General features: G+C 34.4%; 1 protein-coding gene, 2 long non-coding RNA genes and 1 pseudogene across 7 annotated transcripts in view; 2 read left to right on the top strand and 2 right to left on the bottom strand.

Annotated features, from left to right (window-relative positions):
* LOC132281166 (uncharacterized) overlaps window positions 1-4,890 on the bottom strand; it is a 6,396-nt gene extending 1,506 nt beyond the window's left edge. The window contains exons 1-2 of the long non-coding RNA XR_009471714.1: window positions 4,450-4,890; window positions 1-3,698 (exon numbers count right to left, since the gene is read on the bottom strand). The exon at window positions 1-3,698 is cut by the window's left edge and continues 1,506 nt beyond it. This is a non-coding gene — a long non-coding RNA (uncharacterized LOC132281166). The remainder of the gene's footprint in view (window positions 3,699-4,449) is intronic.
* Window positions 4,891-14,070: 9,180 nt separating this feature from the next.
* On the top strand, window positions 14,071-24,559 carry LOC132282835 (uncharacterized). 5 transcript variants are annotated; one of them, XR_009471899.1, is made up of 6 exons: window positions 14,071-14,368; window positions 14,842-14,966; window positions 18,048-18,202; window positions 19,540-19,584; window positions 21,848-21,915; window positions 24,300-24,559. It is a non-coding gene; the product is annotated as an uncharacterized LOC132282835 (long non-coding RNA). The 5 variants fall into 5 exon arrangements; XR_009471900.1 differs by lacking the exon at window positions 14,842-14,966 and adding an exon at window positions 16,870-16,895 and having other exon boundaries at window positions 14,074-14,368; XR_009471898.1 differs by adding an exon at window positions 16,870-16,895 and having other exon boundaries at window positions 14,074-14,966.
* Window positions 24,560-38,064: 13,505 nt separating this feature from the next.
* Window positions 38,065-48,515, bottom strand: LOC132284371 (uncharacterized). The gene is made up of 3 exons (XM_059786472.1): window positions 47,854-48,515; window positions 46,017-46,417; window positions 38,065-38,822 (listed from the first exon to the last, which is right to left on the bottom strand). The coding sequence occupies exons 1-3, from the start codon at window positions 48,016-48,018 to the stop codon at window positions 38,384-38,386; spliced, it is 1,005 nt and encodes a 334-aa protein (XP_059642455.1). The 5' UTR covers window positions 48,019-48,515; the 3' UTR covers window positions 38,065-38,383.
* Window positions 48,516-50,773: 2,258 nt separating this feature from the next.
* LOC132281387 (sphingolipid delta(4)-desaturase DES1-like) lies at window positions 50,774-57,583 on the top strand (annotated as a pseudogene).
* The last annotated feature ends 14,506 nt before the right edge of the window (window positions 57,584-72,089 follow it).

The raw sequence follows: 72,089 nt of genomic DNA, 5'->3' as shown, positions 1-72,089 counted from the left end.
AACCGAATAATTATTAATTGATTATTTATACCAAATACAAGTAAATGAAGGGTTCCACTTCCTTATTTGTTACACCGAACGCTTACTATGAATTAGACCTATGAATTGTCTAACCGAATAATTTTTAATTCGTACTTATACCAAATACAAATAAGTGGAGGGTTCAACTTCTTTATTTGTTACATAATTGACCAATTAAAATAGTAGATCCAGCAACTCATTGCAACTATTCGGTGCAAGAATCATTTCTCATTAATTAAATGTCTCCTGAGACATTTAAAATATAAAATTATACTACAAAAATATCATTTTAATTATTTATTCTCTCTTCACTTGTAGAGCATGTATATATATAAACACCTTTTTTCTTCTTCTTCTTTTTTTCTTTTTTTTTTTTTTTTTTTCTTTCTCTCTCCTCATAGTATACATCTACGTGTATATAGCTTACTATACATATATAGTAATTATATAAACATTTGGCATATAGCTAAAGACAAATAAAAAAAGAAAGAAAAGAATCCATAAATATATATATATGGAGAGAGAGAGAGAGAGAGAGAAAATAATCATAATTCATTACGAGAATGTTATTGATATATTAATACACACGTGTTTACATATGTATATGAATCAATTTAGGAGAGAAAAAAAAGTTAAAATGACACTTTTGTCCTATAAATTTATATTTTAAATGTCTCGTAATGATAGGAGACATTTAATTAATTTTAGGAATCTTAACCAATTAGGATAAGTGGATTAACTACACTCACGAGTTTATGCCTTGCCCTCAACATGCATGCAAGGTTTGTATCTCACTTTGATTAATACGTGTCATATTCTTAAGGTAATTTGCCTGGGACAATAAAATGGGCAAAGTACAAATATCCCCCCATAGACTTGTAATTTGGATCAAAATGTCATTTTATTTAAATCTTAATTTTTTCGAACTTTAAAAATTCATATCTTACAAACGTACATCCAAATATTACAAATAATATATGCACTAAAAGCTTCTAAAAACAATAATTCCATAAATATAAGATTTGTTGACAATCTAAAAATCTACTCTAACAATCTTATATAATTATTCTTTAATGCTGCTTAAATATGTCTTTTAAGTTTATTCTCTCTCTCCATAAATGTTGTTGTGCCTTAAATAAATTATGGTTGCTCAACAAACTTCTCTACTTTCTCAATTACAGTCTCTCTTTGAATTCAAAGCATGCAGGTTATCAAAAAATCAATAATCACAACAGCAGCAATAAGAAAGAGAGTGTTGAGAATACTAATCAATAAGAATACTAATAAATGTAATGGCACACTATAATAAATTGATAATCAATTAATCACACTTTTAAATACGTTATCCAATATGGCATACACAACAAAAAGAAGTTTTTTTTTTTTTTTTGCAAAGATATCATTTTGTGGTGTACATGGTAACAAAAAGAAGTTTTTTTTTTTTGATAATTGTGTCAAATTTATTTTAATTTTTATTTATGTAACAATACGTGATTGGTGGAGCAATAATATTACAAATATAAAAGTTTAAAATGGCATCCACTAGAATTGGATGGCACTGTTCCCCCCCCTCTCTCTCTCTCTCTATATATATATATATATATTAACACAGTAAAGTGAAAAAGACAAGGAAAGACAGCTTATACTTACATAATTAATTATATTTAATTATTATCTCCATTTATAATTCAGAATATCCATGCATTTAATGTAGTTATAGTGGGAGTGATTTTATATCAGCTAAAACCTCGTTACAAGCTAGCTGGCATATTGCAGCGAGGCTAAGGTATATCTCTCCCACTGAACTTGAAGAATTTCGATCCCTCTCCTTAAATAAAGTATGGTTGCTGCTAGCTTAAATATGTGTTTAAGTTTATTTTCTCTCTCTCTCCATAAATGTTGTGTCTTAAATAAAGTTGTTGCTCAACAAACTTCTCTCTCCTCAATTACACTATCTCTTTGAATTCAAAGCAGGTTATCAGAAAACCAATAATCACAACCAGAGCTATACGAAGAGAGAGAGACAGGGATTGAGAGCTATATGTACTACGTACATAGTTGATGATGTCAACGTTGTAAGTGCATTTGATTTGAGCACAGCTGCGCAAGAAATTAATGTATTGGTGCATACATTTACTCTTATCATTATTATAACAGCCTTTATTCTACTCTTTTGCTGCCCTGTATTACTCAAAAGGTTCAATTGCAGATATATAATTTCAAAATTTCAGCCAATAGTACTATTCCACTCTCTCTCTCTCTCTCTCTCTATATATATATATGTGTTCTCTTTATATCTCCTGACAATATATTTTTTTTCCTGGTGGTGTGGACCTCTTTAGAACACTCACTTTCTAAAATAAGTGCTCCATAGGATGTTTTTGTTTTTGATAAGTAAAAAATGCATTGAAGGCGTTCAAAAGGAAAACGCATCCCAAGAGAACAAACACAGGGCCAAAACAACCCTTTAAGCCTTCAAAGAGACCAAGAAAACAACAATATCCTCACAAGATCTAAAATCTCTACCCGAAACCTAACAAAAAAGAGTGGAAAGAATAGAGAACTTAAGAAAAGAAATAGGCCTCTCCTTTCTCTCAAAATATCTTTTATTCCTCTCCAGCCAGATGCACCACCACACACAAAGAGGCGTAGCCCTCCAAGCATCACGAGCATGGGCCCCTACAGAGAACCCTCTCCAAGCCTCAACCATCTGTCTAGAGGAGCGAGGCATAACCCAATAGAACCCAAACAAACAAAGCATCAAGTCCCAACATTCCTTAGCCACGGGGCAATGAAGAAGAAGATGATCCATAGGTTGTTATATGAGCCTTTCAATGACTTTTTAATACAAATCATAATAATATAGAAACATAGCTGTGTTGGGTAACGTTGATTTTTTGCATTAAAATTAGAACTTAGATTGAAAAAAAAAATTTAAAAATTCAATTTCAAGACATCAATTTCTTACTACCAATGATAACATCAATAAATTTTGTTGTAAATTTCACAAGATTTAGTGAGGAAATTCTACACTCACACTGACACACACATATATATACACACACACTAGTAAGATGTTCACTTCAATACCGAAATCAATATTTGAGAGATGGAAAATAACCTTAAACTTTCTTTAAATAAAAAAATAAAACAAAAAATGAACACAAATTGCAAATAACCTTAACTTTCTTTAAAAAAAAAAAAAAATGAAACAGAAAATAAAAATCAACATAAAACCACCTACTCTTTTCCAAAACCCCCCATTCCAATTACTCATTTTGCAAGAATCAAACCTATATTAAAATTACAAAATTTTATCCACGCAAGAGAATTTCTGAAATATATGGAAAGTTGAAATATAAATATTTTAAAGTATTTTAATTCACAACTTACCAATAACGGAAGAAAAAAAAACCAATTTGCATTTACAACTTATCCTAAAATCAAATGAGAACAATATAATAACAGAAAGTAAAAAGAATTAATTTGATGCTAAAAAAAAGGTTAGTTGCCAATTGATGTGAAAGCATGCAAAACCTAAACAAATAATATATCAGCAAAGAATAATAGGAATTAGATACCTGATGATTGAGGAGACATGGCTAACCCTTGAAATCGCACAACTATAAGAACCCTAATAGAGACTACCAAAGTTCCTTTTGTTCTCTCTCTCTCACCTATACATATATTAAAAAAAAATCAGCACAAGAATTTTGGGTTACAAAAAAATAACTTAAAAAAAATAAAAAAGAAGCCCGCCCCACCCAGGTTAAATCCCTACTTTCATTGTAAATCCAACTTGAACAAAATTTCACACACACAAGTCATTGCAAGAAAATAAAGTGTTCATCCAATGTCATTCCATCCATTGGACCAAAAAAGAGTCGACCCCAACTATTCATATGGTGCTCAGTGAATGTAATTTTTCTTAGTGTTTACCATGTGTCATTTGAAAAATAAAAAATATATGTCAAACCACTTAATGGTATTTGCTTTTTCGAAGTGAAAGGGTCACATATGCATAATAAAGTATAACATCTGAAATGGTCCCAATGCCACACAGATGCATAAAATTTTGAAACAAATAATTTTTCGCTATAAAAATAGCCCAAATTGACAAAACCCCCAACTTTACTCAATCCCTAACCCTAATTAAACTGAAAACAAAAATCAAACGAAAACACTTGAAAAATCCCCAAATGTAGTCAATCCCTAACCCTAATTAGACCTGATCAGACTGAAAACAAAAGCAATGAAAACATTTGAAAAATTCGTAGTTTGAAAAGAAAATTCAAAAAATATGGAAAGAAGATATGAAAATCACATGGAATACAGCATGCAAAATGAAGAAAATACCGTGCAAAAAAATGGAGAGAAATTAAGAATTTCATGCAAACAAATACAGAGAATCGTAGTAATAAACCTTACCTCTTTCAACTTAAACAACCAAATAATCGCTAGTCCCTTCGAGGCGAGCGAAATAATCACCAGGATGAAAGATTGAAGGGTTCTTGTATGAACCAGAGTCTCTGAAGAACGAGAGAGTGAATGAGAAAGAAATGAACAAGAGAATCGAAGGAAGGGGTGAGTGGAAAAAGATGAACTAGAGAACCCTAATTGAGTAAGCCATGGCGTGGGTCATTGGGAGTGCGGTTGGTTGCGGCGCTCTCACCAATCAAGCAGATGTATAGTGGCTGTGGCCGTGATTATGGTTGAAGACAGTGGCGACAGAGGAGGGGGAAGAGAAGTGGTGGACGGCTGGGCTTGAAAACCCTAATAATTGTGGACAATGTTGTCATTTTATAAGTTGAGATATTTTTTTTTATTTTTATTATTAAAATGAATTATATGTTAAAGGGAAATATTATATTTTCCAGCATTGTTCATAAAAAAAAAAATACCTCATTTGTATACAATTGTTATTATGACAAATATTAAGAAATATCATTATAATTTACCTATATTATATGAAAAGTGGTAGATCTTCCGAACTATTTTTAGGCATTCCAGTTGGATTTAATATATTTATAAAATGATTTTAAATATATTATAGGGTCATTGATGTGTTAGATGTGCTCTGAATGTTAGTGGTTGAATTATGAAATCATTTCTTTCAACTATATGGTTTAAATGCTTGGATTTAATTGCAAATACTTGGATATTGGTTTTGGATTATAAATCGCTAAACGATTATATATATATGTGGAATTTTAATTGCTGAATTAATAGATTCTGTCAATTACATGGTTGTGGAGGATGGTATAAACCGGTATGGGACGGTGTCATACTAGGGATGGTTTAGCTCAAAACGCATAAACCTAACCTATTGGATTTAAGGGAAGGATTGTAAAATATTGAATCCTAAACCTTGTTTAGTCAGATCGACTGATTAAGTTGAAAGACTATCTGGATTAATTGTGTTTGTGTGTAATCGGATCGACTGATTAAGTTGAATGACTACCTGGATTAAATGTTGGTTGTGTTTAAGTCAGATCGACTGATTAAGTTGAATGACTAAACTGGATTAAAATTCTTATGTCAATTCAATAAACAATAAAATGGCATACCTTGGGTTAGACGGATTTTATATATATGTTATGGCACCACGATATGGGCATGAATCTCAGAGTCGTTGGTTAGGGAGCGTATATGCATTGGGATGCATAGCTGGATATGATGGTTGAGGTATACCCTGTTAGGTCTAGGTATTCATGCTCACCTTTGGGTGCGTTTTTGCATGTTGCCTTCTACTCAGGTTGAGACCCCATTATAGTCCAGTGAAGGTCCTCTAGTGTGGATATATTTATGTATGGACTAGATAGATATTGTAAGGTATTTAGGTGTATCTGCGTATCGGGTCTCTGTATGGATTGCAGTTAGATTAGAACTTGTTCGTGGGCCTGACCCACTCTTATTTTTCAGGTATCGGACGGTTCCAGTCTTAGGCTTGATCGTGCTGTGCAGGGATTATCATTCATTCCACCGACGACGTAGGATGTCCTTCCATATTTTAGTATTTGGTTTTATGTCAGTTGGTTACGTTTCAGTTGAGATTTTTATTTAGGGGTCCACTAGATGGATTCCCGAGTTGTAATTCATGGAAGTTTTGGAAGTTGGATTTTATTAAGTTTTATCAGGCTATTGAGGATTTTATATTAGTATTCTGTTCAGCTTTTAATAGTTATTCTTATTTCATTTTTTTTTTCATCTGTGTTCGTTTTAAAATACTTTAATTGTTTGATTTCCCTCGGGTTTGGGCCTGGGCCTGATCAACCCATGTCTCGGAACCGAGGGGTATCACACACCGACACCGGCACCGATAGTTAATGAGGCGCTAGAGTACTTCATGTGACTACAGAAGGTTAAGATTGACCCATTTCCAGGGAGTTTAGATCCGCTAGTCTCAGAAGCTTGGTTGGACCTTATGGTTCGCAAGTTAGACAGTATGGCGGTACCCACGGACAGGTTGAGGATTTCCTTGACTGCTTCTTTGTTCACGGAGGATGCAGATATTTGGTGGAGGTCTATGACCAATGTTTACAATGTTGAGTTGATGACTTGGAACGAGTTCAGGGATTTGTTCTTTGAGCGTTTCTTTCCTAGGGCTATGAGGCGGGAGATGAGGACACGGTTTGCAGGTTTCTATCAGGGCACTATGAGTGTCATTAAGTATGAGACGCGATTTATTTCTCTCTCTCGTTATGCTGAGGATATGGTGGCAACAGACGAGGCCAGGGTAATGAAGTTTCAGCATGGGCTACATCTTGACATCAGGCCACGGGTATCAATTCTTGATTTGAGGACCTACAGGGAAGTGGTTCAGAGGGCTATGCTAGCTGAAGCAGAGGAACGGGATCAGTTAAGGATCAGGGGTTCACATAAGCAGTCTCGCGGAGACAATTCATCATCCTCTGGGAGTCAGTGGAAGAAGGCTAAGGCAGGGAACGGTACTCACTCATAGGGGGCATCACAGCAGAATCGTTCTGCACCTACAGTTCCTGTATCTTCGGGATCAGCTCAGGGAATGGTTTGTTATCATTGTCAGCAGCCGGGGCACATCACGCCTCGTTGCCCACAGCTTCGTCCACAGGCCAGTCAGACATCAGGTTTTACGAAGACAGGGCAGGGAGCTTACTTCTATTGCAAGCAGCCAGGTCATCTCAAGAAGGATTGTCCAAGGTTGTTGAATAAGTCACGTGGTGGCACAGATTCACAGATAGTACTGACACAGTCTGCAGTGGTTCAGTCTGGTTTTAGAGTCCATCAGGCACCACAACCAGTGACGCCAGTTGGCACTTACCCAACCAGGTCTACACCTACTGCTTCTACACATCAGTCAGGCTATCAGGGCAGTTCACAGCAGGGCTCAGGGACTTAGGGACGAGCCTACGTTCTTCCACAGGCATATGCTTCCGCAGGCACCTCTTCAGTTCGAGGTATCTTTCCGGTTTTTAGTTCTTGGACACAAGTTCTTGTTGACACGGGTGCATCACATTCTTTCATTTCTGCATCATTTGCACATTCATTGGGTTTGGAGGTCACACTTTGGGACAGTTTTCTCTGTGTTGACACACCAGTAAGGGGTCCAGTGTCTTTGGATCGTGTTTGTCGAGGTTGTGCTATTGAGATAGGTGGACGAACTTTGGAGTTCGATTTTGTTGTTCTCGACATGACGGGTTTTGACGTCATTCTTGGGATGGAGTGGTTGTCATTCTTTCGGGCTACGATCGATTGCTTCCGCGGGAGGGTGTCTGTTTGCCTCCCAAGGGAGATTGTTTCCATTTTGTGGGAGATCGGAGTGATTCCCACCCGGCAATGGTTTTCAGCATTGGTGACTGGAGTCGCCACAGATCCGACTTAGCTAGTTTGCTAGTTGACGAGGATAGCAGTTCGGGCCGTGTTCTTCCGGCAGTTGTTGAGGATTATGTTGATGTCTTTCTTGAGGAACTGACAAAGTTATCTCCTTTAAGGGAAGTTATTTTTGCCATCGATGTCATTCCCGGTACAACACCCATCTCTATGGCACCGTACCGTATGGCACTGGTAGAGCTTGACGAGTTGAAAGGTCAGTTGGATGATTTGAAAGCTAAGGGCTTTATTCGTCCTAATGCTTCACCATGGGGAGCACCGGTTCTTTTTGCATAGAAGAATGATGGGTCTTTGAGACTTTGCATCGATTATCGCAAGTTGAATCATGCTACGATTAAGAACAGATATCATTTGCTTAGGATTGATGACTTGTTTGATCGGTTGAAGGGATCGACATGCTTTTCGAAGATTGATTTGAGATCAGGCTACTATCAGTTAAGGGTTAAGGATGAGGATATATCCAAGACCGCTTTTCGTACACGGTATGGCCATTATGAGTTTCTGGTGATGCCATTTGGTTTGACCAATGCTCCAGCAGCTTTCATGGACTTGATGAACCGTGTATTCAATGACTATCTTGATAAGTTTGTGGTGGTGTTCGTTGATGACATTCTCGTGTACTCAACTTCAAGGGAAGAGCATGAGTATCACTTGAGAGCAGTTTTACAGATCCTTAGGAATAACCAATTGTATGCCGAGTTCAAGAAATGCGAATTTTGGCTACCAGAGGTGAAGTTCCTTGGACACGTTGTGTCAGGGGGCGGTGTTGCAATGGATCCGTCAAAGATTGAGTCTGTAATGGATTGGGAGCAGCCGAAAACAGTGTTTGAGATTCGAAGCTTTCTTGGCCCAGCCGGCTATTACAGGAGATTTGTTCGGGATTTCTCTCGTCTAGCGGCACCTATGACTCGACTTACTCGCAAAGGAGTCAAGTTCATATGGAATGAGGCTTGTGATTTTGCTTTTCAGAAATTGAAGGTCAGGTTGACATCAGCTCCAGTTTTGATCATACCTGAACGTGGTTTGGGTTACGTAGTCTATTGTGATGCTTTGCGAGAAGGTTTGGGTTGTGTTCTGATGCAGACTGAATGGGTGGTAGCTTATGGGTCTTGACAGTTGAAGACTCACGAATTAAATTATCCGACACATGATTTGGAGTTAGCAGCAGCTTATGTGATTGATTGGAGTTAAATCAATCACATATGCGAACAATCGTCTTTATATTTATTTTTTCTATACCAACTCTTTGTTATATATATATATATATATATATATATATATATATATAATGATAGTAAAATTAAAAATGAGATAAATAAAAGTTATTCCGAAAAAAATTGCTATGGAACTTAAATAAATATTTTTTTTAAATTTCATTTTGTTGTATTAGCTGTGAGATGAAATTAATACTTGGCACTACTGACAAACTTTGTCATTAATTTTATCGGAGAAAGTATCAGCTCAATTATTTTACAACTGCTCAATTCTTCAATATTGTGTATGCTTTTCATTCAATTTTTCACCAACCCATTCATTGTATAGTGTTGTGTATTACATGGTTTGTTAGCTTTTTCATTTTTTTTTTTTTTAGTTTCTGTAGAATACCCATGAAATTTGGCATCATGGGTAAACACTTCATTTACTATAGATTTTTGACTTACACAATTATTGATTGAATTTACTTTGTTATAGGAGTAATATTAATGAAATTCAAGTTACCAACCATACTGATTATCATGTACCCAGTCCATACGTGGTAGGTAGGTAGTTTTTCCTTTCATTGATGAGCTGTGAATGTGATGCCCACCCTTTTTCTCTATCCATTTAGATTATAGCGGTGTTAGTAATCAAAACGACACCGAACCTTACCCACCCCTTCTCTCTATTTATTAAGTATATACCATGGTTTGGCGTTTGTTTGTTTCCCACGTTGAAGAATATAAATAAGAATTGTGTTTTTTTTTTTCCCTCCCCCTTCCACTTTGAAGCCAAGAATGGATTCAATCTGCTTGTAATAAAAATAAATACAAAAAGAACGTGTATCCATAGACACAAAAGAAGCTGGGAATAAAAAAATAATACAAAAAGAAAATAAAATACAATTGATATGGAAAATACACTAAACTGTATAATGACATAAACAATGCACTTGGTCCGTCTGCAACTCAATTATTTATTTATTTATCATGCTACTTAATTGTTCATTAGACGTGCGTTTTACTTTTATACTCCAATTCTTATATTTATTTTTTCTATATCAACTCTTTATTATATATTTCTTTAATTATTTTAGATAATGATAGTAAAATTAAAAATGAGATAAATGAGAGTTATTCTGAATAAATTGCTATGGAAGTTAGATAAATACTTTTTTAAAATTCTCACTCTGTTATATTAGCCATGGCCCATGAGATGAAATTAATATCTAACTTTTTTTAGGCAAGTTATTGTTCGGCATTTATAACAATTAAATTATGTTGAATGGGTTACTAGCCAGGATGTTTAGGAAACAGTGTTATGTTGAAAAAACATACAACAAAATAATTATTTAAATAGTAGAAGAACTTCTACAAATGTCGCTTCTAAAATAGTAGAGAGTAAGATTTTTATCTAGTTATAAAAATTCTATTTTAAAATTCCACCTTGTTGTATTAGTCATGAGATAAAATTAATTTCTGACTTTTTTTAAGCAAGTTATTGTTCTTATATATGGCATTTCTAATAATTAAATTATGTTGAACGGGTAACTAGGGTGTTTAGGAAACATTATTATGTTAAAAAAAATATATATATATTAAAAATACAACAAAATAATTATTTAAATAGTAGAAGAATTTCAACAAATGTCTCTTTCAGTATTAAAAGCTCTTCTAAAATAGTAGAGAATAAGATTTTTAAATAGTTATAAAAATTCTGTTTTATTTTCAAGTTTACTTACGATACGTTTTATTGGTAAGATGTTTATATAGGTATTCTGGCTTCGCTTTCTTTCTTCTTTTCTTGGAAATGATTTTTGTATGGGTGACTTTAGTCTAGAGAAAATGGAATGGCTTGTAAAGTTGGTGTAGACTTGTAGTAATTGGGTCATTTGCAAACGGTGTTTTTATTTCATGTCTTGAAAAGTTTTTTGCAAAGCTCATTTTCCCATCGGAGTGTTTGACACATTAACACAACATGACGAATTATGTTAACACAACATAACCAGTTATGTCCGGAATGTTGATGGATGCCCGGAGTATTGAAATCCTCGTGTAGGGATGGCAATTTAACCCGTTCCCGCAGTTGCCCGCCCCGACTCATCCCCTTTTTGGTGGTTTTAGGAAACTGTTTAGCTTACTTGGGCGGGATGGTTTGATGTAATAAAAACTCGCGCGGGTTTGGTGCAGAAGCGAGGGAAGGTTGCCTCGCCCCGCCTTGTTGAGATAGACAAATTACTTAAGTACCCTTATTTCATTAGTATATATATTTCTCAATATATATATTAAGTACCCTATATAACAATATTAAAATAATAAAAGAATTTGATTAGAAGGAAAGTTGCAATGCTGAAGAACTGAAGATGATAGGAAAAATAAAAGAGCAAATCTATTTTAACAATAAATAAATTATGGTCTTAAACGGGACAAGACGGGTACCTATGAGAGTAAAAATGTTAAATGGTTATGGAAATGTGATTGAAAATACCCATTTTTTTACGATTTTGGGAGGAGACGGGAACGGAATTTTTAAACAGTTGCAGGGGCAGGAAAGGATCCACCCGCCCCCTTGCCATCCCTACCCCCAGGTCTCCTTATTGCTTGAAAGTGTCTGTACACAAAATTAGTTTTAAAAAGGAATGACATAAAACTCATATTTCATTAAACACGAATGCACTACAAATGCCATTGTCTGTCAACAATGACTTCAACTGAATTGACTCTCGTGACGTTGGGTTATAATAGCAAATAACCATTTCATAAAAATACTTTGGAATGTAGTCGGAAAAACATCAAAAAGTTCCATCTCTACTTTTATGTCATCAAAACCAACCTAAAAAAATTTACAATATCACTATAAATACATCATGTAATGTTGTTCTTCCTGCATTACTCTAGTGTAAAAATCAATAGTGTCCCCTCCTCTCCGGTGATCGATACTCGTAATAAGTCTTGGACATGAACATCATATTTTTCGGAATGATCATAAAACAGATGATTTACTTTAAGAAAGAACCGCAACTGTAAACATAAAATAAAAATAAAAATAAAAATTATGAATATATAAATATGTATAAAGTTAATTAGTTTAAAAAGGAATAATACACCACCTCATATTTCATTAAACACAAGTGTACTACTACAATACCTTTGCAATAATGCAAGTTTGGCATCGTTTGCTTTATCTAAACCAACTCTGATAACTCTACATTTACATAAAAAATAAAAAAAAATAAAAAAATGAGAATATATTTAAAAAGTAAAAACAATAAATTCAATTTTACAACAAATAACATTAAAAAGAAAATAATGACAACCCATAACACTTGTAACAAAGAGGTCAATATTTGAGATATGAAAAATAACCTCAAATTTCTTTAAATAAATAAAAAAATAAACATAAAACATAAAAAAAACACAAAAGGACTTACTCTTTGCCGACACCACTCATTCCTATGAGCTTCTCCCTTTGCAAGAATCATGAAACCTATATTAAAAACACAAAATTTAATACATGTAAGGGAACTTCTGAAATATATAAATTTTTAATTTAAATATTAATGGAACTTCTAAAATATATGAAAACTTAAAAAAAAAAGTTTTAGCAGTACAAAAATGGACTAATATAGAACTCATTAAACACAAATGTACAACTACAATACTACCATGAATTGGAAATAAGACTTGGAACTAAGCTAGCTAAAGTTGTTGAGGACATGCTTTCTCAATACTGATATAACAATGTGGCTTCTCTATGGGGAAGTTACAGAGTTGTTGGGTCAATAATTCTTATTCTCTTCGATAAGTTCAAGGTTTTGTTTTAGGTAGAAGAAAACCCTAAAATGTCATCAATTTCTTTTTTCTTTCTCGGATGAGTAAATTGCATCAGTTGTGGTGCCCAAGTTTTATTTTCTGCTACTGATGATGAATTTTTACCTTCTGGTGTTGCATAAAACAAATTGGACCAGTTTAAATTCCTGTGACATTCATACTGCCCTAAAATTCATTTGTGAATCTTAGGAAATTTGGGTGATCCAATATAATTTTGATAGCGCTTTCTGCATAGTTTGAACCTGTCGAATTCCTGGCTTAGGAAACATGATTGGTTTTCTGTGACAACAAATTTAAGCCGCGGGAAAATGAAACATTCCATTTCATCTTTAAATTTAAAATTCCTACGACAAAATGGAAAAGTTGAGGATGATTCAAAGTGGAAAATGCAATATAACAACACTTTTTGTTTTTAAAATTTTATTAAAACACACTCACCTCCGCATTATTAAAAAAATCAAGACAAGAATTTTGGAGTTCCTTATTTCGATCAGAAGGCAAGAGAATAAAATGCAAACACCCAAACCCTAACCCTAGAATTTCATGTGGAGCAACAGAAGAAGAAAAAAAGAAGAAGAAGATCACAATAGAAATCTAGCAAAATCGATGGAGACAAAGCTCACTACAAGAAATGTGGGCTTTTACGACATAGTATTTACGGGGCCTCTTTATTTTGCCTCGTGATTACTATCATTTACGGAGTTTTTAAAAGAATCCTCGTAATTGTTACGTTATAGGACATGCTTCCACGAGGATTTAGTAAAATCGTCGTAGAAAAATGTTTTTACGGTGTATTAAAGAGGTCGTGAATATTTAGATATATCTACGGCATATTTGTACACTTTTAACAGTATAAATGTTCCTCGTTGAAAACTTTCACATTTAAGACATTTTTTTTCCCCCATAAATAAGCAATAACACTTGCCCACCAAATTGAATAGGCACAGTTAATAAAATTACTTAAAAAATATATTTAAAAAAATGAATTTAAGTCTTTTACGGTGTATTAAAGAGCTCGTGAATAAATTTCACACTTAAGGCGCCTTTTTTGCGCCTTAAATAAGTTCCACCAAAATAGCCGGCCAAACAAGGAAAAAGCCCACCAAAATACTTTCCCACCGAAAAATTTTCACTCCCCCGCCAAAGTGCCAAAGTAAATAGGCGGACAAAAAAAGAAAAAAAGAAAAAACCCATTTCAGAGTTTTTCTTCCCTAAAGAAGCTTCAACGAGAGTGTGGAAAGAGAGAGACCCGAATCTCTCATCTATCGATTTCTTTGGACGAACCGTGTTGGTAGCAGTAACTTGAGGAAAGAAAGCTTGATTTCCTAAACTCATCTTTCTCAGATTGGACTCCGGACGATGTCGATCATTCCGTCAGCGACCAGCGAAGAGGTTAGGGTTTTCAACCAGCGACGAAAAATTGAAGTTGAATCGAGCCACCATGGACGACGGTACGTACCTTGTTATAGTTGCCTCTCATCCTTTCCATTATCAGTCTAATCTTTTTCACAAAATTTTCTCTATATCTATACATTTTTATGCACATATGTTTGTATATATGTGTGTGTGTCTGTGAACTGATTCTTGATTTGATCTATTTGAGCGAGCTATTTGTTTATACCACCTAGAGAAGAAAATGTTTATTCCCACCAAAACCCCCCCTTACATGGGAAACCTTGAAAAAACAAAAACAAAAACCAATTCCCCCTAATTTTTCTTCAGTCCTTTCGCAAAGAGAAGCCCTAGAACATGATACGCCGACCGCCACAGTCCTTGATTCCACTGACCACAACCTTTGTTCGCCTTGAATTGCATACTTGTCGTATTTCTACTCTCATTCAAGACTTTCAAGCGCTGCCTCATTCAAGTTCTCTCTCGAGTACTCTTCTTTTCTTTTATCTCTCTCAAAATACTGCGGTTTCAGTTTGGCCGGAGAATCGAAGAGATCTGGGGCATATTTCAGAATGCTATCTTTCTCTCGGTGGGATTTCGCGATCGCCTCTCTAGCACCCCTATCCATACTACAACAACGTTCACAGCCGCTACCAGGTCAAAACCTAAATTTCCATTATTTTTTTATATTTGTATACAATTTGTTGAATTTCCTGTCCTATGAGATGATTTCAATTTAACTGATAATGGAATAAACTTTCCCATAACATTGATTGTATTGCGTATTTATGAAGAAATTTTTTTTTTGCCTACATTTATATAATTCTATGGAATAGATATGCTTGTTTTTTGGAGTTTGATTGTTTGGAGTTGGGTTGGGGATGTGATGACCTAGAATAACAATTATTTCATCTTATTTAATTTTCATGTTTCATTTCTTTGTTTCTTATGATGGTATGTAGGTAGATGCTAAAGGTTTTCACATTAATTACATTTTTGGTACTCTATTTGGGAGTTTTTCTTTCATTTCTCAGTCTTTTCTTCTTAATATTAGAATCATATCAATAAATGAAATTTCTGTATAACATAAATTCAAAAAAAAAAAAAAAAAAAGAAGACAGAAAAATTTAATCAAAGATCTAATGATATTATTAAAAATATATTTTGCTATCCTTTTTGTTCTTGTTCTTCCCTTTTTTGAAATTAAGTGTTGTCCCATTTCAAAATTTCTGATTTTCATTATTATTTTCTGAGTTTGCAAGCAGTTTTGGATCTACTCCTAAAATGCTCAATTCCAATTGGTTGCTAAAGATATTCGTTGTCTATTACTTAGTAAAACTTAAAAATTAAAAGATATTCTTTGTGTATTCAACTTAGATGGACACATGTTCTATCTAATAGCCTCCTCTAATGTGTTATGTATTGTCAAAAGTATCAAATAGAACTATAGAAGATTGAGAGTATCCAACTAGGTAGAAAATAGGTACCAACATTCAAAAAAAAAAAAAAAAAAAAGAAGAAGAAGAAGAAGAAGAAGACGGGTTTCAAACCCTACTGGCATGGGCAAAATTAAAACAAACATTCATCAAAGTCCCTAATGTATGTGAGTTGTGATAATTGAAATGCTCTCTTTACCTTCCTAGAGACTTGATATTACAAGTACTGCATGAATATTATACAACATATAAGAATTTCTCTCTCTAAAACATATTCAGCAATGTAGTTCATTAGCAATTAGAAATTCTGATTAGGACTTGCTATTTTATTTCCAACATATCCCTAAATTTATTATGGATAATAACCATAAAGATTCAGGACCAACACTGGACCATATAGACATATAAACATGGAAAGAGGCTTAACAGTGAGCGGTGCGAAAACAATCCATGTTGTGGAGGTTCATGAATTTTCCCATCTGCTCTAAAAACTTAGAGATTTTAAAAATATATGCATATACAATAAATAACACATTTTAGGTTCCACCTGCATACATTGCATTTACTACCACCTGCTCTGATCTCCCACCTGCATACATTGTATTTACTACCCAATTCTCAATTATTTAGAAGTTCAACACTTAATATCCAACTCAACTGATCTTGAAGATCAACATTTTGTGGTAGATTTTGAATTTCATGAGTTAGTTTCATTTGTATTCTTGAAAATGAAGTTTCATTTGTATTCTTGAAAGTGAAAGAAGAATGATAGATGTTGTCCATATTTCCATATTGATTGTATTTATGGGCATTTCTTTTTTTAAAAATTCCTGCCTGCTAAGTTTGAATATTTAGCTAAGAATGAAACTTATTTGAGTAATTAATATTAGTTTTGGTGGTGGTATGGGTTGCTACTTTTCATATAGTTGGTTGATTTGTACTTATTTGAGGAACTAAGATTTTAATGAGATAGAGAGCTTTTCTTGGCTATTATGTTAAGCCTTGCTGGGGATTTTATTTTATTAATTAGATTAAAGAGATTTATTATTTATGCATGTCTAAATATTGCTTTGTTTGAGTGTATATATTTACATTTGGAATAATATTTTTTGTAAATTACATAGGTGCCAGGCTGACTTCACACATGGAGGTGCTTTAACTAAGTTTTGGTGGTTCATGGATGCTGTTTTCAACAATAGTGTATAGATTATAGTTAATACATTAGTTAAATGAACATTGGTGTACTAGACAAGTCTTTTTACATACTGAATGGTTATTTATGGTGCACATGAGTTTTGCCCTTTAAATATTTGTTTAATTTTGTGTTTTGGTTTTGGTTAATGAAGTTTGTTATTTGTTCTTAGATGTGACTAATTTTTTTGAGGTATATTTCCTACATTTGTTATGGCGGAGTGATGATACTTGAAAATTAGATGTTATTTTGAGTTGGCGGCAACTAATATTTAGTTGGAATGTGGAATTTGAGTTGAATATTTATAATGAATGATATATTTTATTCATTTATTTGGAATGGTTATGATAAAATATTCAGTTTCTTAAGTCCCAAGAAGAATAAATAGTGAAGCCTTCACTATATATGACAATGATAAAAGTGTTTTCATAATCCCATTCTCACACACATCTTTAGAAGCAAATTATATAAATTGTAAAATTATAGATGGGAATGATTCACTAAGAAGTCTGCTTATCAATGTTAAAGATATGTTTTGACTTGGGTCTTGAATTATTAAAGAACTATTAAAAATCAAAAACATATGTTCTCAACGTATTGATACATTGAAGTAGTGTTGGAGACCTATACAAACGTTTTAGTATCAACCATACACTATGGAAATGGCTCATTTGCAAAAGCTTTTGTTCTTCATAGGTCACATAGATTTGAGTCTTCCAATAGAAAATGGGAAGAAACAACTGTGTTTATTATTATTAATTATTTTTTTCAAAGATTTGACACATTTCCAGTGTGTTTAGTTGAGTGTTAGCATGTCAAACTTGAACTAAAACAGTTCCAGTTAGAGGTATTGGCCAGTGCTTAGAACTGCTGCTGCTGATGATGATACCACCACTATTAATAATAGTTCATTATATTGAATGCCTGGGCTGGCATCATATTATTGTTTTATTTATTATTATTATTTTTTTTTTAAGTGGCAACATGTATCTTAGTAATTCTGCATCTTAATTATTCGAATATGTTGAGAAAATTTGGCATTCATTTTTTCCTGCTCGGTCTTTCCAATTAATGTTGGAACAAAACTGAAATTTTGAAATGGTTTTGTAGGATGTGATTGATAGAGATTTGTGTGAGCAGTTCCTAACATTGCCGCTGGATCTGCAATGAAAAATTGCAGATGAATTGGACATAACTCCAACAGAGATTTTGAAGAAACTTGAAGAAGTTCGAAATAAGACCATTTGAGAATTATTAGTCCTAAGGTACATTAATCCTCTACTAACCAACTTAGACATGTCTTTTTATCATGGATATGTATTTATATATTGTGAACGTAATTTTTATGTTTATGTTATACTACACAGAAAACTGGTGGTAATAGTTTACAATCGGTCATGCATTTGTTTTTTCTTGATATGTCTTTCTTGTTATATGGTTTTTTTTTTTTTTTTTTTTTTTATCTATAATAGCTATCAAATCTGTTCTATAGAAAATTGCACCAGGGTGGACACAACGTGAATGGAACAAGGTGCATCTTTTGGAGTATGGGTCTGAGTACTCGACATGCTAGAAGAAGCCAATAAAAATGAATAAGAAAAAATAAATGATAGGAAGTTGAATGAGAAGGGACATAACAGAGAACATAATACCATTATATAGATGTTGTAGCATTATATAGATGTTGAAGGAATTGTAGAATTAGAGATGGGAATGATTCACTAAAACTTACTAAAAAAGTTTCATATGTAGAAATCAAAAATAGAAAAAAGCATTTCTAAGAAAAATGGGAAGGTAGAGAAAAGGTCAATAATTATGTCAGACCATTGTAAGATAAAAATGTAACCAAAATGTGACCAATAGATGAGGTTAATTGGAGTATATATGACTTTAGAAGAACAATATTTCTGAAAGCTAGTTAATTGGAAAAATAACCATTTGCAGTTTAATTTTGTTAGGGTGGAAGAAAGATAATAATTGTACTATAATCTTTATATATATATATATATATATATATATATATATATATATATATATAATTTTCTTTACATCCTTAGCGGGGAAAAAAAAAATTGCATTATAAAGGGCATCTAGAGCACATCCAAACCTTGCCCTTCTTTAAAGAAGACAAAGGAAGAACGCTAGTAGGGAGGGAGTGAGCGATACACAACAGTGAAAGGATTGCTAGTTGTCTTGGATTACTACCCCGGTTCAACATATGACTGCTCCATCTTTTCTTGCTTTCCGTACCCTCTTCAAATAACATGCCGTTAAGAAAACAGCTTGCTCTTTCTACGTTCCAACCTCAATACAAGCTGCCGCCACTCCGTGGTCTCATCTATAAGTATGATGGGAAGCTGAGATTATGAGGGTAGAGCGAAAATACAATAAGCTTAGCTTGGCAACAACGGCATTAAGCAACTCTCTGAAAATAGGTGGAGCTGCAGTTGTCTTTACCCCCATCCTGAAATTTTCCTTTGGGAGAATATAAATGGAAATTCCACAATCTTGAGGCTGATTTTGTTAGTTGAATTGAATCATTCGTGTTAATTTTTGTACTAAAAATTCCAACTCTTTTCTGTAAAATCAATTTCTTTTGTAGGTAAATTCATGCCTGTGATAAAGAAGGCAATGGTAGAGCTTGAAGGTAAAGATCCTTTTATTGCAATCACACACTTATGTTTAGTGGAATTGATTATCTATTGTCGTGTCATTGGATGCAACGAAATTTTATGGTGTAATGCATTAATAATTAATTGCAATTGGCATGAACCCTGACTTACATAAATCTGAACCAACCAAAATGTAATAATTTTTTTTCCTAAATGTAATAATTAATTGTAATTGAATTGATTTCTCAGCTACATTCTTTTGTTTTTGATTTTCTCAGTCATGTAATATCAAATTACCATTACACAGATAAAGAACATAGCAATGAAACAGTTGAATTTCAGTCACAGCACACACTCAGCAGGCTTTTTAAACTGAAAACCTTATTTAGTGAGGTTTATGAGGTCAAAACAAGAACAAACCAATTTTCTGGTTTATAATCAACTTCAACAGCTTCAAATCATCAATACAATCATTCTCAGATGATGTACAAGCATAGTACAGCAAGATTATATCATGATAAATTCAGTTCCAACAATACAAACCTAAAAAACAAGTTAAATTGAGGGTTTGAGATATAAGATTCTATACCAGCTTTGATATGTGTTCCCAAATGACTTCAGCTGATATAAACCACCAAGATACACTTGCTCACCCCTTGTTCTAGTTTAAGAAATAGCCACAACAAATTTTCACCTTCTCAGTCTCATTTTTCACCATAAAATCAGCTTCACAGCCCCTTATAGTCTTCATTATATTAGCACCTTTGTATGTTGATTCCAGAGCTTAAACACAGCACAACTCTTCAAAGAATCACTTTGAAATCATCCTGAACTATTAGCTTTCGAGGACCTTTTCATTTTCAGCTCATGAGGTTCATTTTTGGCTCTCAAAAAGTGCACACTCTCAGCTCTAAAGCTTATTTTCAAGTTCTCTCTTGTACACCTTTCTGCTGCTGCTATAACAGCATAAATATATCAAGAAATTGCTGCCCTAGTGTGGATGAGTATTCTCCATCACTGGCCAATTGTAGATACTAATATAATCTGACATTGTATACACTGAATAGACCAAACAACCCCAGTGCAGCCTTAGCTTGTATCACACAAACCACCTTTTCTGCAGCCTACATTGTCATTGTACAATGCTGATACATATACAATTAAGAGCTTCATTTTTCTGTTATTATCCTATCACTCTAGGACCACTATTCATGTGGCTAAATGTAGGGGGTCCTTTATTGCACAATGAAAATACTAGGAAATACCAGAATTGCCCTTAACAAGGATATATATTGCTGCAATGGCTGTGATGTATATATATACCTGATAAGAACCTCTGTGGTGTATTGCAGCATATAGTATGCAGCATATAATAAGAGTATAACACATACACACTCATGAGTATAATGACTAAAATGCCGTTGTGATACCAATATAGATAGAATAACCATGAACCCTTTTGGTTAACATTTGACATTAAAAAGGCAAACCTCACTTAGAACCAACAAATACAAGACATTTTCCAATCCTTACATCCCGAATTCTCAGAAAAGGGGGCTCCAATGCATCCATTGAGAATGATGAACTCGGACTGTTGCTTGAAACCTCATCCGATCGCTCCAGTAGCCTTTGTATCTCCTTCTTTGCCTCAATGAGCTGTTCCTTGAGCTTTAGTACCTGTTTAAATATCAAGTCTTATGTTAATTAATTACGAGATTAATGAGTTTAAAAACTTAGGAGCTAGGAATTATAATATGGGATCATGAAATGCCATGTGTTGCTCCACCCAGCTACCTTAAAGAACTATGTACGGACTCTTGTGAATTGATGAAACATGTAGAACTGTTTTGCTTTCTTGTGCCTTGGGAGACACTTGTGTTCTTATCAACTTTCCTTTTCTCTTGTTAATTAGTCTATTTTTATAGCAATATTAGCTACCTTAAACAAATATTACTCCATAAAAAATAAAATAAATAAATAAATAAATAAATTATGGTAAGGTCTAGGGAGTGGAGTGCAGGAGGTTTCTTTTATGTGCGAATATAAATAATTTTTCTATAGGTTTCTTTGATGATATCTTGGTCAGCGACTGTCCTTTTTATCAAGCAAGCCTAAATGGAAATTTTTATCTTCATGATGCTAACACAAGCTTAGTTGTATGGCCTAAGAAATATGTGAAAATTATTCAGGTCAATTAGTCATTCATTAACTTATTATTATATTTCTTAAATTAGTCGTACGATCTGATTTTTTATGTATTTGTTGGCATTACATTTTTGAAATATTTTTTCCTGACAGGATTGATTATCACCAATTCATTAGGAGTAGAAGAATCAGAATTTCTATGGTTCCAGTTTACAACAAAGGTCAAATACTAAGCTTCTTTTATGATTGCACAATTTTAATGCTTTTTATACTCATACTTAGGGGGGTCACGTGCCTTTAAGTGACCAATTTTGCGGTGTATCTTGAACTTTATTACATTATTGGTACATCGGCTCGTGTGGAGGCCATTTTTATTTCTTGTTTTAAAATGTTGAAAGCATGGGAGTATGGGATCATCGTATGTGGAGGTTTTGATTGATTGTTGTGGAGGAGAAGTTGTTGATATGTTGTTTATAAAATGAAACAAGATTTTGAAAAGAAATTCTGTCCGTCCCTAATTGTTGCGTGCCAAAAGAGCTTTAGGGACAGTAAAATATGACTGTGACAAAAAAACTCGACTTTTAAGGACAGTATTTACTGTCCCAAATAATACCGTCCCTAATAAATTTTAGGGACGGTAGAGATTGTCCCTAATACTATATATATTAAGGACAGTTTTTATGAACGTCCCTGATGCATATAATTTTGAGGACAGTATGTACCGTCCCTAATACACTAATTTTATTTATTTATTTTTTTATATTATTTTTTGGACCACATGCACCATGTTCTTTCTTTGGTATCAACATCATCACCATGTTCTCTTTTTAAAAACTTCCAAAAAAAAAAAAAAAAATTCATCATATACAAAACAATAAAATAAGCTTTAAACCAAATCTAACAATAGCCATCAAAACAAAAATAAATCCACCACATCGGTCTCTGGAAAAGTAGAAAGTGATATAAGTATATACATGTATGTGTGTAGAGAGAGAAAGAGGGGCCTTCATGGAAAAGTAGAAAGAACTCACAATTGTTGGAGATGATAATCAGAAACCTGAAGCCGAAGAAGGTCGAATGGTCGATGTGGTCGAAGAAGAACTCACCACCGATGAATGCAGGGAATAATTATAAGAAATATATCTAATTCTTGAGAATCAATCCCAGTAGAATAATTTCAAACATTCAATATATTAAAAATATAAGATATGTTGTATTTATACAAGAACAAACTAGTTAGCTAGGATGAGGAAACGATCACAGCTATAGTAGGGGAGTAATGTCTAATATAAAATGTTTGAGAAAAGTTAAAATAAGGTGCATTACATTGTAACATTTATTGAGTTCTCCGTTTTTTTTTTCCAATTATTTATATATTTTTTTTGGGTACAACTTCTGAGAGGACCTGATCCTATGACAAAGACTATAACTCGACGGGGCAAACCCAAAGCCCAATCCAAAAAAATTGGGGTTTTGGCAGTGTTATTTGGAATTTGGTCTAGGCTTGGATTCATCCATGTTTAGCAACCCAAAATCCAACCCGAACCTGTCATGAATTAGCTAACATTTTTTTTTCCAAGGTAGAAGTGTAGATGAGTTAGAAAGTTAAGCTAGATTCTATTATTTTCCTACATTAATGCATATTCCTACATACATGGTTGAGGGTGGTGAATATATTTTTTTACCTTCATTTGCTTTGTGATTTGTGGTCAAGAGATCAAGTTGGAAGTTTTCCACCTGGTTTATGAACTCTCTAGATTTTGTCACATGACAGAATCTAATCCATTGGAAAATTTTCAACCTTGTTTTGAGATTTTTGAAAGGTTTTAAAGTGCAACTGGTTGAAATTAATCGGTTGCACATGTCATGTTGCAGAGACATTATTTTTGGATATATTTTATATTCTTTTTCAAATAAAATTAGTTGAGGTGTTCAATAGAATTTCAACAATACTTTTTTACTTTGACTTGAACGACGAGAGAGTATTAAATATCTAGGGACCGGGGTTATTCCAACCCATAAATGTTAGTTTGCAATAATTCAATGAATATAGAATGTTAATACGAATTTTAATGGCCTGTTGCGTTAATTATATATGGATTAATTGTTATAGCCTTTTTTTCCTATCTAAACCCAGTTAACCACACACCTTAGCATTAATATCAGATACAACGAAAACTAGACAAATCTTTCAAATTAAGTGCAGTCCTTGTCATTTATCCCCTGATCTTGTTGCAGTTGGAGTGTATGAAGAAATCATAAAATTAACATCAGCACAGTATATAAACAATTTAGCATAAATTCGTGCATGAGAGTTCCTGAATCAATACGAATCATTAAAAAAGAAAAAAAGAAAAAGTCATACACATTATCCATCAATTAGATACAGAGGTTCTTGCTAATCCAATATCCAAAGCAGAGAGTATTTATGAATTTTATGTTTTAATCCTATAAAAAAACACAGCAAAAAAGCAAATATACAGATCTGAGAAGCACCGGAAAAAAAATTTAAATATATAAAAATGTTTGTGTTTGATTCATAAATGATAATCTTGTTATTTCCTTTTTTTATTAGCATTCTGAATTTGAGACTTGTGTGATGCAGTTACTTTCTTGGATTTTGTACCGTGGATTCTGCAGCTACTTCCTTGGATTTTGTATAGTGAGGTGGTTTTTTGACAAGTGCAGACTGAAACTCAAGTGCTAGAAGGTTTATCAATATTTCAACAGAAGTGTTAAGAAATTGATGATTTTCTTGACAAATGGATGTACTTTCTGTTTTAGAACATTGATAAATGATGAATTGTAAAAATGTTTTAACTCTTTTGATATATTCAATGGGATATGTATGTTTTTTGAATTGAATTGAATTGAATTATAGCTGAAAATGATGTGAATTATAGGTAGTGGATGATTAACTGGAATTAATTAAGGGTGCATTATTTATAAAAAAGTATATATATATATTTTATTTACGGGGAGCTTGAAATACCATAAATAAGTGAAAATTCTCCTTAAATAACTTTTTTACGGCATACATGGCAAGTCGTGAGAATGGTTTATATTATTTACGGATACCTAAAATTTGCCGTAGAAAAGTTTTCTACGGCATGGTTCAATGCCTCGTGAGATTATTTACAGGTAGTTAAAATTCGCCTTAGAAAACTTTTTTACGGCATGCTTCTGTACCTTGTCATATTATTTACGTGTATTTACAATTTGCCGTAGAAAACTTTTTTACAGCATACGTCGGTACCTCGTGAGATTATTTACGGGTAGTTACTCTTCGCCGTAAAAAACTTTTCTACGGCAGGTGATGGTGTCTCGTGAATTTTTTACGTGTAGTTACAATTCGCCGTAGAAACCTTTTCTACGGCATGCCACGGCATCTCGTAGGTTAATTAAATATAATTTAATATATATAAACGAAATTATTTTCTACGGCGAATCTATTGTTTTTCTACGAGGTAAATTTTTTCTCGTAAAAAAAATTAAGTATTTACGGAACCCTCGTACACGAGTGCCTAGAATGCACCGTGAATAGGTTTCCACGGCGTTTTTCGCCCCTCGTAGAAGCCCTTTTTTCTTGTAGTGGCTATAATAAAGACATTAAAATAACAAACATGACCTTACCTCTCAAGTTCTGAACAAACATCTTCGGCTTCCTTCTGTCTCTTCTCAAGTTCTGAACAAACATCTTCGGCTTCCCTCTGTCTCTCAACAATCAAGCAAAACAATGAAGATGAAAAGTGGTATATCTGGATATATATTATATAAGTGCGCAGGTGTCCGCGAATTGGAGGGTTAGAATTTATTGTCCATGAGCGAATTGGAGGGTTATGCATCCGACGGTAGGAGAAATCGATCTGAATCGTAGGAGAAATCGTAAGAGAAAATATAAAAAGGTAGAATCACCATAGGAACATTATAGGATCCTGTCATAAGATCGTTTAGGATGGTCTTCCTTTTTCTTTTTTCTTTTTTCTTTTTTTTTTTTTAATAAGTAAGACGGGGAGTACGAGCCACAGACAAAAAAACAGCTAAATACCCTAAACTCTCATAATGTCCAAAAAAATCAACTATCTTCACCAACGATTTACAATTCCTCCCAAAAACCGAACAAACAAAAAAGAGAACTGAGAATAGAAAATTTCAGCAACCCAAAAGAGCCTCCTCACCATCAAAGGATTACCTATTGCGTTCTCTCCATAAGCACCACCAAAGACACAAGGGTGCCACCCTCCAATAATCATGGGCTTTGGAACCCACTTTACAACATCACCAAGTGTCAACCAAACCAATCGAGGTCGGAGGCATAACTTAGAGGACCCCGAATAAAGACAAAATCAGGCCCCAATTGTCCCTAGCAACTGGGCAATGTAGCAAAAGATGATCAACTGTCTCTTCATCCCTCTAACAAATGCAGCACCAGTTAAGAAAATCCAATAATCTATTTATTTTTATCATAGCTGAATATTTTAAGAAGTGGACTAATTTTAAACATTTCATCAAACATTTTGTTGGTTATGACAAATGTTATTGATATTTTATAAATTCTATTTCTTGGTTTGTTCCACTAAAAAATTATGTGCCGCTAAGGTTCTACCGGTAGAGCTACGATAAAAGAATTACTTGCGTGAACAGTATATATACACATATACTGATATATACTTCATAACTTTTCTTTCATTTGATGGTTGACTCGGAGAGGGGAGGTATCTCACAATTTTTGCTAATCTATGGCCAAGGGAACCTTAAATTTATGGAGATACAGGTGTAATGTCTCCTACAGTTCCTTTGGAATTCTGTTAAGAGTGATCAGATTATATAAGAATTTTTTTTTGTTTTTTTTGAAATTAAGGTTAAGTTATAAATTTAATTTTGGGATAAAAGAAAAGTAAAAAATAAAAAATAAGGTTAAGTTATAAATTTTATTTTTGAATTTTAAAAAATAAATTCTACCTACCCCTCCTGTAATTTATTAATATCGTAAATAGACCCTGTTGATTTTATAATATCATTTCTCTCTCTTGCAAGTGACGATTTGAGTCAAACTTAGAAACGATAACGTATTATTTTAAGCAGCAAAACTGACTTTTTATCCGGCTAAATAAATTATATTTTCAATCTTCTTTTTTTCCCAATTATATCACGTGGAAATAGAAGTATAGATTATAATATGAACCAGTGTGCAGAAGATCCATAATAGCTTTTGGCATAGGAGTGTTTGGCAACACTGACTTCCAGTAAGTTTCAGGAGTCAGAGCTGCATGAATTGCCACCAGTGCCAGCAACAACAAAAAATAGAAATGCAATCAATTTCTCATACTATTGTTTTTTTAAAAAAAAATAAATAAATTTTCAATTAATAGATATATATGAAAAAAAATACAGACCCAAAAGGTATTGTAATTTGTATTTATACATGCCTATGAGGGTGACCTTGGTGCAACATGATATTAACCCTATTGTAACAGGGAGCTCATGGGTTCTAAATTTAAAACAACACCTTTGCATTGACTGAAATATTGTGCACTGGTTAGTCCTTATTCATATATATATATATATATATATATATGGAATTTTAGAAACTTAATGAAAGAAATGCGAAGATGGGTAGGAAATGGAACTCCATTAAAGCTTCAATAAAGAGCTATATATGATGAAAGAGATTGGAGCACAACCTAAAATCAAAGATTATATGGAATGAAGTGAAGTGGGATATTACATTATTTATAAGTGGACGTACTGTCAAGAGTTAGGTGCAATTTGGTTGGAGAGAAATAACAAGAGAAAAAAGAAAGGAATGTAATATATAGTATATATATTGTGTACGTTTGGTATAAATTATTAATATAAAAAAGAAAGAAAGATAAATGATACAAATTATGCATGATGAGTAGGTGTTATTATCCTTCCAATCTTTGTTTTCAACTTGTTACTTTGGACTTGAATGGAATTTAACACAATTTTAATATTTGTTTTATCACCTTTATATATATATATTTGTCTTTCAAATGCCAAAGAATATAATGAAAATTTCATCAAAAAAATTTCTTTTTATTTATCTCACCAAACATGATTAGTGTTAAAATTATCACATCCTTTCCTTTTTTTCTCATTATTATCCTCCCCTTCCCCCCCTTTTTTTTTTTTTTTTGATGATGATGTTAGACCAAACATAGCCTAAGGAGTCGGATATTTGCTACTTACTTACCAAAAAAAAAAAAAAAAAAAAAAAAAAAAAAAAAAAAAAAAAAAACATCACACGTGTCATTATCTCAATTCTCAACGGTCTCTCGGCCATAAACATAAAATGCCAAATGGTATACGTACCTGGTGTCATGCCAAGGGGCTTCAGCCACAAACATAAAATGCCAAATGGTATACGTACCTGGTGTCATGCCAAGGGGCTTCAGTGATATTGATTTTGGATCAATCTTAATGCTTTCAACTCTGAATTTATGATAAATTATTAGGTGTCCGGGACCATTGTAATTCTTGTCCAAGACGTCAACATGACTCCGGTCCAAGACATTTCTTTATTAGTCTCAACCACATGATCTCAACAACTTAATAATTTTTCTCATGAATTATGAAAAAACAACTACCCAAATTGTTAGGGTTTAGAAAGAGTTAGAGAGTCTTTATTGCATACACTACTGTATTGCTACCTGACAAGTAAATCTATTGAAAGGTCTCTATCGTCACAAGAATCCTAAATTATGACTATTCATGATAGGATTGAATTTTTTTTTCAAGATCCATGAATTAAAAAAAAGTTGATAATACAATCTAATGGAGAGAACTCATAACTTTTATTACAATTAAGAACTACTTAACAGCACACATTAATTTTTGTACCCTTTCACTCAGGCACGGACAGTGGTCATGGATTTGTTATATGTTCAGTTGAAACAATTGCAAAAATATGAAATGTGTTCCAAATATTTATACATTCTTAAAAGTAACAAAATATATTGAGAATGTATAATGTTTAAATTAATCATGTAGTATGAAAAATAGTGAATTAGCCACTAACAAGTAATATATATTGATACCAACATCTTAGTTGATAACAACATCTTAGTTGATAGCCTAATTTTCAACCAGCAATGGGTACATCCAAACTCAATTCAGCTGCATCAGTTCTTTCAGTCAGGAAACTTCATTTCACAACTTCAAGAGTTACCACAACCTTCATCTGAACCAGATTGCATTGAATGGTTAACTGCTAGCCCTACCAAAGTATACACAATGACACACACCCTTAGCTATTTCAATCCTCTATCCCCAAACTAGTTGTGAGGGGCAGATTATACACACTTAATGCCAAACTAGTCCTACACAAGCTGCTACCTTTGTAACTCAGATTGGGAATTCATTGACCATCTCTTCTTTAAATGTGAGTACACTTCACACATCTGGAGGCTTATTCAAGATATGGTAGGATTTTAAAATATGCCAAGCTATTGGTCAGATTTGCTTCAATGGTGCTCCTCACATTGGAGTACATTTAAATTCTTAGTCCACAAGTTGTTATGGGCTGCAGCAATGTACTTCATTTGGATGGAAAGGATTGCAAGAGCTTTCAGAAACCAATCAACCACTGCTCAGATCATTGTAGCTCAAGTCAAAAACTGTGTTAGAGCCAGACTTGCAACAATCAAGCTTAGAAATAGTTCATACTTGAGGCATATAACCTCTCTTTTGCTGCTGCAAATCCTCTTCCAACAGGCTTGTTCCACAGCTTGTGGACATCCCTGGCTTTTATCCTAAACAATTGTGAGGGATGCTGAAGGATCTAACTCTGGAGTGGCCTTATTTACTGCTATGGAGGAAGAATAAATCTGTGGTTGAGTCTATTATTGAACTGTTGTGCAATAGAAGTTGTATTTTTTGCCTTTAGATGCCTGCTGTTTGTTGTTCCTTTTTTTTTTTTTTCCCCTTTTGGGGACTCAATGTACATTAACCAAAAAAAAAGAAAAAGAAAAAGAAAAAAAAAAAGAAGAGTAATATTGATACCACTCTTTGAAATAGACTTGAACCCTTCTCTTTTGATGAATATATATTTATTGTGCAATTCAGACATCATGGTACATTAAAAATTGTAAGACCATGGGTTAATTTAGTTAGACAGAGCTAAAACTTGTAAAGAAAATAACGTCAAACCAAACAAAATTCGTGGGGAAGGGACTGACAGCTGTAATCTAATTTATTTCGCTTCATTAATACACACATATATGCGTTACTATATATATATATGTACACACTACGTATATAATTATATATACTCGCAGAGGGTTGGATTATGTGTTACAATATTCATTTCCATGCAAAATGAGGTTACTTCATGCAGAGGGAAAAATGATTCTCAAACGGATTGGACGACACTTTCCCGAGTGATGGTGACTGCACAATATGTCACCACTCTTGTGAGTGAGTCACAAATCGGTTTGTATCTCATTGTTCTTCTATAAGTAGACCTGACTTTCATGGGTAATTCTCATTCATCACATATTTACAATATATTTTTATGAAATAGTAAATGATATAGATAATTTTATATAAGTAAAGAATTAATGTCATTATAATTGTATAACGCGAGTCTCCATTTATATAAAATTGTCATAATGACAACCCTTGAGAGTCTCTAAGAATATGCTGACTGGATATATTTCTTCGTAATTGACTTACTTTTTTTTATTGATACTCCGGTGCATGTCTTTTAGTGATTTTAACTTCTTCTTCTTCTTCTTCTTCTTCTTCTTCTTCTTTTTTTTTTTTTTTTTTTTGCGGTGGCTATAATCCATCAACTCTTTTATCCAATTTTTTGGGAATATGCAAGTCACATGAATTATGGGCTGGTCCGAGCCCAACTGCTCTTGAAGAATTTTGATTGAATAGGCTATAGCACATTGGGCTGGCCTTCGTTCAGCCGAGACTGCCTAATATGTACTAAAGTAGTAGAAAGCTTCATTCCAGGTATATATAGAACTTTTTAGATAGTTTTCCAGGCCCTAATGGGCTTGCCAAACCATATTAGTTTCGATTTTTATGCATTGCAGACTTGGTTGAAACCTTTTGACTTCGCATATGTGTAATTACTTTCAAATTACACATATTATTTAATTTTGGATGTCATTTTTGAAAAACTGTAACTCTTCATAAAATAACTCTCTTTGGATGTCATTTTTGAGAAACTGTAACTCTTCATAAAATAACTCTCTTTTGAAGTATTCTTACTATATATATACTTCCTATGTTTCAAAAAGTATGTCTTTTTTGATAAACTTTAACTCTTAAAAAAGAAGGTTTCTTTTAAGAAATTCTTACTATATATTTTTTCAGTCCCAAAAATGATTACCTTTTTGAAAAACTGTACAAAGAAAGTATATAAGAAGAGAATTTTTAAGACCCATATTTTTGTATCCTTAATTGTCTTAGAGGATTCAATTTCGATTCCAAACTAATCATATTGAGATTTGTTTGAATTTTAATTAATATTTATATACAGTATTTTTTTTAACCCCAAACATTATAATAATAATAATAATAATAATAATAATAATAATTAATTTTATCTACCTTAAATTAAAATTCCAATTCCAATTCCAATTTGGAATTTGGAATTTGGTATTATTATAAAAAAGGTTGTGCTATTTGCTAATACCCCTGGCTTTCTCAACTCTTCACCAATCCAAAAACCAGAAGGTGCAGGAAGGAAGGATGGTCTCAAAAACTCTATACTTTCGCATGCAAACTTCAAGCCATAATTATTGGTACAATTCTTCAACGGAGAATGTGGGGATGGAATGGTACCATGTTAATTTATAAGCAACTACGACGAAGACGATTACGACAGTGACCACAACTTCGACCCCTACAGAAAACAGAGAACAAGGGAAACCAAGAAGAACAGAGAAGAAAAGCAGCCGACGCCAATCGATCCGATCGGGAAGATGACGCCGCCGACGGCCATCCCGTGGCTGAACTGTAACGGTGTGGCTTCGGGCTCCACTGTGTACGCCATAACGGAGGGATCCGATCGGGAAGATGACGCCGCCGACGGCCATCCCGTGGCTGAACTGTTATTGTGTGGCTTCGGGCTCCACTGTGTACGCCATCACGGAGGGTTCTCGTATCTGTTCGGTGAAAGCCGCCGATCTCTCAGGTCCCTGGAGTGCGATTCAGCCCAGTGCTAGTAGAATCTCGTACTCTCAGGCGGCGGCTCTTGACGGTAAGATTTATTTGTTTGGTGCACCAGTAGCGTGCAAAGACCCATATGATTCTGATTTCACGGTGGCGGAGGTTTTCGACACCAACACCAATATGTTTGAGACAATTTCGCCGCCTCCGCTCCAGTTTTCTCCGTCTACTCAAAAGGGATGCTTTGCGGTTGCTGATCCTTCACATGAAAGGATCATATTGGGTTCCTTCCGTACAGGAGTCCTCCTTGCAATCGTAGTTTCTCGCAGTTGGGAAACCGTGTTGTTTGACAATACTCTGTACTGGGTTTGGATTTTTGGTTTGGGTTTTTGGGGAAGAAGGTGGGATTTTTGAAAAGGTGTCTAGTCAACTAAAAACTAGCCCATTGCTGGATCAGGTGGACAATATTAGGCCAGCAACAAACCCATCTTTTTGGGTAACAGCCCACCGAAGGAAGGCATACAAGTCCATTGAGGAATTCTTGTTCTTTGTTAATTGCCATGAAATCCAATTCAATCGTACATCTCATTAAAGAGGGAGTTTTTTCTTGCCGAGATTTTTATTCTTATTTTTTTCAATAAACTGGATATGTATATATTGAGAAACACAAGTTTTTTTTCACTAAAAATATTTGTAATTAGTAATTAATGTATTATCACAATTTGAAAATATCTTTGATTTAAAATATAATGATATCTCATATTATTTATTATTTCATGTAAAGAATTTATGAGGGTGTCAATTGGAGTGTTTTTTTGCCTTAATCTGCCAAAAAAAAAAAATCAATTAGAAGTAAAATTGACATACAGTTTTATTTTATATAAAATATCTAAATTGAATCTCTTAACCAAATAGTTAACAATTAGAATAATAATTCAAAAATAAATTGAAGAGAAATAAACCTAACTATGACTGTTTTCTAATCGAAGTGGACATTGTAAGCATTAAACTTGTATATAAAAATAAATAAAGAATCATCCTTGTACAATCAAGGAGACCATTTCTCTATTAGTATGGTATTAAGGAGGCAAACATCTTTTTGAAGGGCTTCAAAACAAGCTAAATATAACACAAGTAAAGAAAATTGAAAAGGAAAATAAAAATTGTAATTTAGAAAATCAATACTTATGAAATACTAAATCCTTAAATTTGGTATGCATTTGTAAGAGGTTACGAGTTATTGAAACTCTATTTTTTAATTGACGGAATTGATTCATCCTAGATACTCCTGTGAAAAAAAAAAAAAAAAAAAAAAAAAAAAGAAAAATAATAAATTGCTCTCTCTCAATTCACATTGAAATAGGGAGAGCAAATAGAAGGAGAGAAAAACCCTGAAACCAATGAGTTTTAGAAACTTATATTGAATTACTCTCGATATTTATAGATGCATGTAATGAAAATGTGTCTTCGTAAAGAGGTGTGAATTTATAAGGTGTAATCATATAATTTTAACCGTAATGTGCTTTGACTTGTAAGCACCTATTTTACACAACTCTTCATAAATTTATTTAAAATACAAAATAATAATAATAATTGAATACGTTTTTCATTTGGACACAACTCTTAAAAAAGAGAAGAAAAGTTTCATTTCTACATAACTTTTGAAAAAGAATAGAAAAGTATTGATAATAATAATAATAATAATAATAATAATAATAATAATAACAATAATGTCTCAAAAAGTTTAACAAATTAAAAAAAGAAAAAGTGAAGAGATACCTTTAAAAATTATTACAATAAATTGAATATCGATGTAACAATAATTAGACATTTAACAAACTTTGTGGTATATCTTTAACAAAAATTACATGTCTGGAGTCTTCTTTTTTTTTTTTTCTTTTTTTTTTTAAAAGAGGTGTTAGTAGTTAAATAGACACATTTTCAAGAATTTAAAGTGGTGTTAATGTTGATTCTAACTCTAATTCTTAATTAAAATATGGATATCATCGCAGAAAATAATACACAAAAAATCAAATGACTCCTATATATAATAACTTTAACCAACAACTGTTTTGTCATGTTCGTGAAAGTCTTAATCTGCTTCATCTTTATTGAACACCTGCATAATGTTGTCAACTTATCACGAAGTGGAACACTGACTTGGACGAAAATGTATATAAATAAAAAGATAGAAATAATTTTACATAGAAACTATTTCATGTAATAATTACAATTATATTGAATAAAAGTTATATGTAAAAAGAATTCTAAAATAATTCAATAATAATGTGGTATAAGAGTAGAAACACATCTTAACTATTGTTGCCTTTTAAAAATTACGTTACAGGAAGTTATCATTTTTTTCAAGGTATGGTATATAATCAAAGTTGGTTTTTTAATAATGAAATCCTAAATTAAAATTTTAAAATTGTTTAAAATAAGAACTCTTTGAGAAAAAAAAAAAAAGAAGAAAGAAAGAAAGAAAAAAAAAAACAAAACAAAACAAACAGTGTGTAAAAAGGAAACTTCACCTATAATATTTTTGTAAATTAAAAAAATTATTTTTAAATATATATAAAAAATCAAAATTGAATACACTTTTATAGGGTATATATATAGATATAGATAGGGTTAAGTGCCAAAAAACTCCCTGACATATAAGGTTTGTGCAGAACTAGTTCATACTTTTTAAAAATGTGCATATTAGTCCCTAAAATTCAAAAAATGTGCAAATAAGTCTCATTCACCACTTTTTTTTTTTACAAAAACTAAAAATGAAAATCCTATTTTACCCTTTTGATTCCCATTTTGCCCCTCTCCTATATGCATTAAATTGGGCATTGCCCATGTATTCTGGGTATAACCCATGTTTTTTTTTCTTTTTCTTTGTTTTTTTTTTTTTTTTTCTTTTCTTTTCTTTTCCTTCTCTCTTCTAATATGCGCCTTCTTCCTCCTCCTCCTCCAATATGCAACGCAGTACCCTACATCGCCAAACTGCTCACCAAGCCTCAACACCCATCCAAACACCCCAATTGCAAATGCGACCCAGCAATTTCTGCAATTCTTACTTCAAATCAAAACCCCCCAATTTTATGCTTTTCAAACCCTAGGTCAAATTGTCCTCTATCTGTGCATATTAGATGATAGATTGCGATTATAGATGATTAAGGGCAAGAAAATAACAGATTATGAAAAAAGGGTTGGGTGAACGAAATATAACATGGAGAGATGAGATGAGACAAAAATTGAAAGAGATTAAGATGAGAGGAGAGTTATATATGAGGCTTCAGTGTGTTTGATGGTTTGGCCGGAGCTTTCGCTGGCCGTCCCTTCCTTGCTCGCTGGCGAGTTGGACGAAGTGGTCGCCACCCTGTGCGAGCTCCATGATGAGGTAGATCTTGGTTTTGGTGGCGAGGAATTCGTGGATATTTATAGGAGGGGTTACTGATTGACCATGGCCATAGAGCCCATCTCTCCCGTGTCTCCTCCCTTTAATCCACCGCCTCAGATTTGTTCTCGCTAATCAAGGGTACTACTCATTCCGTTCCATCAGGGTTGTGGTCCGAACTAAACAAAGTAGGGAAAACTCATATAGAAGGGATTTCGTTTTTTTAGAAAATTACGATAATTTTATAAGCGAATAAAATGGTCATTTTACATTGCTTCTATTTATAATTATTAATTTATTTAATTGAAGCGAGGGTATTATCGTCATTTTATATGAGACAAGAATTTATTTGTATCATATCGATAGTGTAAGAGAGTTTTTTACTCCACAAAAACCGTAGAGAGTTTTTTACTCCACAAAGACCATGTTGCATTAACTCATATAGATATAAGAAAAAAAAAATAAAAGATGAGAATTCACAGGTCAATAACTAACTTAATAAAAATCTAAAATATAATTACTGTTGCCCAAATATGGACTCTAGAAGGAGGGTGAATAGAGTCTAAGCAAACTAAGGTCAATTTTTCGTTTTAATTAACTAATAAGAATTGAGTTTAACTTCCTTGACAATTGTTGAATAAATCTATCAGATTTTAAACTTCAATGGACAATATTTATCAAACAAAATATGAAGCAATAAATGTAAGAGATAGAGATAGAAATTGCAAACTACTCAACGATTTTTAGTGAGGTTCGGAAACTCCTACTCCTCGGCTCAAGACCCCTCTTGAGACTTCTCAATTCACTATGGCTTCTCCTTGCGGGTGGAGAGCAAACCTTTTACAAGAAGCTTTTCCTTGCTTCTAAGTGTAAAGAGAAACACATTCTCTTAGTCTTCCTTGGGCCACACCAGCCCTTACAAGATTTGGAAAAGATTGATGAAGTACAAGATGATCTCTCTTAGATCTAAAGTACAAGATGCAGCTCACTCTAGAGTACATATGAATAACTTAAAGCTCAATACTCTTTTAGGATATGAAGTATGTGTATGATGATAAAAAGGGTTCTAAGATTGCAAGAATATGTTTCTCAATGAATGCAATGCCTTTTTATGAAGTTTATAAGTCATTATATAGTCTTTCAGATCTATCTGATATGTATTCTAACTGTTGGACACACACTTTGAGGCAAAATAGCCGTTTAAAATTTGAATCTGCACAGATTCGGTCGACCGAAATAAACCATCCTTGTGTTTCGGTAGACCGAAATAACTCAATGGTTGTCTTGTACTTCCTATTTTGGTAGGCCGAAATGATTCAGCCTTTTGATTCGGTCGACTGAAATAGCTTGAGCCTTGAATGTAAAAGTCTCTATTTAAATCGGTCGTCCGTTTCATTTGGCCCTTCTATTTCGGTCTTCTGAAATAAGTAGAGACTTGGAATTTATGTTTTCATTTCGGTAGACCGAAATGAATTGGAGTTGTATTTCGGTAAGCCGAAATAGCTTGATACTTAGTTCCAAAACTCTCTGTTCAAACTTGGTCCAATGTTCCTTAAACTTAATGAATGAGTTTTTATGCATGATTTTGAGAGTAAGAGCTTCAAGATGTTCATACATGTTTTAACAAGGTTTCCTAAAAAGCTCACCATCCTAGCTAACTTCTTTTGATGAGATCTTGATGACTTCTCTTTGAATCTTGATGACTTTTGTCTTTTTCACATATCTTCATGATGCTTCTTCATTTGTGCTTTTATATGTAATGTCTTGGACTTGATGAAAACGTAGATCTGTAATTTTGCTCAAGGTAGACATTAGTACGCATAGAACATCATTAATGAATTATGATCATCAAAAGTCTTGGATTCAAGGTCAACAATTACTATTATATTTAATGACTAAAGCATCAAATTTAATTTCATTTAATTACTTTTATCCATTCAATTGGAACGACTATTGAAGGACAGTTTGAAACTTTTGTAGATGATTAGAAAAATAAAACTTAGATTAATTAACATACTCGTACCTGTATTTTAATAGAAATCATTTTTTCCTTTTAACTTGGTACTATCTAAGCTATTTAATTACGTACATGATTGTTAAATTTACATGATAATCTCATAAAAGAAACAATGTTTGAACCATTCTGTAGGCTCTCCCAAAAGTAATATTATTTTTTAAAATGAAATTTGTCTGAGAAATTACCTAATAAAAAAAATATATAGTGAAAGAGACAATTTGTCTTAATTTTTTTCCCCATAGATGTGAGTAAATGTACAACGATAGGCCATAAATCATGACCCATTAAAACTAGCCCATTATATTTGTAAGACCAGTTGGACAATATTTGGTCAGCACCGAACCCATAGTTTTGGGTTTCCCACAGCAGAAAGGTATACAAGTCTATTGAGAAGGTCCGTTCTTGTTGAACAAAGCTACTGTGCACAACTGCAACCAACAGTTAATTGTTTGAACCAGGCATCATCTAAGTTATACCGAGTGGGAGCGAAAGCGAGACCACAAGTTCGGGAGCAGAAGCAGGCGTGGGAAAGTGAGAATGAAAGCGTGAGCACGTGTTGTGTTTGTGAAAGTTGAAGCACGTAGAGTGTGAGAGCAAGATCCATTTAGAAGAATTACGTGACTTAAAGCATTATACCATTTTCTTTCTAACAATTAATCGTATCCAAATTTAATCATTAAACATATAGTAAGGTAAAGGCATGAGTACCAGTTGGAAACCCTGTCGACTTTCTTATGGAATTACAATTAAAACAAACAATAAAATGTAGAAAATGAATGCAGCATCCAAAAAAAAAAAGAAGAAGGAGAAGACAAATGGAATCAAAGAGGCTTACAGTATAACTGAATGAATCTATACCAAAAAGTAAATAAATTACATAAAACAATGAAAATTCTCACCACCCCTAAAAAAAAAAAAAAAACAGAAGGATTGGCAAAATATATATATATATATATATATATATATATGGATTGCTAGACATTTTGTTGGTAATAGCAGAAAGTAAAACATAAAACAAACCACGACTTGGGCACCTCATCTTTTGATAAGCCAAACTCTTCTTCTAATGGGTGCTCCCCATGGCATTGAAAAGATGTTCCTTCTTTCAGCAGTATGGATGGCAAAAGCTGAGCTACTACCCTCCTAAGGCACGCCTGAGCGCTGCTCGTTGCTCCTGTGTCAATCTAGTTGGGAACTTAACTTCAAACTCGATCCTCAAATCACCTCTATTACCAGGCTCCTTCGCGATTGGCATGCCTTCCCTGGCAATCACGAGCTCATAACCGGGACTCACAATGTCATTTACTGGGATCGACAAATTACGTCCATCAAGTGTAGTAAGATTTACCGTGGTCCCTGCCAGAGCCTCCGCCAATGTCACCCTATGGGTAATGATGAGGTCGTTGCTGTCCCTCTTGTACAAATTGTGGGGCTTCTCATCAATCACAAATACAAGGTCTGCAGGAAGCTGGTTCACTTGCTCATTCCCTTTATCTGGAAAAGTGATCTTTGTTCCCTTCTTCCATCCAGGTTTCACATCAATGGTTAATATCTCCGTTTCTGGTACTAACCGTCTGTAATGTTTTACATTTAAGAAACAAACATGATGAGATCAGTGATTCAAAGTTTCACTAGTTGCGTGAATGCAATGCAGGAAATTTTATGATCTTATAATGGCGAGACTTGGAATACATCAAAGTTGCTAGTGTATGCATAAAGGTTGTGAAAGAGCCATACTTAAGACAAACACATTAAATAAAATAATCACAGGAAGATTGTACACAATCACAATGTATAAGGCAGCTTATCTCTTGACAGAAGGAATCAAAAGAGGAGGAGTGGGGGTAGAGAAGGAGACACTGATAAATGATTGGATGTCTAATCGCTAGTGGAAGACTATGCAACAGCACAACGTTCATATTAGCCCAGACAAACTGCACAATAAATTTTCACACACACACACACACACAAAAGGGGGAAACAGGAACAAACAGAAAATGAGGTAATTTCTGAAATTTTCTGACAATAGTGTCACAGGCAGGAGAAATTTTTACATGGTCTCGCGACCAATCACAACTCAACACGCGAGCAAATGTGTCAGCTTTTGCTTGAGTGTCGAGTTGTGATTGGCAGGAATCATGTAGTCCCGAACCATGCAAAAATTTCTCCACAGTAGAGGTGTCTGTATCAGAAGAAGGCAAAGGTGGTTCTTTAACTACCCTTCTCATTTTCACCTGATATAGTTATTAGATTATGTACAAACTGACACAAATTGGGCTGAAATTTAATTATATTGAAATCATAATGAAATTACACTGTTATATACACTTCAGAGGATCTAAATTAGGAAACTCTAAAACTAGGAAACTGTCTAATCCTAGAGATACTAATTCCCTAGAATCAGGGCTGTCAAATCCTAGAGATACTAATTCCCTAAAATCAGGGATTACAATGACTAAAATATTACAAGATCTCCTAGCTAATTATTACAAGATCTCCTAGCTAATTACAGCTATACACACACAGTTTCCTTAGCTAATTACAGCTATACACACGCGGTTTCCTTATTTATAGAACTGAATTTTCCACTCCCCCTCAAGCTGGTGAATGGATATCATCAATTCCAAGCTTGCTTGCCAGTCTCTGAAAAAACGTCCCAGACAATCCTTTGGTGAGTATGTCTGCAAGTTGATTGCTAGTGGAAACGAATGGCGTGCAAATTAGGCCACGGTCAAGCTTCTCCTTTATAAAGTGCCTGTCAACTTCAATCTGCATTGTACGGTCATGTTGCACTGGATTATGTGCAATATTAATGGCTGACTTATTGTCACAATAAAGCTTCATTGGACCTTCCCACTTGACTCTTAGATCTTCTAAGACAATTTTCAGCCGTAATAATTCGCAAATCCCAAATGCCATTCCTCTAAACTCAGCTTTTGCACAGGATCTTGCCACAACATTCTGTTTTTTACTCCTCCAAGCCACAAGGTTGCCTCCTAGAAAAGTGCAATAACCCGAGGTAGATCTCCTGTCAATTACAGACCCTGCATAATCTGCATCAATGTAGGCTTCAAGAGTTAGCTCCTCCCCCTTCTTAAATAGAATTCCTTTGCCCAGTGTGCCTTTCAAGTACTGTAGGATTCGACACACAACCCTAAGATGTGACTATTTGGGATTGTGCATGAATTGACTTACAACATTAACTGCATAGGCTATGTCTGGTCTAGTGTGTGACAAGTAGATAAGCCTTCCCACAAGTCTCTGATAGGAGCCTTTATCTATTGCCGTGTCTTCAAGAGCATCTCCAAGCCTATGGTTGAACTCTATAGGCGTCTTTGCTGGTCTGCAACCTAACTTGCCTGTTTCCATCAGCAAATCTGTTACATATTTTTGCTAAGATATGAAAATTCCTTCTCGAGAATCTGCTACCTCAATGCTGAGAAAATACTTTAGTTTGCTAAGCTCTTTGATTTCGAATTCTTTCACTAAACACTTCTTTAAATTCTCCATTCCTTCCAAATTGTCACCTGTCACTATAATGTCGTCTACATAGACTAACAATGTAGTCACTCCCCCTGAAGCCGAGTTCTTTACAAACAAGGTGTGATCGCCTTGGCTCTATTTGTATCCCATATCGAGCATTACCTTGGCAAACCTTCCAAACCAAGCTCTTGGAGACTGTTTTAATCTGTACAACGCCTTTCTTAACCTGCATACCACCTGTCCTGTATTCGAACCAAACCCCAGTGGAACTTCCATATAAACCTCCTCCTTGAGATCACCATGTAAAAAGGCATTTTTGACATTGAATTGCTGTAATTTCCAGCCCAGATTAGCAGCCAATGACAACAACACTCTAACGGTGTTCATCTTCGCAACAAGAGCAAATGTCTCAAGATAATCTATTCCATATGTTTGGGTATAGCCTTTAGCAACTAACCTTGCTTTGTACCTCTCCAATGAACCATCTGACTTGTATTTCACCGTGAATACCCATCCACATCCCACCAATTTCTTCCCTCTCGACAATTTCACCAAGTCCCATGTCTTGTTCTTCTCAAGTGCTTCCATTTCGACCTTCATGGCATTCTTCCAATTCTCTTTACCTAATGCCTCGGATATGGTTTTGGGAATGGAGATTGTGTTTAGGCTTGTGAGAAAGGCTTTGTGGTTATGGGACAGATTCTTGTATGACATGAATAAGCACAGAGGGTGTTTGGTGCATGCTTAGTTTTCTTTCTAAAAGCAATGGGAATATCATAATCACTTTGATCAAGAGCTTCAGTGACACCATATTCATTAGAAATAGGTTCAATAATTACCTCGCTAAGCCCAAGAGCAAGGGTTGATTTGGGTGATTGAACCTACACAGATTGAGTGATTGGTGCCCTTCTTCTTGAAAAAACCAGCAATGGACGAGTAGAGTCTTGAATTTGCTTTCCCTTTATCATCTCTTGTGACTTGGGTGTATGAGGCTCGACTTCAGGTTGTATGGATTCGGACTGAATGTTTGGCTCAGGCTGGACTAGCTCAGGTTGATCAACAGGAACGGACTAAGGGTTTGGCTGGACAACAAAGACAGGAACCGAGGAGGAGGAGGACAATGGAAAATCAAGAAGAAAAAGATTCTTGTCCTTATCTTCTGTGAATGAGATCTCCCCCTGAAGATAAGGACGAGTAAAGTAACGATCTTCTTCGACAAAAGTGACATCAGCTGACACATAGAATTTTCTTGTGGGAGGATGATAGCATTTGTAACCCTTTTGAGTGGAAGAATAGCCAATAAAGACGCATTTGACAGCTCGTGGATCAAGTTTTCCACTGTTTTGAGAATGCACATGGACAAAAGCAACACAACCGAATATTTTGGGAACAAGACTACTTGAAGCATTAAAATTAGGAAAGAATTTCGTTAAAATTTGCATAGGACTTTTAAAATCATGAACCTTTGTAGGCAATCTGTTTATCATATGAGTAGCAGTTAAAACCGTTTCCCCCCAATATTGCTTAGGAACATTTTTTTGAAACAAGAATGCTCTTGTAATAGCTAAAATGTGACCATTCTTTTGTTCAGCCACACCATTTTCTTGGGGTGTGTTAACACAAGAAGATTCATGTATTATGCCCTTTTCTCGGAAATATGGTGAGAGAAACTGATTAAAATAGTCTTTAGCATTGTCAGGACAAAATCTTTTTATTTCAGTACCAAATTGTGTTCTGACCATGTTGTAAAAAACAAGAATTTTTTCATAAGAAAGATCCAAGACACACGAGTGCAATCATCAATGAAAGAAACGAACCACCGAGCCCCAGAAATGTTAGAAACAGTGGACGGTCCCCAAATGTCACTATGAATAAGAGTAAATGCAACAGATGTTCTTTTATCGCTTATTGGAAAAGAAGCACGTTTGTGCTTTGCAAGTTCACAGACATCACAGTGAAAATTTTCAACATCTAATCCTTTGAACAATAAAGGAAACATAATTTTAAGGACTCTAAATGACGGGTGACCAATACGGAGGTGTTGAAGCCAAATCTTGTCTTTATTGGATTTAAAAGACTCTAAAAGAAATGATAATAGTGAGGAATTCGCAACACTAACTTGACCACTGGGTTCTTCAAGATGGTAGAGACCATCCCTTTCTCTAGCATGTCCAATCATCCTCTTCGTTCCCTGTTCCTGAAATACACAACGAGAGGGATAAAACACCACACTACAATTAGAATCTTTAGTGAGCTTGTGGATTGACAAAAGGTTGGTAAATAATTTTGGTACATGGAGAACATTTCGAAGTGTGTGGGTTTTGCTTATAAAAACATCTCCCTGACTAGCCACTGTTGTCATAGAACCATCGGCTATTGTTATCTTCCTATTGCTAGGACAAGGTGTATATGAGATAAATTTTTGTGACGAGTAGGTCATGTGATCTGTAGCTCTTGAGTCAATGACCCAAGATTTTGTGGTGGATATATCCGAGACTTTAAAAGCATGAGCAGAGGAAGATATACCTGAGAACGCCAAAGTGCAAGTACCTGTTGTATATGGTTTCTCCAAAGATCCCAGCAGATTCTTCAATTTCTCAATTTTCTCTCTATCGAACTCAATAAATGATTCTTGAGATTTACCTTCTCCAGCCTGTTTTATATTTGCCATATACACCTGCCCCTCTCCCTTTGGCTGTCCACCTTTTGCCGTCCAATTTTATTTGCTGTCTCTAATTTGCCGTAGAGTTTCCAGCATTTGTCCTTAGTATGGCGGGACTTTTTGCAATATGTGCACCATAGAGAATCTTTATTGACTGGCCTTGTAAAATCTGCCCACTTGTTGCCTTCATTAGATGGCTGCTCCCGGCCAAAGTTCCTCACATTTGCAGCTTTTGTAACCAAGGCTGAACTGTCCACTGGGTTATTCTCAATCATAACTCCTCTTCTTCCTGCCTCAGCTCGAACAATTGCAATTGTTTCATTAAGTGATGGCAGATCTTCCTTTCCGAGTATTTGGACTCTTACTGTATCAAATTCAATGTTCAGTCCTGCAAGAAAATCATATATTCGGTCTTTTTCGACAAACCTCTTAAGGAGGTTGCATCCTCACTGCATTTCATTTGAATGCACTGGTAATGATCCATCTCTTGCCATAAGCTCTGCAACAGATTGGAGTATTCTGTGATTGATCGACTTCCTTGCTTGGTGGATGAAATCTTGGTCTTGATTTCATAGATTTGTGCAGCATCCCGGACTTTAGAGTAAGTCTACTTCACGGCCTCCCATATTTCTTTGGCTGTGTTAAGAAACATACATGTATCACTGATTTCTGGCAACATAGAGTTCCATTACCAAGACATCACCATAGAGTCTTGTTCATCCCAAGCATCAAATTTGGGATCCCCTTTGTACCGAGTAAGTGACTCAGTTTGCCTCTTCCCTTCAAGAACGTGCGAACCAGTTGAGACCACTTTAGATAGTTCTTCCCGTTCAACCTGTACGCTGCGTGGATGTTCTATAATTCCCCTGTTGGAATCGAGTTGCTGCCTTCAGTCAAAGGAACCTCCGAGGTAATCGTGGTGTTGCTATTGTCGGCTGACATGGTCTTTTGGTTAAAGGGTTACGGTCTTGAGGGGTGATAGTGTGGGGTTGGAGATTGATAATAATTAGTCTAGCGATATGAGAGTTCGCAAGACCAGAAATACAATTCCCAGAATTGAGCCTACTGCTCTAATACCGTGACACAAATTGGGCTGAAATTTAATTGTATTGAAATCACAATGAAATTACACTGTTATACACACTTCAGAGGATCTAAATTAGGAAACTCTAAAACTAGGAAACTGTCTAATCGTAGAGATACTAATTCCCTAGAATCAGGGTCGTCAAATCCTAGAGATACTAATTTCCTAAAATCAGGGATTACAATGACTAAAATATTACAAGATCTCCTAGCTAATTACAGCTATACACACACGGTTTCCTTAGCTAATTACAGCTATAAACACGCGATTTCCTTATTTATAGAACTGAATTTTCCACACAAACTTTGGATGTTCAAGTGCCAGAACCTATATTACATGGTCTAACGAGTGAAGCACTAGAGTCGGACACTCAACAATGGAGTATGCATGGGCATTAGAATATTCTGTCTGACATGTCTATCAAATTTTACACATAATTCTCTTATTACTGTTTTTTACATAATTACTCCAAATGACTGAAGTGCCTACCTCTATGTTAGTATGCTAATGCTAATTAACAACACTAGAACATAAAATAATATTAAAGAATATGAACCGTGTTCTGGATTTGAGGATTTGATAAATCCAAAACTTAAGACACATATTCACACTGGACACACAAACTCAAAGTACTGTGACGTAGGTCAGGAGAACAGTTTACAAGAATGAAAACAAAATAACACCAGAGAAGGGGATACTGGAGTTTCATGTAACATAGCCAAGAAGCCAAGACCACTTTATTATGTTGATCGCACAATCAACATGCCACCCATAAAGATTATACAACCATGAATTCCTTTATAAGTTCACTTCTTTAATTTTTGGTTAGAAGGAAAAAAAAATGTAAAAAGCTGGTTGATTTAAAAGCTGAAGTTTATTGTTGAAATACATAAATAACTTCAGAAAGAGGATGACATTATTGTCATGAAAAGGTAAGAAATATCAACAAAGAATATACAATTAGTACAAAACCAAATCTCCCTCAGAATATCCTGAAGCCTGGCCTTGTTTTAATTTTATGCACGTAAAGGAAAACGATTCCATTGAGCATTTGTTCTATTGTAAAACAAGTAAAATGACACAATTTCCTTACTGTGACATCATGTAATGATGAGGACTTTGACAAAAACTAACGGTAGGAATAAAGAACATTATAATTGGAAATGGTTGAAATTGATTAAAGGATGAATTCTAAAAGAAAACGTTTCTGAAGCATCTTAACCCCCAAAGAAACAAACACTCGAGAATAAATAACAATGCATATAAAAGAAGATAATTAATGCAGGTAACTACAGAAACAGTAAGACTTGATGTAGTGACAGAGTAAAGGATGGTCAAAAAGCATGTTAATCCAGGACTTAAAGCAGCACCTGGACAAGTTAAGATCAATTACGTAATAATTCGATCAAATATATCTAAGCAATATAATTATGATGTACTTGACCAGATAGATTGTAACATTTGTTGCCACATCAATTTCGGACAGCAACTATGCTGAGAATAAAGGAAATAAACACAGATGCATGAGAATATACTTACCCGTTGGCATCAGCCACTGTTCTAGATATCTTCATTTTTCTTGTTGATCCATTGTAAAGTTCCTCAAGGCTGCAAGGCAATTTGCTCTCCACTGGTGGCGGCTTCTTTGGCATGCTTGCTCCACTTCCATCGCTATATGATCGAAACATGTTCTCACTCCCACCGAATCCCCCAAATGTCCCACCTCCATCTGACTGAAACCTCGAGGACTTTGCAGCTCCTGCTGACCCAAATCCAAAAGGACTACTGCCAAAGAATTCTGCAAAGATGTCCTCTGCATCTCGAGGATTGAACCCATTTGGAAATCCACCACTGCCACTAGAACCAGGTGGTGGCATGTCTTTCAAACCTTCTTCCCCATACTGATCATAAATTGACCTCTTTTGTGGATCGCTCAAGACCTGAAAACACACGTTCATCGCACCACTTCACAACACAAACTCAACTCCTTAAGATCGAAGCAATTTAGTTCCAAATAATTTCATTTCCCTTCATTGTAAGGTGTAGTATTTTTTTTTTCTTTAATAATTTAAATATGACCTACTAAAAGTGCTAAAAAGAATTCAATTCTTACACACATGAAGTTTGCATAGAGCAAGACGAAGAAACTGGTACCTTACAACCCTCTAATTCCCTACCCCTGCTAAAGAAATCCAATCCCTATCCTTTTCTCCTGTTGCCTCATAATAAATAAAACTGTAAAAAACCTTGAGCTCTTGCTCACATGTTGATAAATGTTTTTGACTCTGCAAATGATTTTTAAAAGAATATAGGGCAAAGAAAATTAAAATCTCTTTAGTATAAGTTTGAAAGTATTGTCGGATTCAATAAACCAAAAGGCAGCACTGAACCCAGCCTAATACTGTGAATTAAAAAAAATTAAAACAAAAGGGAAAAACTATGCCTAAACAAGACTCTATAGCTGTTGGACAACATTTTGTTCCCCATTATCAAAATCATCAAAATCACGCCGTTTGGCATTATCAAAATCATCAAAATCACAAAACTTATAACAAACATATTTTATATATTTATGTAGTAAAAAAAGTGCCATCTTTGGATATGTAAAGCGATTTTTCATAAATAGAATCTTTTTACATAATTTTTCCCTCTACTTGCAAAAAGCTCCAATTTTAGCTGGCTAAAAGCTAACCTAAAATCTCTACAACTAAAAAGTAAATTTTTTTTTTTTTAAACAAACCACATTTAAAAGAGAATTTTCAAATTAAAAGCACCTTTGGTCTTAACAGCAACCCAAACACGCACTAAGGATTGAACAATTGTAGCTCGGATTTCCCTATTAACCCTCTTTTAAATTATTTATTATCTAAATTGCAACCATGAGATCATATATTGATGTACGTTGAAGAAATTAAAATTCTGTGCAAACATTGAGAATTTGGGTCACTCTACTGTATTCATTTTTTGTATTCACTCTACTGTATTCATTGAAGGGAGAGCTCATAATAAGCACAATAATTTTGGGAATGAAAACAACTAGCAAACAATTAAAAGCTAAATTTGGTCATATATATATATATATATATATATATATATATATATATATATATCTCTTTTAACTCCATTTTCCCATCAGCATAACAAGTGCTATACATGAAATTTTCAATTAAAGGCTAAATTTGCTCAAAATATAAAATTTTCCTTTATGCTCTAGTTTCTCATCAGAATAACAAGGGCTATACATGAAGTTTTAAATTAACAATTATATAATTAATAAATATAGTAAAACTGTACAGAAAAAGACTTCTACCAAACATCTGAAAGAAAAAAGAATAATTTGGGCACAATACATACATATAGAGAGAGAGATGCATACATCATAAGCTTCAGAGATTTGTTTGAATTTGGCTTCAGCTTCCTTTTTGTTGTTTGGGTTTTTATCGGGATGCCATTTCATGGCCAATCTCCTGTAAGACTTCTTCAGATCATCATCCGTCGCATTCCTGTTCACCTTCAATATATTGTAATAATCCACCCCCATTTTCTGATATGTATATAACTATATATATACGTATATATATAACCCAAATCAAAATCTATACAATCTAAACAATCAATAAAAATTCTCTCAATTCAATTTCTAACTGATCACGAAACGAAAACCTTCTATCACCTCTCTCTTTCTCTCTCTAAATTAAACACAAATTGCAATCAAATCAATTTAAAGCTATCTATTTCTTCACAAATCAAACCAGAACTCAATTGTCTCCTCTCAAAAATCACACACTCCGAATCGGGAGAAAAAAAGAAGAAGAAAAAACATATATATACATATATATATGTACATATATATTAAAAATTGAGAAATGAAACAAATTGTGTAATGGGTTTCATTAAAACGAATCAAAAAGAAAGAAGATCTATACAGAGAAGAGAGTGAGAGAATGGAAATGAGTGATGCAATTAGAGCCTCTCTAATTGATCATCAGAAGAGCAGCGCATTTATTGGAGGATTTGTGTTTTCTAATTACACCGAATATTACGGTGTATGTGTTATATATTTATATTATACTGCAGTATTTTGTATATGTCTTTTCTCATTTCTTTTCTTTTCTTTTCTCGGTAAAACATGTTTTCACATTTTATGTGCATTTGGTTTTTCATTTGGGCTAATTAAAAAAAAAAAAAAAAACCGCTACTTTCAATCTTTAATCATAAACTCTCAATATATCTAAGAAAAAAATCTATACACTGTAAAAAAAACTGATTAAATCTCATTAAATAGGTTGTGACATATTAAATTTAATCTTAAAATTTATTATTAAATTAAAATTTGATATTTATTTATGTACTATTATTAAAAGTATAAGAGAGTGTCAAGAATTTTAAATCATTATTAAAAATAAATAAATAATAAAATATATTATTAATTAAAATCAATCGTACTATTATATTCTTAAAAGTTACTGATTAAAATAAATCATTTTATATTCAAAATTTTTCAGGACTAAAACAACTGCAACAACTAAAATAATTTCAAATTATTATTAAAAATAAATAAAAAATAAAATATAGAGATAATTTCACTGACACCCCCTGAGGTTTGGACAAATATTAGTCTAAAATATTTTTCGAAAATAACTATCACTTAGGTCCATTTTCGCTTTTCCATCACAGTCTCCGTTAAAAACATGTGAATAGACAACTTTGCCCCTATTTTTTTAATAACATATATTTCAAAATATCCGATTAGTTAAAAGACAATTATACCCCTGACAATGAATAAGCATTGGGTAGATGGTGCTGTTGGCCGTCGTGGTGGTGGTGGGTGGTGGTTCCAAAAGTTGAGTGTTGCAGAAGAGCAAGAGAAAGTGTAAAGAAAGATTGGTGGTTGGTGGTTGGTGGTCGGCGATGATGGGGGGTGGTCGTGGTGGTGCCGCCGGCGACTGTGGTTGCATAACCCAAACCCATTTTTGTTGTGTTAGAGAAAATGATATATTTTCCAAATTTGGAATAACCAAAACAAAATTTTGATTAGAAGTGCCTCCAATCCAGTCCCCAAACACTGTAATTGATTATTCTATTTTCATAGTGGTGTGTGTGATAGAGAGAGAAAGAGATGAAGATGAATTAGTGGTTTTGCACCAAACACGCAGATCCACTAATAAAACCACAAAATTGATCACAAATCAACCAAGCCACACAAAACCACGGCGGCGATCTGTGACCTTCCACTTCCAATTCCAGCGACGGCGAAGAGAAGCGAACCGGACAACGGCGACGATGAGTAAACTATTCGGTGAGGACCAGCCGATCCACAGCCATCCTCTCCACCACCGGCCACCATCATCTAAAGCTAAGCTCGCAGCCGTTAAATCCCGCCGGTCGCCATCAAACCCAATCACGGCCCATCACCGGAATTGCGACTTCTTTAGTCGTTGATTCAATGCCGTCCCGATCCAGCCATCTCCACCGGCCGAGCACATTGCTGTCAATGTTCCGAGCACCGCCGCAAGCTCACCGCCACCTTCTTCACAGCTGACACCATCAAACCATGGCAAATACAAGCTCAGCACCCCGTCACTGGAATTGCGCCACACGCGCCGATTGACATCTTCTTGAGGAGAGCAGTCGAGGCGTGTTGGAGGTCCTCTTTACTGCGATCGACGGTGATTGGTGGTGGTGTTGTGCTTATGTGTGTGTGTGTGTGTGTGTGTGTGTGTGTATGTGTCTCTGTGTGTATATATAGGAGTATATATATGTGTGTGTGTGTGTGTGTATAGGAGTATATATATATATGTGTGTGTGCGTGTGTCTGTGTGTGTATATAGGAGTGTATATATATATATATATATATATATGTCTCTGTATGTACCGATCAGCAGGAGGAAACAAAATTAAGTTTTCTGCCTTCTTGTTACCATCCTCTAACTGCATGACACAAAACAATAAATTAAGATATACCCAAATTGGGGAGTCAGTGTATTCATTCAACTAAGTGATCATCTTTCCAATGAATCGAACTTGAAAATCACCAGGAGAAAACGCGAAGCAACGCTGAACAAGAGAGGAAGCGTAACCTATACACGCAGTGGAGAATTGCTCGACGAGGGAATTGAGATCGGGCAAAGCCGGACAATGTCATATTCCGATAACGGCGTATATAACATAATTTGTAAATTTACAAATTTTTAAGGGGCCATATTGTCTTTTAATACTGATATTTTGTAAAAAAATAAATTAAAAAAATGATGGTAGACCAAAGTCAAGGGTCAAACCAAAGTCAAAGGGTAAAAATGTATTTTTACATGTAAAAGTGATCTGACACACCTGTAAACTAACTTTTGGGGTGTGAGTGAAAAACGGAGCAAATGTTTGTAATGTGAGTGATAGTTATTTTCGAAAGATATTTTAGACTGATATTTGGCCAAACTAGTGGGAGTGTCAGTGAAATTATCCCTAAAATATATTATTAATTAAAATAAATTTTATTAGAGTCAAAATTCTTCATAACTAAAATAACTAAAACAAATTGTTAATTAAAATAAAATGGATAATTATTTTATCCTAAACTTTTTGATTGGTAACTTGTTTGAGTTGTTTTGAAAGAATTTAGAGTATAATAGAATAATTACCAAATATCTATCATACTTGCCCATTTTCTCTTTCTATTTTGGGGGGGGGGGGATTTATACTAACATCCTAAAAAATTTGGTGTTGCTGATCAGGGTGGTTGTTTTACTTCAGCTATGGACCGCTGCTTTCCTCAACAATGCAGGGTGGCTGAAGATACTGGAAGTGGCCTTCTTCTTTGGCTCTTTTATCAACCACAACCTCTTCTTAGCCATCCATGATCGAGCTCAGTGACAACCTTGCCTGGGATTTTTGCCAATCTCCCCCATTGGTGTTCCCATGTCTGCGACCTTCCAAAAGTAGCTACCACCATGAGCATTATCGCTACCAAGGAGTGGATAGCATAGACATGGACATCCCAAGCCTCATTGAAGCCAATTCATCTCGTGACAAGTATGTAAACTATAATTATTCGTATAAATCATTAATCACAAATAAACATGAATCACAAATCTTAAAACTTTATTATTCTCACATACCTATAATATATAAATAAATATAGTTAGATATAAATACCTCGATCTGTAATTGCAAATATCGTAGAGATCAAGTCTAACGTCGAGATCCTTTCTGCAGAACGAAGAACGTGCTAAATTGCAATAGTTAAAACATGGAAACTGATTTCTCTCTCTTGGCCTTTTGCACATATAAAACTTTTATGTGTTGTATTATTAATCGTACATAATTGATGGAGTATATGCATTTTATAAAGGTAGAGAGATGACCAGTTTTCCTTTTAATAACATAATTCTACTATCCATCAAATAAAGGAAAATACTTCTCCAATAAGTAATTACCAAAAATGTAATTATAAGTTGACTAAAAATAAATAATATTAATTGATATCTATTTACTTAGCCACCAAATAATATGTCACGTGTCCAAATCATGTGGGTCACAATTAAATAAATAATCTTACATTCTCCCACTTGGCACATATGATAATTTCTGTAGTGGTTAGTAAAATAGTTATTAGTGTGCACCGTAAATCAGATTAAAGTATTAAGTTGGTCATCATAAATACCATGGTAAACAAATTACCAATATGAGTCATGGTGGTTGTATGTCCCTAAATGACACAGTCTCTTCCATGTACCACAACACTAGTAACATATTCAACATAATCTATAAATGAGAAGTATCAATAATGATCTAACAATAATGTCTTTTCCAAGACTATTCCTATTACCACTTATTAAAGCAATATGTACATGTACATTAATTAATAGAAAATATCATAAACATATTTAATGAGCGCAAAATGTCAAATATATATAAGCACTGTTAAGCAATCCAAAATTAAAAAATAATCATCATTGACTACATTCAAGACCCATTCTTTTAATATGTTTCATAAATGTCTTGGATGATAATCCATTCGTTAATGGATTGCAATCATAAGTTGTGTGCTTATATATTCAATAAACATTCTTTGTTTCTAAATATCTTCTTTAATAATAAAGTATTTCAACTTTAGAATATCTATCATTTTTCATACAAGAAGATCAACAATTGCAGCATAAATTTTCAGCAATCTGAAAATGGTACCCATAACTCCAAATCCTGAAATAAATTCAGCAATAATAAATTGTAATCTCAAAGTATGCTACTAATTAAAAATTCATAATAGACAAAGTAATAAAAAATTACATTATACTTTTTCATAATATTGTTCTTCCAGCCAAAAGAATCAAATAACCAATTAAAAAATGTCTTCCTAAGTGTGAGCATATAATCTTTTATCACATACCAACTTGTATATACATCAAACTCCACAATATATGCATAAGGAATATTTTTCGTTTATTTACCTTCTAGCTAACTCATTCTTTGGGATTGCATTTGGCTGAATTAATTCACTTTTATGTATGGAGCAATACTGATTAAATAATGTTCTATACCAAATCTTTCTAGAACTCTTTCAATATATGCTTTCTGAGATAATCCTAAAAATTCACGTAATCTATTATGAAATATTTCTATTACTATCACGTATAATGCCTCATTCATATCTTTCATTTCAAAGTTCTTAGAAATAACTTTTAGTTTCATATGATAAACTAAGATCACTACTAGCAAATAAAATATCATCAATATATAGAATCAGAAATATAAACTTACTCCCACTAACCTTCTAGTATATACACTGATTAACAGTATTTTCCTTAAAACCAAAAGAAATAATGGTATCATTAAACTTAATATACCATTATTAGAAAGCTTATTTAAATCCATATATTGGCATCTTAAGTTTACAGACCATGAATTCTTTACCCTCTAATGTGAAGACTTCAAGTTGTTCCATATGAACTTTTTCTTATAAACTCTCATTCATAAAAATTGTATTCACATTCATTTAATGTAACTCTAAATCATAATAAGTTACTAATGCCATGATATTTTAAAAGATTCCTTCTTAAATACAGGAGAGAAGGTTTCTTTATAATCTCTTCATTCATGGCACTAATCCATTTAGTAAAATCATTACTGTTAATGGTTTGTGAATATGTAACCGGATCCCTATATATCTCATTATATATCAAAATCAAATTATTGCAGATATATCACATAGTCATTTGGAATAGCAGATCTCCTTTTTCTTTAAGATCATCTTAATGTTATTCCTTATGATTCTTCTACAATCTCTTCATTGGTGACAATCTCATTATAGAGTTGTTGATCATTCAATTGTTCTTCGTTGTTATACGGTTCAACAACTGAAGGAACAAATATTTCCTTAGAAGTTATTGGTAAAGAGATTTGTACCCTAACTTCTGGAATGATCAAATTCTTATTTTTATCACTCCCACTGATTTCACCATTCTTAATGAATCTGTCATTACCGGTTTCAATAATTATCGTACTATGTTTAGGATAGTAAAACCTGTACCTTTTAGATTACTTAATATCCACAACATTATGGGTAACGAGGAATTACTTAACATACTCCTAACCAATTCCATAAGAGTACGATTAGGCCTTACAGCTACACGCTTCTGCTGTGACATGTATAGCAAAGTGTATTGAGCATAAATGCCATATATTTCAAGGAGTTTAGCAAACGGTCAGAGTATTAACCCGTTTCATCATACTTTCCATAATATTCACCACCTCTATATGACCTTATAATTTTCACTTTTCTATCTAGTTGTTTTTCAACCTCATTTATGTATACTTCAAGAGTATTCACTGCTTGAGATTTTTCATGCAACAAATAGATATATTCAAAGCGTGAAAAATTAATTATAAAGGCAATAAAATACTTTTCTCCACCGAAAGATGGAACATCAGAAGGTTTACAAATGTCTGTATGAATAATTTCAAGAAATCTTATACTTATTGTAGCTCATTTCTTTGTGTGTTTGGTTTGTTTACCCTTAATACAATCTACACACATACAACAAAATCAGTAAAGTTTAGATTCAAGAGAATCAAATCATTTACTAATTTTTCTAACATTTCACTAAATATTGACCTAGTCTTTTATGCCACAAGAAAAATAAATTTTCTATTAATTGAGTTACGCTTAATTCTAACATTATGATGCAAGATCAAAAAGTTTTTAATAAATAAACTATTAAGTTTAAATTTACAAAAATCATCAACAAGAATATCATAACTCACAAATTAGAATTTCTTGAATAAACATCATTATCAAATTTAAATGAAAAATCATTAACATAAAGTTTTAAAATAAAATCAAATTTTGGGAAATTAAATAAACATAAAAAGTTTAAAATAATTTAAATAAAATCCACTGTCTAACATTAAACATACTGTCACAATGGTTTCAACAAAACTTTTTCCCAATTATCATAAATAAGAAATTCTTATTTGAATTTGTGATTTAGGCCATAAGAAATTCTTGCATCTATTAGAAAGATAAACATTAGTACATAAGTCAACCTATCATGTGTTAGAAAGAATTTCAATAAGTAATTTGAAATATACAAAAGCCAAAAACTTACCATTCTTTTTCGAATCATTCTTTATATTTCATGTACTTTTTCTAAAAGTGTTCAATACATTAATGACACTTTTTCATTATTACATTCCTTTCTTTTAGTAGATTGACCTAAATCTTTTAATTTTGGGTCTTGCTCACTTAATGCTTTTTTCAGGTTTATTCCCAAAATTTATTTATAACTTCTTGAGTCATCAGATGAACATAATGATTACCTTCCTACTTAAGTCTTGTCTCCTCCTAAATTAACATAATTGTCAATTAAATCACTTTCCACTTGTCTTAGTAATGTTAATTCTCTAAATGACCCATACTGAATAGATAAGAAATTGAGAATAAATTTAATGAGAAATTTCTCATCCATAATCATCCATAAGGTTCTCAATTTTGTAACAATATTAGTCATCTTAAGAATATACTCATACATGGTAAGAGTACCAACAAAATTGCATAGTAGTGATATAAATTAACAATTTTCGTTTTAGATATTTATCTACAATATGAAAACATTCTTCTGGTCAAAATATTCCTTAGCATTATCACTATGGGAAACAATTATTCACATAACTATAAATGCTTAATCTGTTCGATCTCTCCCAAACTCTTTGGAGAATATTTTCTCCCTCACTATCTTTATCAGTAATAACAGTAGGTTTCTCAATTTAAAATGTTAAATCAAGATTTAACACATCTAAATTTTGAACTCAACTTACTCATTCCATTATGAGAAGTTAGTCCTATCGAGAATCAGAACAGATGTAACATGCACATTAAGAGATATAATAAAACAAATATAATAAGATAAAATGCTCATAATAATAATGCTTTGAGTTAACAACATGTTTATATAACTTAACAATATAAATACAATGTATAACTATAGTACCCATTTGGGTGGCAATTATAAAATACTAATAATGATACTTATTTGTATTTATATGTATACATTCATTGGTGATGTATTATTTAATTAAACAGATAAGTTACCTTTGGATATCCCATATCTACCTAATTAAAAAATACATGCAATCCCTTAATTTTCATTTAATCACTTGAAAATTAATTCCCTTTGGAGAATTATTTTTCATAATTAAATAAACTCAATATTCATTAATATCACAAAAAAAAGAAGCATTATAATTCATGAAATATTGCAATTATGTTTGCTACTAAAATTAATATTCATCAACCATTATGGTTAGGCCACTTTGGTAGCTACCAACCTTTACATAATATGAATATTAAATTAGATAGTAACTAATTTATAATTAATTATGTCTACTACAAAAATTAATATTCATCAATCATTATGATTGGGCCACTTTGGTAGCTACTAATTTTCACATAATATGAATATTAAATTAGACAGAGATTAATTCATTATTGAGTTATATTTACTACTAAAATTAATATTCATCGACCATTATGGTTAGGCCACTTTGGTAGCTTCTAACCCTCACATAATATGAATATTAAATTAGCTTGTAACTAATTAATCATTAATTTACCCATTTAATATTATACACACATACTCATACTAATCAATCCAAATTTAGGTAGGTTCAATCTCAAAAACTTAATAGTTCAAAAATTCAATAAAAATATCTTTTTACTTTATATACATAATAAAATATATTATTTTTATTTTCAGACTTGAAGATCATAATTGAATCAATTTAAAATTGATTTTCCAATATGTATGTATGTTTGGATACAAAATAATAATTTATTTATATGTCTAACAAAATTAAATGAAATTTCTAAACTCACACATTATTCCAGAAATTTAATTTTCTACAATAAAATAAATCATTCTCCATTAATTTATCATATATGTAATTAATGATATATGATAACACGTATATATATAAGTTTGTACAAAAACCAATAGTTAGCATTAAAGTTCATCACCTCGTTTACGCAAAAGGCAAAACCAACTATTTCAATTCCAATTGTTATTCTAGTCATGCACAGACTAAAAAAACAAACTCATACATATAATTCAACTATCAGATAATTCAATAAGGATAAGAAATCAATTTATAGAAATCAATTTACATGCTCAAAAATCGATAATGCAAACAAAAATAAATTGATTAACTGATCCATCATACTAATCCATCATACAATTAAATAAATAATCTTACAAACTATTCTTCTATGGTCTTAGACCACCTCTATCCTGAAACTAAAACCCCCTGGGATATGGGAGTTCATCAATTTGATTATTCAGCTGGGCCTTGATGCTGCCATGGTTTATTTTTGGGATTGGAAATCCTTTGCCTACCTGATCCCTCATTCGGAACATTATTATGTCTTTAAGACAGATCGACCAAGAGACATACTCTTACTATGGCCCCCTGAATCTTATAACATGGAGCCTAGGTTACCACCACGCATGATTTCCCAACGATTCCAGGGAGCAAGCTTCACAAGGTGAAGAAGATTGCGCCAGAATATTATTATGAGACGTACTTTGGAATCATATCATTCTTGGAGCCAAGTAATTTACATTTTGAGATACCCCTCGGATCCGAGACACGGGTTGATCAGGCCCAGGCCTAAACCCGAGGGAATATCAAACAATTAATATTTTATGATAAACACGGAATACAAAATAAATTAAGAAATGAAATTAAAGCTGGAAGGAACTAAAAATAGAATCCGCAAAATATTATAATTATTAAAATTCATCAAACCCAAACTCCAAAACTCTATCAGTTTACAACTTGGGAATCCATCTCTAGTGGACCCCTATTAAACATCCAAACGGAAGATAGAACAACTGTAATAAACGTCCAGAAATAAAACTATAGAGAGAGCCCTACATCGTCGGAAGAGTGAATAGAGACCTCTGCTCAGCACGAACATGTCTAAGCCTGGAACTGTTGTGTACCTGAAAAATAGAAATGGGTCAGGCCCACGCGCAAGTTCTATACTACTACAATCCAAACAGAGGCCCGATACGCATGTACATCCTAAACAATTCAACAATAGCTATTAGTCCGTAAATATATATATATATAGTCACACTAAAGGACTCTCACTGGACTACAGGCCGGTCTCAACCTGAATAGAGGTAACATGCTAAAACGCACACGAAGTGGGCATATGTACCTATACCTAAACAGGGTACACCTCCAACCATCGTAGCCAGCTATACATCCCGATGCATATACGCTCCCTAACCATCGGTCTTGAGGCTCAAGCTCATACCGAGGCACCATAACGGTACATATATAAAATCCATCCAAAATCCCTAGTATTGCCGCTCAATAAGTAGTTGCCATGACAATACAAATCCACGGGACTTAACTTTTAGTTAATCCCATCCTTATTCCAAGTAGGTGGGTAATGGTATTGTTTTAAAAACCAAACCCATCCTTAGTATGCCACCGTCCCATACCGGTGCCTACTTTCCAATCCTCCAGTAGTCAATAATACCAATAAATCAAGTATATATCAACTAAATTCCAACATCCAACATTCAATGTTAACAGTGATAAAATAAGCATTGATAAACAGGGTCACAACAACAACATATACATGCCCAATTTAAGTTGTTCCCTTTAGTCTGATATAAAGACAGAATTAATTAAAACTTCTATTTAACACCTTACAAATGACATACAGATATGTAGGATATGTATCACAAAATCCTAACCTCCACAGTTGATACTAACTGTGATAATGTAAGCATCAAAACAATATTCACAGTATGTATGTAGACATGCTCAAATTATAGTGTTCCACAAGACTGATCTAGTGTTAAACTCAAATCCTCCTAATATTTAAGTTTCAACAGTTGCTATTACAGAAGTTAAGATAGCTATCATCTAGACCCATCCTTCCAATAATTTATACTAGCAGTGGTAAGGAAAAACATGAACCACAGAACCACAATGCATCCACAAACATGCTTAGTCTAGGTTGAACAAGCATACAACTCTACTATAACTACCAGTTTCATAACAAAACAAATATCATTTTAGTTTGGTTTAATCTTCATTAATCCTGGAATCATTTAACAGTGCAAAGAGTATGAAGCCTAAGGGAAAGAGTAAGGATAGAATCTTGCCTCAGAAACTTTTGTTCAAAGTTTCAACGTCGTCTTCTTAAAAAATCCTGGCGAGTTCCAAAACCCGGTTACTGTTCACGGGTACGAAACACTATTCTCAAACTCAAAATATGATCTGCACCGTTCAGATTGTGTAACACTGAGTCATGAACCTATCCTCCAAATTTCAGCTCGATCGGACCACGGACGAAGCGGAATCGGATAATTGATGAAATCTGGGCAGAATGGAAAAAAAAACCTGTGCGATCCGGTTACTGTTCACGAGTACGAATCATTGTTCTTGAGGTCAAACTCTGATCTCCACCGTTCAGATTGTACGTCACTGAGTCTTAAACCTCTCCTCCAAATTTCAGCTCGATCGGACCACGGATGAAGCGGGATCGGATGTTTGATGAAATCTGGGCAGAATGGAAAAAAAACATGTGCGACCCGGTTACTGTTCACGAGTACGAATCACTGTTCCCGAGGTCAAACTTTGATCTCCACCGTTCAGATTGTGTATCACTGAGTCGTGAACCTCTCCTCCAAAATTCAGCTCGATTGGACCACGGACGAAGCGGGATCGGAGCTTTGATCAAACCTTGGAAGAATATGAAAAACTACGTTTTTCCTTCTCCACTTCCACAAAATGTGTGCTTTGTTTAAAAAAAACCCTACACAGATATCTACCTTATACTTATAGAGTTTTCCTAAACCCTAGGTTCATTTAAGTTCAACTCACAATCCTAACCGGCCCATCCAATTAACGTAGAAACCTACGACGGCTATAATATAAAACCCTAATTTATACTGTCATTAAAACCCTAGTTAGATTTATTTACCTATTTACCCTATTCACCATTAAATACTTAACAAATAATCTAATTGAACAAAATAATAATTAGTAAACCCAGTTAAACCAAATAAGACACACATAAAATAAGACACACATAGAATAATTAAACCAATTACACTTAAACCATTAATGCCAATTAAATAATTAAAACACTGACAAGTAATTCCAATCAAATAACTAAACCAATTACACTTAAACCATTAATGCCAATTAAATAATTAAAACACTAACAAGTAATTCCAATCAAATAACTAAAAATAAATATCATTTAAATAAATTAAATCACCACAAAAGAAAAAAATTAAGCACCTAATAAAAAAAATAATGACACATAATCAAATAAAATGCACTTAAATAATAAATTAAATACCATTAAATACCAGGAATATCCTTTTTAAAATTAGGGGTATTACATTCTTCCCCCCTAACAAAAGGAATTTCGTCCTCGGAATTCACTCTTACCTTCTTCCAATATTTCAGGAAACCGTGAGCGAATGACATCATCTCGTTCCCAAGTGGACTCAGACTCATTGTGATGACTCCACTGAACATGAACCAAAGGAATAACCTTATTACGAAGAATCTGATCTCGTCGGTCGACAATACGACACGGTGGCTCTAAATAAGTTGCATCCGGCTGTAACGCAATCTCCCCAACATCGATATGCTGATACCGATCCTCATCTCGAAGAAATTTCCGCAACATGGAAACATGAAACACGTTGTGGACGCGATCCAAAGTATTCGGAAGTGCCAACCGATAAGCAACAGCTCCAATGCGATCCGTAATCATGAATGGACCAACAAATCGCGGTGACAACTTCCCTTTCTTCCTAAAGCGCATAACACCCTTCATAGGAGACACTTTGAGTAAAACCTGATCCCCAACCTGAAACTCCAAAGCCCGAGTACGACGATCAGCATAGCTCTTCTGCCTACTTTGGGCAGTACGCATGCGATCTCGAATAAGGGCAATCTTTTCAAAGGTATCCTTGATGAACTCAGGACCTAAGAATTGATTCTCTCCAACCTCCATCCAACAAACAGGTGACCGACACGGTCGACCATACAATGCCTCAAATGGTGCCATACCAATAGTCTTCTGAAAACTATTGTTATAAGCAAACTCCACAAGTGGCAAATATTCCTCCCAGTGGCCCTTGAAATCCAGAACACACGATCGAAGCATATCTTCCATAATCTGATTCACCCTCTCAGTCTGTCCGTCAGTCTGAGGATGATAAGCAGTACTAAGGTGTAGCTCCGTACCTAAAGCCTACTGAAAACTCTTCCAAAATCCAAATACAAAGCTCGAATCCCTGTCCAATATAATAGACAATGGAATGCCATATAGCTTCACAATCTCTGAAATGTAAAGCCTCGCCAACTGCTCCGAAGTGTAGTCAGTGCAAATAGGCAAGAAATGAGCTGACTTGGTCAACCTATCCATAATGACCCATATGGAATTATGCCCCTTGAAAGAATTTGGTAACCCTTCTACAAAATCCATAGATATGCTCTCCCATTTCCACTCCGAAATTGGTAGTGGCTGTAGAGCTCCTGGCAGCCTCTGATGATTAATCTTAACCATCTGACAAGTACTACATTGAGAAACAAAAAGAGCAATGTCCCTCTTCATACCTGCCCACCAAAACTGCCGCTTCATATCTTGATACATCTTATCGCCTCCTGGATGAACAGAGAACTCAGAATGATGAGTCTTAGTCATCACATCCTTCCTCAAATTATCAGTAGAAGGTACCACTAACCGTCCCTTGTACCTTAAACCTCCATCAGCCCCAACATAGTAGAATGGAACCTCTCCGGAAGCTATCTCTGTGACCTTGTCGACACACTGCTGATCGGTGAGTTGTGCTTGTAAAACCTTGCGAATGATGGAAGGTGTAACCACCATGCAAGCCATAATAGCATCCGATAACTCATCCACACTCTTTAAAGTATTCCACTCAGTAGTGAATATAGCAGAAAGACTACCAACAGGTCGGCGACTGAGTGCATCCGCCACTACATTCGCTTTCCCTGGATGATACTATATAGAAAAATGATAGTCTTTTACAAACTCCAACCACCTGCGCTGTCTCATATTTAGCTCCCGCTGAGTGAACTGTCTCATATTTAGCTCCCGCTGAGTGAACAAGTACTGCAGACTCTTGTGATCACTGAATAATCTGAAGGACTCACCCAACAGATAATGCTTCCAAATACGCAAGGCAAAGACCACTGCTGCCAACTCCAAATCATGTGTTGGATAATTAAGCTCATGAGGCTTAAGTTTCCGAGATCCAAAAGAAATCGGTCGCTCCTCCTGCATCAATACATATCCAAGACTCTACAACGAAGCATCCGTGTAAACAAGATACTCTATCCCGCTCTGCGGAGTAGCCAGAACCGGTGCAGAAGTCAGCTTCCTTATCAGCTCATCAAAAGCTCGCTGACAGTGTTCATCCCATACGAACTATACACCCTTCTTGGTCAGATGAGTGAGTGGTCCTGCTATCTTGGAGAACCCCTGGATGAATCTCCTGTAATATCCTGCCAGACCGAGAAAACTCCGAATCTCAGTAGGTGATGTAGGCTGTCCCCACTCAACCACCGCTGAAACCTTGGCCGGATCCACTGCTATCCCCTTTTCTGACACCACGTGACCCAGAAATTTCACCTCCCGCTGCCAAAATTCACACTTTTCGAACTTGGCATATAACTGGTGCTCACGAAGCGTCTGCAGGATTATGCAAAGATGTCTAGCATGATCGTCCTCGACCGAGAATAGATCAAGATGTCATCAATAAAGACAATAACAAACTGATCCAAATAAGCCTGGAAGACTCTATTCATTAAGTCCATGAATACTGCAGGTGCATTAGTCGTCCCAAACGGCATAACTCGAAACTCATAAGAACCATATCGCGTAAGAAATGCTGTCTTAGGAACATCCTGCTCCCTGACCCTCAGCTGATGATACCCAGAACGCAGATCAATCTTGGAGAAATATGTGGCTCCCCTTAACTGATCAAACAAGTCATCAATCTTGGGCAAAGGACACTTGTTACGAATCGTAGCCTTGTTCAACTCCCTGTAATCTATACACAGACGAAGTGAACCATCTTTCTTCTTTACAAACAGAACCGGTGCTCTCAAAGGTGATGTACTCCTACGAATAAAACCCTGGCTGAGTAACTGCTGAATCTAATCCCTCAGCTCTCTCATCTCTACCGGTGCCATCCTATAGGGTGCCCTAGCAATAGGCGCAGTGCCTGGAGCTAAGTCTATCACAAAATCGATCTCGCGACTAGGTAGCAACCCTGGAATCTCTTGAAATACATCCGGGAAATCCTGTACAATCGGTATGTTATCCAATGACACAGTAATCCCCTCCTCATTTTCCTCCTCCACATGGAACAAATAGGTGCTACCGCCCCCTTTAGAACGTGGCATAGCTACTACATACATATCCTGACCAAGTATGGTAAAAATAATAGATCTATCAAAACAAACAACTTGGGCATGGTAGTGAGACAACCAATCCATCCCAAGTATCACATCATAAGTGTGCATGTCCAGGACTAATAGATTGGCTAGAAATCTGAGTCTGCCAATATCTAGTGTCACAGGCCCATCACTCTCATGTATAATAGCTGTATCACCCAATGGTGTAGAAATACCCTGAGGTCTAGTGCATACCCTCGTCCTCATCCCAGACAAAGCAACAAAAGTCCTAGCTACAAATGAGTGTGTAGCACCCGTATCAAATAAAACACGTCCATGCAAACCATGAATAAGAAACTTACCCTCAATAGTCTGAGGTGCCTGAACATCCTGTGGCATGGGGTTATATACCCTGCCATAGTGCAACTGTTGTGGTGCCTGTCCCTGAGTCTGCGGCGGTGCAAGTAAAGCCAGATGTGTCTGTCCCTGAATCCGTGGAACCTGTGGAGCTGGTATAGGCACTGGCGCCCTCTGTCCCTGCTGCACATACTGTCTCTGTCCCTGTCCTTGTCCTGCTTTAGGACACTGCCTGGTGGTATGACCATACTCTCCATAAGTGTAACAACTACTCTGGAAAGTACCAAATGACCTCCTCTGTCGGTTAGCCTGTGGCTGACCCTGTCCTGCCTGTGGTCCCCCATTCTGTTGCCTCTGAATAGGTGCCCCATTCCGGTGAGCATCTGAACCACCTTTGTGCTTCTTCCAAGGCTGTTGTCCTTGGAACTTGCCTTTGTCATTCTGCCGGTGACCATTGCCATTCCCCTTTTCAGCTGACTGATTAGTAGAGTTTTTATCTCCCCGCTTCTCACCACAAGCCTGTCTAATGTCCACAGTCAACTGATACTGTTGTAGAGCGGCGTCTACCACCTGAGCATAGGTAATATAGGCTGGACTACCTGTAATAGCTCTCTTGATAGACCACATCAGTCCCTTGACAAAACTGTTGCGCTTCTTCTCCTCTGTATCCACCTCTTCCGGTGCAAAGAGAGACAAGCGTGTGAACTGCTGCTCATACTCCGCCACTGTCATGTTTCCCTGCTGCAGACTTAGAAACTTGGTCTTCATAGCTGCCCTGACTGCATAGGGAAAATATTTCTCATCAAAGCGAGCACTGAACTCATCATAAAACAATGTCATCCTCTCCTCTGAGGTGGTAACTAACTCCCACCACTATAGTGCATCCCCAACTAGCTTGAAAGTAGCAAACATCTGCTTCTGAACCTCCGTGCACTGAACCAAACGAAGATGACGGTCAATGTCCTGTTTCCACTGGTGAGCTGCTCTCGCATCGGTTGAGCCTGAGAACACAGGTGGACTCCCCTTTGTGAAAGAGCTCCTAGCCTTTCCCCAAGAATCCGTCTGAACCATTGGTGCTGGTACAGGTGCCGGCTGTACCTGAGGCTGATTCCGAAGTGCAGCTGTTACCCTAGCCTCTATAGCCTGAGTAAAGAGGTCATTGAGGTGAGGAGGAATCTCTGGATCTCTGACCTGGTCCAGGGTCTGTTGAACATTTTCCTGTTCCTCCTGAAACTGATCCATGTCATCTTGAAACCCAAGCCTTTGCTGCTCTTCCTCCATTTGCTGACGCCGTAGGAGATATTGTTGCCTACGTGCCGTTCTCCTTTCCTTCCTAGTTCCTTGCATGTTCTGTCCATTTCTAGCGTTAACCATCTGTTAACACGAAAAGACAAACATCAGTACCCTTTCTATACGAACCATAAGGAATACAATGAATCCTAACTTAAGCTCTATTCAAGAGAAAACACTACGCGGAAGACTTAATACGAAAACATCCTAGAGACACTTGAACCTGGAGTGCTCTGATACCAACTGAGATACCCCTCGGATCCGAGACACGGGTTGATCAGCCCAAGGCCCAAACCCGAGGGAATATTAAACAATTAATATTTTATGATAAACACGGAATACAAAATAAATTAAGAAATGAAATTAAAGCTGGAAGGAACTAAAAATAGAATTTGCAAAATATTATAATTATTAAAATTCATCAAACCCAAACTCCAAAACTCCATCAGTTTACAACTTGGGAATCCATCTCTAGTGGACCCCTATTAAACATCCAAACGGAAGATAGAACAACTGTAATAAACGTCCAGAAATAAAACTATAGAGAGAGCCCTACATCGTCGGAAGAGTGAATAGAGACCTCTGCTCAGCACGAACACGTCTAAGCCTGGAACTGTCGTGTACCTGAAAAATAGAAGTGGGTCAGGCCCACGCGCAAGTTCTATATTACTACAATCCAAACAGAGGCCCGATACGCATGTACATCCTAAACAATTCAACAATAACTAATAGTCCGTAAATATATATATATAGTCACACTAAAGGACTCTTACTGGACTACAGGCTGGTCTCAACCTGAATAGAGGTAACATGCTAAAACGCACACGAAGTGGGCATATGTACCTATACCTAAACAGGGTACACCTCCAACCATCGTAGCCAGCTACATATCCCGATGCATATACGCTCCCTAGCCATCGGTCTTGAGGCTCAAGCTCATACCGAGGCACCATAACAGTACATATATAAAATCCATCCAAAATCCCTAGTATTGCCGCTCAACAAGTAGTTGCCATGACAATACAAATCCACGGGACTTAACTTTTAGTTAATCCAATCCTTATTCCAAGTAGGTGGGTAATGGTATTGTTTTAAAAACCAAACCCATCCTTAGTATGCCACCGTCCCATACCGGTGCCTACTTTCTAATCCTCCAGTAGTCAATAATACCAATAAATCAAGTATATATCAACTAAATTCCAACATCCAACATTCAATGTTAGTAGTGATAAAATAAGCATTGATAAACAGGGTCACAACAACAACATATACATGCCCAATTTAAGTTGTTCCCTTTAGTCTGATATAAAGACAGAATTAATTAAAACTTCTATTTAACACCTTACAAATGACATACAGATATGTAGGGTATGTATCACAAAATCCTAACCTCCACAGTTGATACTAACTGTGATAATGTAAGCATTAAAACAATATTCACAGTATGTATGTAGACATGCTCAAATTATAGTGTTCCACAAAACCAATCTAGTGTTAAACTCAAATCCTCCTAATATTTAAGTTCCAACAGTTGCTATTACAGAAGTTAAGATATCTATCATCTAAACCCATCCTTCCAATAATTTATACTAGCAGTGGTAAGGAAAAACATGAACCACAGAACCACAATGCATCCACAAACATGCTTAGTCTAGGTTGAACAAGCATACAACTCTACTGTAACTACTAGTTTCATAACAAAACAGATATCATTTTAGTTTGGTTTAATCTTCATTAATCCTGGAATCATTTAAGAGTGCAAAGAGTATGAAGCCTAAGGGAAAGAGTAAGGATAGAATCTTGCCTCAGAAACTTTTGTTCAAAGTTTCAACGTCGTCTTCTTAAAAAATCCCGGCGAGTTCCAAAACCCGGTAACTGTTCACGGGTACGAAACACTATTCCCGAACTCAAAATCTGATCTCCACTGTTCAGATTGTGCGACACTGAGTCATGAACCCATCCTCCAAATTTTAGCTCGATCGGACCACGGACAAAGCGGGATCGGATGTTTGATGAAATCTGGGCAGAATGGAAAAAAAACCTGTGCGACCTGGTTACTGTTCATGAGTACGAATCACTGTTCCCGAGGTCAAACTCCGATCTCCACCGTTCAAATTGTGCGTCACTGAGTCGTGAACCTCTCCTCCAAATTTCAGCTCGATCGGACCACGGATGAAGCGGCATCGGATGTTTGATGAAATCTGGGCAGAATGTAAAAAAAATATGTGCGACCCAGTTACTGTTCACGAGTACGAATTACTGTTCTCGAGGTTAAACTCTGATCTCCACCGTTCAGATTGTGCGTCACTGAGTCGTGAACCTCTCCTCCAAAATTCAGCTCGATCGGACCACGGACGAAGCGGGATCGGAGCTTTGATCAAACCTTGGCAGAATGTGAAAAACTGCGTTTTTCCTTCTCCACTTCCACAAAACGTGTACTTTGTTTAAAAAAAACCCTACACAGACATCTACTTTATACTTATAGAGTTTTCCTAAACCTTAGGTTCATTTAAGTCCAACTCACAATCCTAACCGGCCCATCCAATTAACGTAGAAACCTATGACGGCTATAATATAAAACCCTAATTTATACTGTAATTAAAACCCTAGTTAGATGTATTTACCTATTTACCCTATTCACCATTAAATACTTAACAAATAATCTAATTAAACAAAATAATAATTAGTAAAACGAATTAAACCAAATAAGACACACATAAAATAAGACACACATAGAATAATTAAATCAATTACACTTAAACCATTAATGTCAATTAAATAATTAAAACACTAACAAGTAATTCCAATCAAATAACTAAACCAATTACACTTAAACCATTAATGCCAATTAAATAATTAAAACACTAACAAGTAATTCCAATCAAATAACTAAAAATAAATATAATTTAAATAAATTAAATCACCACAAAAGAAAACAATTAAGCACCTAATAAAAAATAATAATGGCACATAATCAAATAAAATACACTTAAATAATAAATTAAATAGCAGGAATATCCTTTTTAAAATTAGGGGTATTACACATTTACATTATGAAACGGACAGTTTGGCCCTTTAGCTGTATGAAGAGAAAGTTGTAGACAAACACCACCTACAAATCCGAATAGGTGCCATCGCATTTTAATATTTCCCCTTTTTGCTCTACCTATCACTTTTATGACAATCAATCATTTTCTGTAACATATTGAGATTAGTATCATATGCTGTGGTTTAAATCCTAAAGATCATTGAAACAAAAATGAATAATTCAAAAAATAAAAAAATAATGTGAGTTTTGAGAGGGGAAAGAGAGAGAACATGGAGGTGGAGAAGAACGGTCAACTTTTGGTCAAAGTTGATTTGTCATTTTACCCTCAATTCCCAAAATTTACCCTCAACTCCTAAAACTACTTCCTTTTAATAAGGGTAAATTAGACTTTTTATTTTTCCGGTTAAGTGAGTCGTCGGAATGGATGGAAATGCAACATATTCATAGTTTAAGGAGATTTTTTGTAGTTTAAGGGGTTAGTTGCAATATGCCATTAGTTTCAGGGAGTTTTTTTTTTTTTTTTTGCACTTTACCCTTTATTATATGTGATAGAGTTTTATAGAAAATAAAATAGGTCATTTGTTGTAGAGTGAGTTTTGTAAAGTAATAAAATGTTTAGGTAATTTGAAATTTGAATTTTATTAGGTAATTTGAATTTTAGTATAATTTTAGGTAATTTGTGTTAGAGTTTTATGGAAACAAATAGCTAAATAGGTAATTTGTATTAGAGTTCTTGAATTTTATTAGGTAATTTGTAAACAAATAGATAAATAGGTAATTTGTCTTAGAGTTTTATAGAAACTCTTTTTATATCAATTAATAGGTAATTTGAATTATATTAGGTAATTTAAAATTTAGTATAGATTTGAATTTTATTAGGGAATTTAAATTTTAGTATGTAATAATTTATTATATATGATAGAGTTTTATAGATTTAAATTTTATGAGGTAATTTGTAATTTGAATTTTATTAGGTAATTTAAAATTTAGTATGATTTGAATTTTATTAGGTAATAATTTATTACATATGTGATAGAGTTTAATAGAAAATTAGGTGAGAATAAACCCTAACCCTAACCCTAACCCAATTTTAGTAAGGCTTTACGCCCAAACACTAGAGCCTAGAAGAAGGGTATACATATATATAATAAGATCTATCAAATACCAATATCATTCTCATATTTCTTATACGGTTAGGGTTAGCGTTTCTTCTGTTTTGCCAATTCTGTTAATTTCGGAGCATGGCTTCTGGCTTCCATAGCTCTTCTGTACCAGCAGGAAACGGGAGTATGGCTTCTGGCTTCCATAGCTCTTCTGTACTAGCAGGAAACATACTGAAATACGTCTATGAGGGAGGCGTGTGCCGTCAAATAGTTAAAGAAAGTGGAGAAGTTATCTTTTCGGTATATTTTAACATACTCTCTCTCTATTTATACATATATAAATATGTATATGATACATATATATGTGACTAATTAATTTGGTGCGTTTTATAGGAATTTGATGCCCCGAAGAAAACCGCATCCAATTCGAATGATCTATTTGGGAAAAAAACATCCAGTTCGAATGATCTATTTAAGAAAATCGTATATGGGAGTGATATATTTAGGAAAACCGCACCGAATGATCTAATTGGGAAAATTAGATCATTAGGTTGGAATGATTTATTTAGATAATCTTTTACATAGTGTAATGCCTCTTTTGTCCAGTTTTAAGTTTCTAATGCCTCCCTTGTTCAATTTTATGTTTTAAGTTTCTAATGCACTAGAATTATTTGGTTGGTGTTGGATTACTAATCATATGAATTGTTCAATTTTTTCACTTTCTCTCTCTATCTCTTTCTATCTCTCTCCCCGCTGTTCTCTCCTCCCCTCTTTATTTTCTTTTTTCTTTTCTTTTTCTCAAGCTTTCAGAGCTTGATTCAAGCCTCATGTTGACCATCGGATGTTGTTAGCTGGAATTGCACAGGTTTTACATCCCAGCCATGGATCTGGTCAGGATTACAAACTCGACGACCCAGTCTTTTTGTGGCCCTTCCAAGCTTGAATTTTTTGTTAGATATTTTTAATTTATATCCTAGATTAAATAATGTTTGAAATTTTTAAACACAATAATATAACTCAAGTAACACAATAGCAGAGTTCTATGACCTACTTCTTGGTTGCATACTTTGGTTCTTCTGTCTTTTTCTTTATTAGCGCCATCTCTTCCATTCCAGGTAGGTTTAATGAAAAATGTGATTAACATGTGTATAAGCAGCAGTTGTAGGTATACAATAATTTTTTTTTCAAATTGACCTATGTTTTCATGTGTGTGGTATTCTTCACCTTATGTTTACATTCCATTTACAAAAACTCATCCTGAATTCAACTGACTTTTATTATTATATAGATTCAAAAAATTGCATCCATTGACTATTATTATTATGTAGATTCAAAAAATTGCATGGATGATTAAGTGATTAGCACTTTATGATATACTTTTTTTCTTTGTTATAGAGAGACATAGCCGACTTAAAATTGAAAGTTTGACTTATTCATAATGGTTGCTCAAGATTTTGATTTATTCTCAAACACCTCCCTTTAACATCAAATTTATAATTTCTTAAACTACTCTTCTTTTATTTATGTCAGATACTGAAGATACAAAGAGATGAATGGAATTTATCGAGGGTGTCAGGTTTCTTGATGTGGATGACAACTCCATATCTTTCAATTGCATGAAGCAAATATGTGGACTAGACTTGCTTCTATTTATATTCTATCCCTTGTGAATTACTTGAAGTCATCAAGCTTAGATTTGCTTCTATAATATTCTCTGTTATATGAATTGCTTTTATTAATTTGTTTACAAAAAATTTCTTATCCACAAGCTAAGATAGGATAGTGTGGAGTTTGTCCCTCCAAGAATCTCACATGGCTTCTTTTGATTATTAAATTCTTTTTCTTACCAATAATTATTTCTTTTGAACTCTAGCAATTGCCCATAAAATGAAATCACTATCCATATTACATAATTTATATGTCCATCATTATATTTGTTTTGGACTCTCTCATGGTCAATTGCCTACAAAATAAAATTATTATTCCTATTACATGTCTTATATTTGTTTTGGACTCTCACACATCAATTGTCTACAAAATTAAATCACAATTCATGTTACACATAAATTGGATTAAATTATTGATTATCGTAGCATCCAAAATAGGCATCTTGAAATAAGCTCCATTTAAATATTGAGCTTTGGATAGCCCATTCCCCAAACGACAATCTATAGCCGACAAAGAACTGTTACCGAGGAAGCGATAGCTATGAACCCATGAAACATCAACTAGGAATTAAAATCCCACGACCAATACTAAGGGCTAGTTTGGTGTGGTGGAATGAATTGGAATAAAATAAGAATGGAGGTGGGAATGGAATGAGAATGGAATGGAATGAAATGGTCATTCCTTTTGTTTAAAGGTGGAATGATTTTGATGGAATGACCATTCTCCAAAAATAGTGGGGAATGATAATTCTAACTTTAAAATTGGCACCAAACACGAGAATGGAAAAAAAAACTATTCCATTCCACTTTCTTTTATTCCATTCCACCACACCAAACTAGCCCTAAGAACCTAACGAGAATTCTTTTGAAAAAGGGCCTCGATTACATCAAGGAGATTTTGCACCCGAAGATGTTCGAGCTCCATTAACAAGATATAAGATCAGCATCCGTTGTATTAGAACTTGTAAAAAAGAGGGACGAATCAAATATGGAATAAAAAAAATATTACTATTATATTAATTATGAGAAGGCTTAATTAAGAAATTTTGTTTTAGGTCTCTAACGGTATCAAGCTAAATTTATGTTGACTTATGAATGGAAGAAGACCTGACATAGAAGATGGTTAAAGTTAGTGTGTGTTTTGATTATGTACCCTTTTTTAGTTTCAAAAATTATTTTTCTGATTCTC

Source organism: Cornus florida, unplaced genomic scaffold, assembly GCF_030987335.1.
Source record: "Cornus florida cultivar Cherokee Brave unplaced genomic scaffold, ASM3098733v1 CherokeeBrave_3.0.0_Hap2_Chr11, whole genome shotgun sequence".
NCBI lineage: Eukaryota > Viridiplantae > Streptophyta > Magnoliopsida > Cornales > Cornaceae > Cornus > Cornus florida.
The sequence above is the reverse complement of the archived record's forward strand: the minus strand, read 5'-3'. Positions and strand labels throughout refer to the sequence as shown.

What these genes read in the sequence shown, in the direction of transcription:
- LOC132284371 (XM_059786472.1), bottom strand. Translation starts at nt 48,018, where the DNA reads ATGGGGGTGGATTATTACAATATATTGAAGGTGAACAGGAATGCGACG. An exon ending in AAATCTCTGAAGCTTATGAT is followed by an intron (nt 46,418 to 47,853) that starts GTATGCATCTCT and finishes GTGTGTTTTCAG; the next exon opens with GTCTTGAGCGATCCACAAAA. An exon ending in ACAGTGGCTGATGCCAACGG is followed by an intron (nt 38,823 to 46,016) that starts GTAAGTATATTC and finishes AAAACATTACAG; the next exon opens with ACGGTTAGTACCAGAAACGG.